The sequence below is a fragment of the Tasmannia lanceolata genome, unplaced genomic scaffold, assembly GCF_043159265.1.
Source record: "Tasmannia lanceolata isolate RefF3 unplaced genomic scaffold, GAP_Taslan_0.1 ptg000005l, whole genome shotgun sequence".
NCBI lineage: Eukaryota > Viridiplantae > Streptophyta > Magnoliopsida > Canellales > Winteraceae > Tasmannia > Tasmannia lanceolata.
In genome coordinates this window covers 16,874,656-16,946,744 of record NW_027518682.1, presented here as the reverse complement: position 1 = coordinate 16,946,744, position 72,089 = coordinate 16,874,656, and the positions used below count along the sequence as shown (strand labels likewise).

General features: G+C 40.0%; 2 protein-coding genes across 7 annotated transcripts; one reads left to right on the top strand and one right to left on the bottom strand.

Moving 5' to 3' along the window:
- Positions 1-29,788: 29,788 nt before the first annotated feature.
- Positions 29,789-46,755, bottom strand: LOC143876729 (F-box protein At5g03100-like). 5 transcript variants are annotated; one of them, XM_077378423.1, is made up of 7 exons: positions 46,591-46,755; positions 46,400-46,438; positions 46,188-46,238; positions 31,676-31,867; positions 30,589-31,518; positions 30,360-30,509; positions 29,789-29,928 (listed from the first exon to the last, which is right to left on the bottom strand). In XM_077378423.1, exons 1-6 carry the CDS (start codon positions 46,609-46,611, stop codon positions 30,441-30,443), a joined length of 1,302 nt encoding a protein of 433 aa, XP_077234538.1. In that variant the 5' UTR covers positions 46,612-46,755; the 3' UTR covers positions 29,789-29,928; positions 30,360-30,440. The 5 variants fall into 5 exon arrangements, with proteins under 5 accessions (XP_077234538.1, XP_077234539.1, XP_077234540.1 ...); XM_077378424.1 differs by having other exon boundaries at positions 31,676-31,843; XM_077378425.1 differs by lacking the exon at positions 46,591-46,755 and adding an exon at positions 34,815-34,983 and having other exon boundaries at positions 46,400-46,584.
- A 4,873-nt stretch (positions 46,756-51,628) lies between these two features.
- On the top strand, positions 51,629-53,507 carry LOC143877735 (non-specific lipid transfer protein GPI-anchored 9-like). 2 transcript variants are annotated; one of them, XM_077379944.1, is made up of 3 exons: positions 51,629-52,046; positions 53,099-53,143; positions 53,246-53,507. In XM_077379944.1, exons 1-3 carry the CDS (start codon positions 51,713-51,715, stop codon positions 53,368-53,370), a joined length of 504 nt encoding a protein of 167 aa, XP_077236059.1. In that variant the 5' UTR covers positions 51,629-51,712; the 3' UTR covers positions 53,371-53,507. The 2 variants fall into 2 exon arrangements, with proteins under 2 accessions (XP_077236059.1, XP_077236058.1); XM_077379943.1 differs by having other exon boundaries at positions 51,629-52,052.
- Positions 53,508-72,089: the final 18,582 nt, after the last annotated feature.

Genomic DNA, 72,089 nt, shown 5'->3' with positions numbered 1-72,089 from the left:
AAATGATCAATTTTTAGGTCCCACACTTCAGACACATATAGTACATCATGAGGGGACCCACTCGGCACTAACATCAGATTCCTAAGGACTTCAAAATCAACGATTTAGACCCCCTCTTTGTTTTGGCACTGTCAGTTTATGACAACCGATTGTGGGTTTGGGTCTTGTTTGTTTGAGATTGTGACAAGATTTTAGGCCCCAAACTGATTATAGGACTAAAAAATTAAAACTATTTTTTTTAGTCTTATAATTGGTTTGGGGCCCACAATTGGTTGTTAAAAACCCTACAAGATAAAGTACTGGAAACATCAATGGTTTAGCTTTTCTCGGTACAATCCTAGATGAGGCTATATATAAATGAATCTAAAGGCTAGGATCATCCGATTAAGGTGATCTCAATGCCATTAGACTAGCGTTATGGTTGCTATTTGGATCAGTGGATCTGATCACTTGATTAAGGCAAGGGGTGGAGCCCAATAACTGTTTTGAGAGAAATTTTAGGGTGAATTCATTAGCACTATTAATTTATCGTGAGAAAATGTCGAGAAATTCAAAATAGCGGCCTCGTTTCCCGGATGGGATAGGGGCTTTGTTTCTTTGCGTGGTCAACCGTGGGCGTCACGCAATATGTGTCTTTCTCTTCTCGTCAAAAGTTTCGCTCTTTTTAACTGTTCTTTTTTCATTTTTTTAAGACTGGAAAAATGGGGACGCGTTTTTGACATGCTTCGAGAGATACCATCTGAAAGCTGTGATTCTTTACACATTTGCCCGTATTTTCTTTCTAGGAATGATAGAATGAAGGGCGCCCTTGCAAAAATCACCTTCAAGGTGCCATCCTCTTTTTTTTCTTTCGGGGCCACACTTTGCAGATATTAACCAATAGGGGTGCCCTTGAATCTGATTTTTGAAAGGGCACCCTTCATTCTATTACAACTAATTTTCTTTTTGGTGCAAACTTAATCTGGGACTGGCTTGTATAAGTAATCCTGACCGTTCATCTAATTGGCTATATTGTAGATGGGCCGTGTCACCCAAAAGTCTTAATGTGCAATTTTGAATTAACTTCATCTGATTACCCCCGTTCCAGATTAGATACAGTTTAATAATTACAAAAGGCCACAAAAAAGTTTTTTTTCTATTACTTTTTTTTATCATTTTATTCTTGCTTGGTATGTCAACAAAAAACAAAAGGATACTCTTTGTAACAGCCAAGTCCTCTAGAAATTGACCACCCTCAATTGTCTTTCCTCTACTCCACTCTATCACAACCAAAACCTCCCTTCTCTCTTTCTTAAGAAACAAACGATCCTATGAAATTGTGGGATGCTTTTCACTAATTAAGATTCTTTAGAATTCAACAATATTCATTTGTTTTTTTATTATTTGGGAAATGATATACACCCTTGCTCTTAAAAAAGACCAATCTTGCATTCTCTTGGAAAAATTTTTAAGTTTAAAAAGACTGACTTTAAGGGTCTGTTTGGATACATCATATTTTGTATTTGGAATTGGAACTGAGTTTTGAATACAAAATGAATAGATCCGCCAGCTCATGTTGAGGGAAACAGAGAGGGAAGGGGGTACTTTCTACTGGAGGGGAGAGGTTGAGGAGCAAAGAGGGTGAAGGAAACTGCCAGATTTGTGGATTTCCAATTACTTATTTCCATAGCATATTTGGAAATCTGATTGTTTTCACTGTCAGTCGCTGATTTGGAAATCCAAGGATTTGATCCGGATCCAAATCACAATGCAAAATGGGCTGCAAATGTGAGAAATCCAAATCAAAATCTTCTCGGTATCCAAACTGGAGAATTCTGATTTCCATTTTCTTTTCCTCCTATAGGTTTTGAGAAGCCAAGTTCTCATCTACAGTTTAGTCCCAGATTTGAAAACTCTAAGCCAAGAGTTTTCTTGAGTTTATAAAGAAACATTTCCATATTCTTCATACATTGCGGAATCAAATGGGCTGCTTGGGTTATCTCAAGGCTAGTTGCTTTGAGACCCTTCCCCCTTGGGTGCATAAAACCTTATGCAATCTTTTAGTTTGAGTGGTCTTTCCTTCCGAGTTGTGCATCAGTCAGCTCACCTCAATGTCGGGTGAGGCATGCAAAGGCACATTAGACTAATCTGAGATCATAGAGTTGTAATAGCCTTAAGAGGAGAGTCCCACAAAAGAAATGTTAGATAGTAGCACACTCGTCCGAACTTGATCGTTACTACTATTCATATGCTCTCTATTGTAATCTAATTATGCTCTCTATTAATTTACCAAAATGCAATAGAGATTAAATACTATGGTAATCAAACATGTCGAAACACATACAATTTGTAAGAGAAGATTAGAGACTAGTTGTCATGAATTAAATAAAAAAACCAACCAAAGACAGACATATTATATCGACTGGAAATACATTGACTATGATTTCCCAACAAACGAGGGGAACTACTAGTAATTAATAGGAACGCACGATTGATATGGAATTGATCCAAACTAGTGTGAAATAACAATCAAGACATGATGAAGACACATGCTAATGTACATGGAGGTGAAAATACAAACACTACAAGAAAAACCTCTTTTAGGGACGGTTTTAATAAATAAGATTTTTAGCGACGGAAACTCGTACACTAATGGAAAATTCGTGATAGCATTTGAAATCCCACGTAGACATTATATTTTTAGCGACGGATTTCCAACTTTGTCACTAATACTATTTTAAAATTATTTAAAAAACAAAATTATATTTTTAGCGATGGATTTTTAAATTCACCACTAATAATATTTTTGCGCGCCTCTGTTACCTTTTGTGAAGCCTATGCCCCCTATGCCCCATAGAAACTGCCTACCTGAGACTGTCCCTTAACCCATAGGTCCTGACTAGACCCGGCAAACGGGTAACCCGGGCGGGTACGGGTACAACCCGGGCGGGTACGGGTAAGAAATACCGGCGCGGGTATGGGTAGCCTTTCATGAACCCGGAACCCACCCGGGCGGGTACGGGTATACCTGCGGGTAACCCGGCAAATTTAAAGAAGAAATTATATATATATTTCCGAAAAGAAATTATATGATGAATGGGTGTATGAACACATAAATGTGGTACGATGGATGTAGAAGCCTTGATATTTAATCCAACAACAGCTTCTTAACAAGTCAGCTGCTGTTGGATCAAATATTAAGGATGGGATGATGAGTACATGTTTATACACCCATTCATCATACAAATTTTCATCTACTTTAACAAATGTTTATTTTGGTACAACCAAAGATACCAGTTACATGGTCTGATTGCTTTGACTTGTTTTGTTGGCCCACCCACATAGTCTATTTTTTAGTGTTAAGTGTTTAGGCCTTAAGAATAAAAAGTTAAAAACCGAATGGCGGGTAACCCATGGGCACCAACGCCCAACCCAGACCCACCCGCGGGTCACGGGTACGGGTTGGTTGCGGGTATTTTTTTTTCGCGGGTATTGAAATTGGTACCCGTATCCCTGCGGGCCGGGTGTACCCGCGGGTACGGGTCCCATTTTGCCGGGTCTAGTCCTGACGCAAGATTAGAATTCTAACTCTTCTAGAGTGGTATCTCACTGGTGCCGCCCCCCTTCCCCTCCCTTAGTTTTCCTATTTTAATTTTCCCTTTTATAGAGACAATATTTTTTCTGTCGCAAAAAAATCTCTTATAAATAGCTTACAAACCACCACCCCCCCCTCCTCCTCTACGTGAGGCCGATAGACTAGACGCAGAAAAAGAAGAAGAACACGAAGAATAAAGAAGAAGGAACAAAAGATGAAGTAAGAAGAAAGCTAGAAAAATGATTTGCTCTCTCCTGAAAAAATTGTTTTGTTGTTTTTAATGCTACTAAATTTCTTTCTTATAGAGAAAGGTTTTCCAAAAATGAGTTAGGATCAATGTAGAACTAAACTTAGGTAACTAGCTTACAAATGCTTTGGAGTTTTTGTAAAGACATAGTTAGAATGGTTGATTTTGGGTTAATCTAAGATAGAGCCCACATATGAACGCTTCATATCAAAGAAAGTAAGCTAGCTCTTGTGCCTAAAAATACTATAAAAATATGGTTATACAATGCATCCTATAAGAAGCATTCTAAGAAGTGTATCGTATGTTATGCATGGGTGTAAAATAATGTGCCCCACCTGGTCCATGGGCTTGAGGGGAGATCGTGGGACCCACCTCATCAAAACAAGTGGTAAAATGGTGTGCCCCATATGAAGCATGCATGTGTTTGTGTAGAGTTGGTTAGAGCCAGACTATCTAAACATGGCGTAAAAATGTTTGGAAATCTTTGATTTTCATTAGTCTTTTGTTTGTCATTCTTTTTTCTCGCTTGTCTCTTGGATCTCTCCCTAGACAGCTAAGCCATGTGGTTTATTTTCTCCTATTAATATATCTCACCATTTCGAAAAAAAACATGGGGTAAAATGGTGGGCTCCACCATATGAATGGGTTTGGGTAGAGATGGTGGGCCCTACCATATCAAAACTTGAGGTGTAAATTGGTGGCTCCACCCGTGCATGGGTGTAAAATGATGTGCCTCACCTTATCCAGACACGTGTCATTAGTTTTACACCAATAAATGTCTCTAACATGACATGCATGTCCTTAGGGCTGCAACTCGGGTTAGGCGGGTCGGGTTTTGGAGAACCCAACCCTACCCGAGAAATATCTCGGGTCGGGTCGGGTCGGGTTTTTTTTCGAAAAACCCACGATTCCCAAAACCGGCCCTACCCATGATAAATCTCGGGTCGGGTTGGGTTTTTTCACGTTGACGCAATTTTTTAAGGAAAATTCTTGTTTGGCAAGGTAACTCAACTCATAGAAGCAGAAATTACACTTGAATCAAACAATGACATAATTACACTCACATTACACTTGAATCAAACAATGCTATAATCAAACAATGTTGTAATTGCAATCAAACAATGCTGAATCAAACACTTGAATAAACTCAACTCATAGAAGCAAAAATTACACTCACACGCAATAACAGTGGGTGCGAGGGTTTTCACTTTTTACTTTTAACTAACAATAGAAAATCTATAACTTATGTAACTCGGGTCGGGTCGGGTCGGGTCGGGCCCCTTCAAACCCGGCTCGACCCGAAACCCATGAAACCTAAACCCAACCCAAGCTATTTTCGGGTCGGGTCGATGCGGGTCGGGTAAAACCCGGCTCGAGTTGCAGCCCTACATGTCCTAGAACGCCTTGACTTGGCGAGCAAACATGGCTTCCAAGGCTAGGTTATACGGCGAAGCTGCAGTTGATTCAATTTTTCAACACAACTTGTGTGCACCAAAGTAAACCAGGTGGGAAATATGAGATATATTTTGGAATTGGGCAGTGCAAATGATTTGATGTGACCTTTAGGGCCGGTTTGGATGTAGAGAAGATTTTGATTTGGATTTCTCACATTTGCAGCCCTTTTTGCATTGTAATTTGGATCAGATCAGATTCATGGATTTCTAATTCAGCAGCTGACAGTGAAAAAATCAGATTTCTAAATTTGCTGTGGAAATAAGATATTAGAAATCCACAGATTTGGCAGTTTCCTTCACCCTTTTTGCTCCTCAGCCTCTCCTCTTCACTAGGAAGTACCCCATTCCCTCTCTGTTTCCCTCTACATGAGCTGCCGGATCTATTCAATTTCTATTCAAAACTCAATTCCAAATTCAAATACGAAATGGGAGGTGTTCAAACGGACCCTTATTTCATTAAGAAGGTTCCTAGTAAGACTATTCAAAGGGGTGGTAGTCTCATTAGCACAAAATTTCTTTACTTGAGGAAGGATATACGTGATGAAAGATTTGTATCTGACCTTTCTTTCCATTAAGAAGGTTCATAGTAAGACTATATATTCAAAGGGGCGGTAGTCTCGTTAGCAATAAATTCCATTACTTTATGCAGGAAATACGTGATGTGAGGCAGTTATCTACAAAAATGAAAGAGCTCTCTCTCTCTCTCTCTCTCTCTCTCTCTCTCTCTCGGCCTTGTTAGGGGTGTTCGTTCGGTTATAACCAAACTGAACCGATTAAAAATTCGGTTATAACCGAATAGTGGGAGAAAAAGAGGAAAAAAAGCAAAATCTTGATTTGGATCGGAGGGTTAGGATCATCCTATCGAAATGATTTTTTGAGCACTACCTAATTAAGTTGTGATAAATCAAATGGACGGTATTGATCATCCTACAGAGTGACCATATAGCATTTTTTTTGAAAAAAATAATGATTTTTATCCATAATTTCGGTTATTCGGTTAACAGAATTCTTTTTTGAGATAACCGAAACCGAACCCGAATAATCGAATTTCAAAAAAAATAAAAAAAATAAACACCGAAACCGAACTGAAAATAAAAAAAACCGAACCGAACCGACCAAACCAATTCGGTTTGGTTCGGTTATGCGGTTATAACCGAATAATGAACACCCCTAGGCCTTGTAGTTAGTTCAAAACTAAAGACCCATATCCCACTACAGTGTGAGCTAAAATATGGATCAGAACTGCTTTAAATCTTCTGAACTATGGCATAATTGTTAGAACAGAACCGTGAGAGAGAATTATTACAAGGAGCAAAAGCAGGAACGGTAGGATCCAAAAAAGAGAAAATGTGAGAAGCAAAATCATCTAAATACAACATGAAGCATAAAATGAGCCTCATTAGTAAAGAACATGAAGCATATATAAATTTGGGGTTATAGTATGTCAGGGAGAAATGTTTAATTTAGGCTAGAGTTACAAGTTGTAAATAGGATTTTGCAGCTGATTAGAATTATAAGTTTTATTGATTTATAGTCTAACACATAGTTACCAGGGTGGGAAACGAATTCGAGAAACGAAACGTGAAACGGAAACGTGAAACTCTTAAAAAATATATTAGGGAAACGGGAAACAAGAAACGAGCTAGGAAGCACGGGTACTGTCCCGGGGCTCTCGTACCCGTATCCGACACGTATGGGGTGCGAGTACGTTCGGGTACGCCCGGGTACGTACCCCTATTTAAAAAGTAAATGTCTTTACGATTTTATTGTTCATTTACTTAAGATTTACATGTAAATAACAGAATACCTTCCATTTGGATTTATTAAAATAGTTTCAAGACCCAAATCTAAAAGGAAAACAAGTCAACTCTCATGTTCTAGTAATAAATTCAAAGAAAAAGGATCGGGTCAAAATTTTAACTTTCTTAACTTCCAAACGGTGGGGTATTTTTCAAAATTTTAAAATTAATAAAATCTATCATGTCCAAACATTATTAAATCCCAAAAGTCCAGTATAAAAAATCTCATAATTTGGTCTCTAAAAATTATTCATCGTGTCAAGCACTGGTCAAAACACTGGCGACCGACTTTTTTTTCTAATGAATGTTGTATTGATGCCTCATGTTATGAAATATGGAACTTAATCACTTATGAAACGAAGAGTAATATTATAGTTTTTTATTTTGGTGATGTTATTGTTATTTGATTGCTCTCCAATTATTTTTTTAATTTTTATAAATATATAATAAAATATAAAAATATATTATTATATTCGACGGACCAGAATGTACCCGCACCCGATTTTTTCGAAAAATCATGTACCCACTTACCCGTGTCGTGTCGTACCCGCACTCCGCACCCGTACCCGTGCTTCATAGGAAATGAGAAAACAATAGGAAATCGTATGAAAAACATCTTAGAAAACACACTAGAAGCGTTTCAGAAACGATAGGAAAAACACAAATGAAACACAATGAAAACACGAAATATGTGGTTTTGTAGATTTAAATTTTGTTAATTTAAATTTCTATTTGAATTTTTCTTATTTTACTCTTCTTACAATATATGCTATTGTTTTTTTTTTAATACCTATTCCACAATTTTTGATGTTTTTTTCCAAAATGATTTTCGTTAGTTCTACATATACTTCTTACATGTTTCACATGCGTTTTCTATGAGTGTTGCATATGTTTATCTTGCATTTCACACATGATTTACATGAGTTTCTCATATGTTCCTATGCATTTCGTAAACATATCTCCAAATTTTTATGATATTTTGAAAACGTTTCCGAAAAGCATTTCCCACATTTTAAGGGAAACGAGTTTCCCACCCACGAGAAACGCGTTCTAGGGGAAACGGATTTCCCAACCCGCCGAAGGAGTTTCCGGCAACTATGGTCTAACATGTTTTTATTCATATAGGTTAGTGATAAAAATTTTTTTTTTTTTTTTGGAGAAGATCCACCTAAGTTTTATTTAAAACTTAAGATAGGTCTTTTAAATATTAAATATTCTATTTTTTGCATATTGGCATTAAAAACTCTTTTAGAAAAAAATAAGCAGCCTCTTAATTAGAAGGAAGCTTATAAAAAGTGTATTTTCCCAAAATTTAAAAAGCTAGACGAACTTAATTAGATTCCCAAGTGAGGTTTCCACCCAACTAGAAAGCTTCTAGTAATTATACTCTGTAACCAGTCTCCAAAAGTTTCCCCGTTTTCTTGAACATCAAATCTCTATGCTCAAAAAATGAGTTGGAATTCCTTTCTACTCCATGCTTCCGCTACAAATGTCATGCATTTTTAAAATTTCATTAACCACAACCTAGGAAGAAAAAAAGCAATAAGACTGCAAAATGGGAATGCTAATTCCATCCCTCTTGTTTTTCGTTTCCCAAAGAAAGAATGGTTGCACTTCAACCTCTTATTTTTATTTTCTAGAAAATAATGTCATTTTAAAGGAAAGAAGACAAAAGGGGGTGGAAAATGGTAAGAAAGAGGTGGAAGTATAATTTCACCCCACAAAATTAACATTGAGGGACGTTTACTCTAGGTCCACTCTCCCTGTTGATGTGAATCTGTAATCTCTTTTTGCTATGAATATAGAAACCCACAAAATTAAGCTACAGACTCTCCAATTATATGCCAATTAGTAGAATATGCAGTTGTAAGCTGACATGAGCATGACTCACCACCCATGTCATACACAATATGTGGGTCCACCTTAAACGACATAGAAGAATATTTTCCACATTGAATTAAGGGAGCCATGGCACATCTCAACCTTGTGAACCACCCCGATCAACGGGTGGCGTTTGTTGGCGTGTCCCCCATCAACTTGCTAACTGGCTTTCACTCATCGAGGGATTAGTTGACTTGCTCTTTCATTTGTAAGGCAACGTAAGCCAAGCCATAAATAGCATTGCTTTGCTCTTGAAATTTGTTTGCTTTTGATATCTCATCACCCTTTGTTTCCAAGTCATTTTCTCTATCTTGCTTTCACAATGCTTTTTTTTTTTTCTTCTTTGGTTTTTGTGGGAGGAAATGAATCGACAGTAGGATTTGATTGTGATGTCATTTTTCAACTCTTTATTTTCTAATAAGGAATCTTTCTCGAACCAAAACAACACACAAACTTTTGGCCTCTGGGCCCAAAAGCCTTGACTTTCCTAATCCAAGAAAGAAATGCAAAAGCGTAGGCCATTTTTTCATTTATTTAAGCAAAATCACAATCCGCTCACTAAATTTCTCATTGACAATTGTTATGAAGTATGTGACCCACCTAGATCAAGAATCAACGTCCAAGGTTTTGTTGATGTCATCATAGTGTCATGTAAATGTTGTGTGAAGGTCAACCTGTAGCACATCTACAACCAAATGTAGAATACTTTAATGGATTGTAGTTTAGATTTTTTGTGATCTTTAGTTGGATTTTGATATAGTTTAAGATAGTTTTCTTTATGAATATGTTTGTGAACAGTTAATCCCAATTTAGGAGTTTTGAGTGACTTTTAACTTTCTACAGGATGTTATCTAATATAAGGGTTTACTTCGAGAAGGAGGGGGACTTTTCCTAACTTGAATACATAGTACATTTTCTAAAAGCTTTTAATGCGGGTGCTCAAGAGGGAAGAAGAAGAAAAATAGAACTCAATAACACAACAAGAGAAGAAGAACCAAAATTGGAGCAATGCTCAACCCAATTGATATTCCATCAATTATATAAGTTTATCAACATCCAAAATCCCTTCTAAAGATTGTTTCTAACTCTTTAAAAAAAAGAAAACCAAAGCAAATTTGTTCAAGCTCCTCCATTAGCTTCAACAACAAGTAGAGCGTCGAATATCTCATTGTCCTTGTTCTCTTGATCAAATTCGTTATTGGAAAGAAAAAAGTTACTTGTATTCCCTTTCTTGAACCATATGATTCGATAGGGCTTTGGATGTGGTTCGGTTTGAGCTTAAACTTGTTCACAATTTCATGAGATACGATGTTCTCACAACTTCCACCATCGATCGCAATGGTGCAAACCTTGTCATAAGATTTGCATCGAGTCCTCAAAATATTGGAATGAATTCCATCATCATCGGATTCAACCTTTACTATAGCAAGTACTCTTTGGATCACCAAACTTTCTCCTTCTTCGGGTTTGATTTCTTCATGTTGTATATCATCTTTCTCATCATATATGGGCTTATTTGAATTATCGACAAAATCATCATCATTTTCTTCATCATCGAAGTCCACTACTTGCCTTTTTGGACAATCTTTGAAATGATGGCCAACTTGACCACACTTGAAACAAACATTTGAATTGTTAGACGATTGGACTGATTTCCAACTTGATGTGTATGAACTGATTTTGTAGAATGTTTGGTTAAATATTCAGACCTTGACTTTGTACCTCCACCAAGTAAATATTCACATTTAGAAGAAAGATAGAGACTAAGAACATCTACAAACTTTTTAGCACCACGACGAGAAAGCTTATTCTCTACCTTCAAGGTTAGTTGACAAGCATTATTGACGCTAAATGATAGGTGCATTTCTACTTCATCACGAATGGAAAATTTCAAACCATCAACATACCTTGCCCCAAGTTGATCTTCACCATCTTGAATATCATTACGAGCCATTAGTTTGTAGAATTCTTCGGTGTAGTCCAACATACTCTTGGATTCTTGGCGTAGGTTGTTAAATTGAGAAAAGATAATTTGGAAAAAATCCAATGGAAGAAATTTCTCCGTAGGCCTTCACTTCATTTTGTCCCAAGAAGAAATCTTACACTTTCCTTTGCGGATTCTCATTTCTTGAATTTTATCCCACCATTTTGAAGCGTAGCCATGAAGCCTTGTAGCAACAAGCTTCACACGTTGGTTTCCGGGTGTCTCCTTGTAATCAAAGAACTTCTCAAGGGCGCTAAGCCATTCAAGAAACTTTTCGGGTTCTAGACGACCATGAAACTCCGGCAAGTCAATCTTGACGGTGTCGAAATCATGATAGAACCTTCCCCAACCTACCCTCATTTCTCAATCTCTCCTTTTCTATTTCCCACTAGCGAGACAATCTGATATTTGGTTAGTGGCCATATGTGGATAAATGATCAATATTTAGGTCCCGCACGCAGACACATATAGTACAACAGAGAGTGTTGATCTTGTAGAACATCATGAGGGGATCCACATGGCACTAACATCCGATGCCTAAGGACTTCAAAATCAACATTTAGACGATGTTTGTACCCTGTTTGTTTTGGCCCTGTTAGTTTACGACAACCGATTGTCAGTGTCAAACCCATTATCGGACTCAAATTTAGGCCTTGTTCGTTTGAGATTGTGACAACTGATTGTGGGCCCCGAACCGATCCCACAATCAGTTGTCACAATCTCAAACGAGCAGTACCTTAAATGTAATTTTGAGTCAAATAATCGGTTTGACACTCACAATCAGTTGTCATAATCTTAAACGAACAATGCCTTCATAATTTTAGAATTGATTGTGAGTCCAAAACAGATTGTTAGTGCCTAAATCAATAATCTCTTCTTGTCTAAAACACTGTCCGAAGTTATGCTTCTGACACATTCAACTTAACCCCTAATGTTTAAAAAGTTACAAGTAGACCCCTGTGGTGTCATTGGGAGTGGGGAAAGACGAAAATGCCCATATTGTTGTTTTAACAAAACAGACTCCAAACCCATGCTGCTGATCTTTGAAACCCTTCATAAACCCAATTTGTTTGAGCCCATCACCATGAAAACACAGCCCATTGACCATTAACCTGCAACAAATCAGTCACCACAACCCCATTCGAGCAACCCCTTTGACCCATGCCGTGGCCGTAGCTTCAAATAACCTGCGACAACCCTCTTTTCTACATCCTAACACCATTCAAACCCTTATAATCCAAATCCCTTCAACAAATTTCAGCCAAACTCATATATATTGCCCAAATCTAACCCTCTTTGCCCTTGTCCATGCCTCATCACAGATCCAAGCCTCCATAAAAAATGTCCAAATCTCTCTAACAAAACCACCTTCGCCACAAACGACCAAACCCACAAAACAATAAAAGAAGAAGAGTCATTAAACCCAAACCCTTGACAAATTCCAATCAACCAATAAGCAGATCAAAACCCTCATTGAACTTACCCCAAATCAGATCCAAAACCTCATGCCCTTCGTTCCTTCATTCTAGAAAACCCACCTTTTACATACCCTAACACAAACCCCCAAAATCGCCATTCGCCTCTATCCATGACTCGAACCCATTCTCTATCTCCCATAGCCTCTTGACCCTTTCTGAAAAATGCCATTAATGGCTACCAAACAGCTTGAACCAAACCCATAAAACCCTCTTCTCTTTTTTCTCTCCCTCGCTTCTCTGCTCTAAAGTGAGAGATGAGGGTATTTTTGTCCCAAAAATATCTACCACGGTTAGGTTAGGACTTTCCGTCAGATTAAACCGACGGACTGTCAACAGAGGGGGTCTACTTATAACAAAATGAAACCACAGGAGGTCTACTTGTAACTTTTGGATGTGTCAGAAACCATAGGGGGTGTAAGTGTTTTTTTTCCCTAAAATTAATGTTATCCCAGGAAGATAAACTACTAGAAACATCAATTGTTTAGCTTTTCTTGATATAATCCTAGATGAGGCTTGTTTGAGGCTATATATAGATGAATCTAAAGGCTAGGATCATCCGAATCAGAAGATCTCAATGACCTTAGGCTAGCGTTACGGTCGCTATCTGGATCAACGGATCTGATCACTTGATTAAGGCAAGGGGTGGAGCCCAATAACTGTTTTGAAAGAAATTTTAGAGTGAATTCATGGGCACTATTAATTTGTCGTAGCTGTGTTTCTTTGGGTGGTCAACCGGGGGCGTCACACAATATGTTATGTTTCTTTCTCTTCTCGTCAAAATTTCCGCTCTTTTTTACTATTCTTTTTAGGGATTTTTTAAAGCAGGAAAAATGGGGACGCGTTTTTTGACATGCTTCGAGAGATACCATCTTTGTAGTGTCCATCTGAAAGCAGTGATTCGTAACACATTTGGCTGTATTTTCTTTCTAGGAATGATAGAATGAAGGGCGCCCTTGCAAAAATCAGCTTCAAGGGCGCAGTTATTGGTTGATTTATGCAAAGTCAACACGGTTTCCACTTTTTTGAGTTGCCGTCCTCTTTTTTTTCGGGTCGAATTTTGCCGATATTGACCGATAGGGGCACCCTTGAATCTGATTTTTGCAAGGGCACCCTTCATTCTATTACTTCTAATTTTCTTTTTGGTGCAAACTTAATCTGGGACTGGCTTGTATACGTAATCATGACCGTTCATCTAATTGGCTATATTGTAGATTGGCCGTGTCACCCAAAAGTCTTAATGTGTAATTTTGAATTAACTTCATCTGATTACCCCCGTTACAGATTAGATACAGTATAATAATTACAAAGGGACACAAAAAAGTTTTTTTTCTATTACTTTTTTTATCATTTTATTCTTGCTTGGTATGTCAACAAAAAACAAAAGGATACTCTTTGTAACAGCCAAGTCCTCTAGAAATTGACCACCCTCAATTGTCTTTCCTCTACTCCACTCTATCACAACCAAAAGCTCCCTTCTCTCTTTCTTAAGAAACAAACGATCCTATGAAATTGTGGGATGCTTTTCACTAATTAAGATTCCTTAGAATTCAACAATATTCATTTGTATTAGGAAGGAAAAATCTCTGCACACAATATTCCATCAAGGAATATTGGGAAAGTTTTGATACATATGTTTTCCTTTTCTATTTCAATTAGGAAGCCTAAAATGTATAGTTTACTTTTTGGTTTTGCTGTCTTTGTCTTTGTATACAGGGGCGGAGCCAGGAATTTACACTTACGGGGCCGGACTGACTAGGGGTGTAAATGGATATTCGGAAATTCGATTACCGTCCGCATCCGAATCCGTTTAAAGCGAATATTATCCGAATCCGTTTCAAGCGGATATTATCCGAATCCGTTTATGAGATATCCGGCTCTTAGCGGATGCGAATCTGGTAAATGGTATATCCGATCCTTGTAACATCCGAATCCGAGAAGTAAATCCTTTTTATTTATTATTAATAATATCATTAATATTTATTTTTAGTAATGACACACTATCTTTTGTTTCTATAAGAAAAGTGAATATTCTTTTTAGAAAAATAAAAATAAAAACAAAAATAGCCCAAACCCATTCCATCATATACAAAAAAAAGAAGGAAAAACTCAAAGACCACTACCAACACTATCATCCATCCCCATCGCCTCCCTCTCTCTCTCTCTCTCTCTGCCTTTGTTTTAAAAGGAAGAAGAGGATCTCATATATTTTAGGGTTTGAGAGTTAATTTTGTGAAAAGAATGTAGAGGTCTAGTTTTAGGGTTTGGAAAATTCATTTGAGTAAGTAGGAGAAAAAAGATAAAGTGCTGCAATAAAATGTTCAAATTTACCGGATAAACGGATACGGATAATATCCGAATTCGAACAATATCCGACGGATACGAATTCGGTAATAGATATTAAATATCCGTCGAATCCGAATCCGAATCCGGATAGTGTATACTGTAATCGAATTCGGATATAGCCATATCCGCTCCGAATTCGATCCGTTTACACCCCTAGGACTAACTTACACTTTGCCTACATAGGACTTGCGGGGGCCGCTTACTATTACCGGTGTTCAAGAACGCCGGTAAATGTAACTTTTCTACTAGGGGTGTTCATGAACGCCGGTAAAACAAATATGTACTGTAGGTTATAAAAGGGTTTTTGCAAGTTATTTGGGGGGGGGGGTGGCCCCCCTCATGACATATGTGGCTCCGCCCCTGTTTGTATATAAATATACATGTATAATTAAGGAGAGATATCATTCTTAGTTCATCTAATAAAACTTTATTGTTAAGTTTTATCATGGTAACAGAGCAAAAGCTCCTAGGATCGTCTCTCTGCACCTCACACATTAATCAACTTTTGGCTTTCATCATCTTCTTGCCGCCCTCTTTGAAGAACACAAAAATTGCAGTTTCAAGTGAGGTTGTGCTACGTTTATGTTCGTGGTAGAATCCCACCACACCGGCCTTACTACCTTAGTTTCTTTACCAAAACCCCAACTTCATCAAAGCAATCCATTGCCACACGCCCCTTCAGCATATGGTAACCAAGGTAGCAGCGGCTTTCCTGCGTGTTTACAAGAACTCGTGGTCATTCCGCCACTACCTATCATTTTTCTACTATCCCTTTGCCGTTAATTTTTTAGCAGGAGCTTCATCTCCATTTCAGACATGGATACTCTAGAAAAGACAACAAACTTAGCAAGTATTTCCTTGAGTTTGTCCTCGTCTCTTAATCAGAGTTCTTGGATCATTGATACAGGAGCTACCGACCATATGGTCAGCTCTGTCTCACTCTTTACATCGATCTCCTCATGGGGTTCATCCAATGTCAAATTACCCGATGGTCGTCATGCTCCTGTTACACATGTTGGTACAATTGTTTTATCACCTTCATTAGTTCTTGAAGATGTCTTATGCCTACCTTCATTAACTTTTAATCTTATACCTTTCAGATTCTTGTGTCATACAGGACCGGACTTCGAGGATGACGATTGGAGTGGGTAGAGAGCGAGATGGCTTGTACTATCTTTTGGGAGGCCTATGCCCCATGGAGACTGTCTATCTGAGACTGTCCCGTAGGTCCTGACACAAGGTTAGAATTCTAGCTCTTCGAGAGTGGTAGCTCACTGATCCCCCATCCCTTAGTTTTCCTATTTTAATTTTCCCTTCTATAGCAACAGAATATTTTTCTGTCGCTTATAAATAGCTTACGCCCCCGCCTACCTTTTGGGAGGCCTATGCCCCATAGAGACTGTCTACCTGAGACTGTTCCATGGCCCGTAGGTCCTGACGCAAGGTTAGAATTCTTGCTCTTCGAGAGTGGTATCTCACTGATCCCCCTCCCTTAGTTTTCCTATTTTAATTTTCCCTTTTATAGCAACAGAATATTTTTCTGTCGCTAAAAAATTCTCTTATAAATAGCTTACGCCTCTCTCTCTCTCTCTCTCTCTCTCTCCACGTGAGGCTGATAGACTGGACAGAGAAAAAGATGAAGGTCAAGAAGAATAAATAAGAAGGAACATAAGATGAAGAAAGAAGATGTCATCCATCGTTCCGCTTTGTTTCGACTTTTGACCTTTGGGAGGGTTGGAGGGATGTGTGCTCTAGTAGTGTGAGGAGGCCTCACGTCTTGCAAAGGTGGGTGCCTCCTCCCTATGGGATGGTAAAAATGAACTTTGATGGTGCATGCTTTGGCAACCCGGGCCCGGCTGGGCTGGGCGGCTTATGTCGTAATGAGAGTGGTGAAGTTCAGTGGGCGTTCTCCGGGTCCATTGGGGTTTGTGATGCCTCGGAGGCAGAAGTTAAGGCTTTTTTTTTTTTTTTGTATTAAAAGATTAAGTAGAGAGGTTTTGGATCATACGATTGTGGAGGGTGATTATCTAAATGTGATTCAATGGCTTAAGGGTGTGGTTCCTCCTCCATGGAGATTTTTAGGTATGTTTGACATCTATTGTGATTGAGCATGTAAGGAGATAGGCACATGGGGAGGCAGATTTGTTGGCTAAGCGGGGTGTGAGTGGCGGGGTGCTGGAATGGTTTGAGTTCCTCCCGTCTTGAGTTGTGTTTTGTATTTTTTTCTTTCGTTTTCTTTTATTTTTCCGCTTCTTGTATTCTTGGGGTGCCTTTTATTTCTTTTTTATAATACCTATTTACCATTTCAAAAAAAAAAAAAAAATGAAGAAAGAAGAAAGCTAGACAAATGATTTGCTTTCTCCTTAAAAAATTGCTCCACGGAACTTTTCTTATGTGGCTCTTGGTTTAAGAAATTTCAGTAACGCCAGCGGTAAAGTAAAAAAAAGGATGTCCGAGTAAAAGATTCCAACAAGGCAGAGGTTCATGTCCTTCATGGAATTGGGTTGTTGGTCCATTCATAATTGGATCAGATTATTATTGAGGGCAATTTTCTGAATGGTTTAGAGATGATATTAGTCACCCATCGGGCGCAGGACATAGTTCCTTTGCTGGATCAGTTGCCGGAACACTCCAGATCAGCTCTTCTGCCACTGCCTTACCCGACCCTTGCAGATTATAACATCAAGAAGGAATCAACTCTTCACCTGTTTTTGAGGGGTGGGACAATGATCAAGGTGAGAACACTAACTTTGTTGTTTTTCATGCTACTAAATTTCTTTCTTATGGAGAAAGGTTTTCCAAAAATGAGTTAGGATCATTGTAGAACTGCTAAGGCCCATAACTAGCTTACAAATGCTTTGGAGTTTTGGAGAGACATAGTTAGAATGGTTGATTTCAGGTCATGACTAATCTAAGATAGAGCCCACATATGAATGCTTCATATCAAAGTAAGCAAGCTAGCTATAAAAATATGGTTATATAATGCATCTTCTAAGAAGCTAGCATTCTAAGAAGTGTATCGTATGTTATGCATGGGTGTAAAATAATGTGCCCCACCTAATTCATGGGCTTGAGGGGAGATCGTGGGACCCACCTCATCAAAACACGTGGTATGGTTCCCATATGAAGCATGCAAGTGTTTGTGTAGAGTTGGTTAGAGCCAGACTATCTAAACATGGCGGAAAAATGTTTGGAAATCTTTGATTTTCATTAGTCTTTTGTTTTTCATTCTCTTCTCTCGCTTGTCTCTTGCATCTCTCCCTAGACAGCTCAGCCATGTGGTTTATTTTTTCCTATTCATATATCTCACCATTTCGGAAAAAAAAACATGGGGTCAAATGGTGGACTCCACCATATGCATGGGTTTGCGTAGAGATGATGGGCCCTACCATATCAAAACATGAGGTGTAAATCGGTGGGCTCCACCCGTGCATGGGTGTAAAATGATGTGCCTCACCTTATCCAGACACATGTCATTAGGGCTGCAACTCGAGCCGGGTAAAACCCGACCCGCATCGACCCGACCCGAAAATAGCCTGGGTCGGGTTCAGGTTTCATGGGTTTCGGGTCGAGCCGGGTTCAGCATTCAAAAGCCCGCATGAATCTCGGGTCGAGCCGGGTTTTAAGGGGCCCGACCCGACCCGACCCGAGTTACATAAGTTATAGTATGTACATTTTTTTTCTATTGTTAGTTAAAAGTTAAAGGGATAATTACATTTACACCTCCTCTAGTTTCTGACACATCCACTTCCACCCCTATAGTTTAAAACGTGCCAAATACACCCTTGTAGTTTCAATTTGTTTAAGGTAGGCCCCCTCAGCTGAACGTTCGTCCATAGATTGAAGGGTTAGGATGATCCGATGGAGCTGATTTTTTGGGCACACCCTAACTATGTCAGGACCCATCAAATGAACGCTTTGGATCATCCAAACAATGTGGGCCCACATTATTTGGATGATTTTTTGGTAGTGTTTGGATTCGGGTAGGGGCACACATTATTTGGATGATCCAAAGCGTTCATTTGATAGGTCCTGACATAGATATGGTGTGCCCAAAAAATCAGCTCCATCGGATCATCCTAACCCTTAAATCTATGGACGAACCTTCAGCTGAGGGGGCAAGCCTTAAACAAATTGAAACTACAGGGGTGTATTTGTCACGTTTTAAACTATAGGGGTGGAAGTGGATGTGTCAGAAACTAGAGGGGGTGTAAATGTAATTATCCCAAAGTTAAAAGTGAAAACCCACGCACCCACTGTTACTGTATGTGAGTGTAATTTCTGCTTCTATGAGTTGAGTTGATTCAAGTGTTTGATTAAGCATTGTTTGATTGTAATTAAAACATTGTTTGATTACAGGATTGTTTGATTCAAGTGTGATGGAGTGTAATTACATCATTGTTTGATTCAAGTGTAATGTGAGTGTAATTTTTGCTTCTATGAGTTGAGTTGCCTTGCCAAACAAGAATTTTCCTTAAAAATTTGCGTCAACGTGAAAAAACCAGACCCGACCCGAACCGACCCGAGATTTATCATGGGTAGGGCCGGGTTTGGGAATCGTGGGTTTTCCGGAAAAAAACCCGACCCGACCCGACCCGAGATATTTCTCGGGTAGGGTTGGGTTCTCCAAAACCCGACCCGCCCGACCCGAGTGGCAGCCCTACGTGTCATTAGTTTTGCACCGATAAATGTCTCTTAAGTACATGACATGAATGTCCTAGAACGTCACGACTTAGTGAGCAAACATGGCTTCCTAGGCTAGGTTATACAGATGCTGATTCAATTTTTCAACACAACCTGTGTGCACCAAAGTAAACCAGGTGGGAAATACGAGATATATTTTGGAATTGGGCAGTCCAAATGATTTGATGTGGCCTTTATTTCATTAAGAAGGTTCATAGTAAGACTATTCAAAGTGGTGGTAGTCTCATTAGCACAAAATTTCATTGCTTGAGGACGGAAATACGTGACGTACTGAGGCAGCTATCTACTGAAATGAGAGTTATATGATTTGATGTGACCTTTATTTCCATTAAGAAGGTTGCTAGTAAGACTATTCAAAGGTGTGGTAGTCTCATTAGCACAAAATTCCATTATTTTAGGCAGGAAGTACGTGATGTGAGGCAGTTATCTACTAAAATGAAAGAATTCTGGCTCTCTCTCTCTCTCTCTCCAAAAATGAAAGTGTTTTCTCTCTAAAGGGCTTGTGGTTAGTTAAAAACTAAAGACCCATCTCCCACTACAGTGAGAGTTAAATATGGATCGGAACTGATTTAATTCTTCCGAACTATAGCATAATTGTTAGAATGGGAACCGAGCGAGAGAATTATATAGTACAAGGAACAAAAGCAGGAACGGTAGGATCCAAGAAAGAGAAAAAGTGAGATGCAAAATCATCTAAATACAACATGAAAAATAAAATAAGCCTCATTAGAAAAGAACATGAAGCGTATATAAATATGGGGTTATAGTATGTCAGGGAGAAATGTTTAATGTAGGCTAGAGTTACAAGTTGTAAATATGATTTTGCAGCTGATTAGAAATTATAAGTTTTAGTGATGTATAGTCTAACATGTTTTATTCATATAGGTTAGTGATAATTTTTTTTTCCTTTGGAAAAGATCCACCTAAGTTTTATTTAAAACTTAAGTTAGGTCTTTTAAATATTAAATACTCTATTTTTCGCATATTGGCATAAAAATCTCTTTTAGAAAAAAATAATGTAATTTTAAAGGAAAGAAGACAAAAGAGGGTGGAAAATGGTAAGAAAGAGGTGGAAGTATAATTTCACCCCACAAAATTAACATTGAGGGACGTTTACTCTAGGTCCACTCTCCCTGTTGATGTGAATCTGTAATCTCGTTTTGCTATGAATATAGAAACCCACAAAATTAAGCTACAGACTCTCCAATTATATGCCAATTAGTAGAATATGCAGTTGTAAACTGACATGAGCATGACTCACCACCCATGTCATACACAATATGTGGGTCCACCTTAAACGACATAGAAGAATATTTCCCACATTAGCAACAGAAGAGTTTTGAATTAAGGGAGCAATGGCACATCTCAACCTTGTGAACCACCCCGATCAACGGGTGGCGTTTGTTGGCGTGTCCCCCATCAACTTGCTAACTGGCTTTCACTCATCGAGGGATTAGTTGACTTGCTCTTTCATTTGTAAGGCAACGTAAGTCAAGCCATAAATAGCAATTGCTTTGCTCTTGAAAAATTATTGCTTTCGATATCTCATCAGCCTCTGTTTCCAAGTCATCTTCTCGATCTTGCTTTCACAATGCTTTTTTTTCTTGTTCTTCGGTTTTTGTGGGAGGAATTGAATGGATATTAGGATTTGATTGTGATGTCATTTTTCCACTCTTTGTTTTGGGTCTTCCCCTTCAAACCTTATTTGTATAATGAATGGGATCTGTATTTTCTAATAAGGAATCTTTCTCGAAGCAAAACAAAACACAAATTATTGGCGGCTGGGTCCACAAGCCTTGCCTTTCCTAATCCAAGAAAGAAATGCAAAAGCGTAGACCAGTTTTTCATTTATTTAAGCAGAATCACACCCCTCCGCTCACTAAATTTCTCATTGACAATTGTTATGAAGTATGGGACCCATCTAGATCAAGAATCAACGTCCAAGGTTTTGTTGATGTCACCATAGTGTCATGTAAATGTTGTGTGAAGCTCAACCTGTAGCCCATCTACAACCAAACGTACAATACTTTAAGGCTCTGTTCGCTTGCGTTCCCGGGAAAGCAAATTCCTGGAAACAGACTCATTTTTTCTTGACAAGACATAATTCTAGAGTTCACTTGCTTTCCTGAGAAAATAACAAGCCTGGGTGGAATATGTCAAATAATGACATGGAATTGCCAAAAATGACGTGAAAATGTCTCTTTTCTCACTAGTGTGGGAAACCAAATCCCATTATTTTGGTCGGATTTGCTTTCCCGAGAAAACTAGTGATAAAAGGTGGGCAAGCAGTTTATCAGGAAACATTTTCCTGCATAAATCCTGCGCACGTGAACAGGCGCGAGAAACCTTTTCCTACACAGTTTCCCGGGATTTCTTTTCCTAATGCCACGTCAGAATCCCGGGAAACCTTTTCTTTTCCTTTCCCGGAAAAACAAGTGAACAGAGCCTAATGGATTGTAGTTTAGATTTTTTGTGATTTTTAGTTGGATTTTGTGAAAAGTTAATCCCAATTTAGGGGTTTTGAGTGACTTTTAAATTTCTACAGGATGTTATCTCATATAGAGGTTTACTTCGAGAAGGAGGGGGACTTTTCCCAACTTGAATACATAGTACATTTTCTAAAGGGCGCTGATACCCCCAAATACATTATGGCCCATCAAATGGATGGCTCGGATCATCCTATGGTCTGGACGGTACACTTCATTTTCAAAAATATGGGTGGGGCCTAAATTGGGCCTTAATGTTACTGTATGAACCACACCGTAGGATGATCCAAACCATGGACGGCTTGGATCATCCTATGTTATGGACCATACACTTGAATTTGAAAAATATCGTTGGGGCCTACAATTGGGCCTTAATGTTACTGTACGACCAACTCCATATGATTACCGAAACCATGGACGGCTTGGATCATCCTATGTTGTGGACGGGCCTTAATGTTCTTGTACGAACAACTCCATAGGATGATCCAAACCATTCATTTGATGGGCCACAATGTAAATAGGTTGTGCCCAAAAAATCATTTCCATAGGATGATCACAACCCTACAATCTATAGAGGTTGCATAAGATGTAGTTTCTATTTAGATCGGAGGGCTACGATCAGCCTATGGAAATGATATTTTGGGACGCAACCTATTTGCGTTTATGGCCCATCAAATGGACGGTTTGGATCATCCTATGGTGTGGTATGGGCGGGGCCTACGTTGTTCAAAGATGGGCCCACCATTCCACCAAGGGTTTCTGTTGGGCCCACCAACTGTTCTTGTTGTGTGTGTGTGTGTGGAGAGAGAGAGAGAGAGAGAGAGAGAGAGAGAGAGAGAGAGAGAGAGAGAGAGAGAGAGAGAGAGAGACGTCAAATGGTGGGAACGTGACATATATGTTAAAGCCTAACGTTTAACGTTAGCCAGCCGTCGGGGGGTTGAAATATCAACGCCCTTTCTAAAACCTTTTAATGTTGGTGCTTAAGAGGGAAGAAGAAGAAAAATAGAACTCAAGAATACAACAAGAGAAGAAGAATCAAAATGGGAGTAATGCTCAACCCAATTGATATTCCATCAATTACATAAGTTTATCAACATCCAAAATCCCCTCTAAAGATTGTTTATAACTCTTTAAATAAAAGAAAACCAAAGCAAATTCGTTCAAGCTCCTCCATTAGCTTCAACAACAAGTAAAGCATCGAATATCTCATTGTCCTTATTCTCTTGATCAAATTCGTTCTTGGAAAGAAAAAAGTTACTCACCTTCCCTTTCTTGAACCATATGATCCGATAGGGCTTTGGATGTCGTTTGGTTTTGAGCTTGAACTTGTTCACCATTTCATGAGATACGATGTTCTCACAACTTCCACCATCGATCGCAATTGTGCAAACCTTGTCATAAGATTTGCATCGAGTTTTGAAAATATTGGAATGAATCCAACCATCATCGGATTCAACCTTTGCTGTAGCAAGTACTCTTTGGATCACCAAACTTTCTCCTTCTTCGGGTTCGATTTCTTCTTGTTGTATATCATCTTCCTCATCATATATGGGTTGATTTGAATTATCGACAAAATCATCATGATTTTCTTCATCACCGAAGGCCACTACTTGCCTCTTTGGACAATCTTTGAAACGATGGCCAACTTGACCACACTTGAAACAAGCATTTGAATTGTTGGACGATTAGATTGATTTCCAACTTGATGTGTAGGGGCTGATTTTATAGAATATTTGGTTAAATATTCAGACCTTGACTTTGTACCTCTACCATGTGAAGATTCACCTTTAAAAGAAGGATAGAGACTATGAACATCTACATATTTTTTAGCACCACGACGAGAAAGCTTATCCTCTACCTTCAAGACTAGTTGATAAGCGTCATTGACGCTCAATGATCGGTGCATTTCTACCTCATCACGAATGGAAAACTTCAAACCATCAACATATCTTATCACAAGTTGATCTTCACCCTCTTGAAGATCATTACTAGCCATGAGTTTGTAGAATTCTTCAGTGTAGTCCAACACACTCTTGGATTCTTGGCGTAGGTTGTTGAATTGACAAAAGATAATTTGGAAAAAATCCAACGGAAGAAATTTCTCCTTAAGCTTTGACTTCATTTTGTCCCAAGAAGAAATCTTACGTTTTTCTTTGCGGAGTCTCATTTCTTGAACTTTATCCCACCATGTTGAAGTGTATCCACAAAGCCTTGTAGCCATAAGCTTCACACGTTGGTTTTCGGGTGTCTCCTTGTAATCAAAGAACTTCTCAAGGGCGCTAAGCCATTCAAGAAACTCTTCGGGTTCTAGACGACCATGAAACTCCGGCAAGTCAATCTTGACGGTGTCGAAATCACGATAGAACCTTCCCAACCTAGCCTCATTTCTCAATCTCTCCTTTTCTATTTCCCACTAGCGAGATAATCTGATATTTGGCTAGTGGCCATCCGTGGATAAATGATCAATTCTTAGGTCCCACACGTAGACACATATAGTACAACCGAGAGTGTTGATCTTGTAGAACATCATGAGGGGACCCACATGGCACTAACATCTGATGCCTAAGGATTTCAAAATCAACATTCAGACCCTGTTTGTTTTGGCCCTGTTAGTTTATGACAACCGATTGTCGGTGTCAAACCCATTATCGGACTCAAATTTAGGCCTTGTTCGTTTGGCATTGTGACAACTGATTGTGGGCACCAAACCGGTCCCACAATCAGTTGTCACAATCTCAAACGAGCATAGCCTTAAATATAATTTTGACTCAAATAATCATTCTGACACTCACAATCAGTTGTCATAATCTTAAACGAACAATGCCTTCATATTTTTAGAATTGATTGTGAGTCCAAAACAGATTGTTAGAGCCTAAATCAATAATCTCTTCTTGTCTAAAACACTAATAGGAAGATAGTAGGTTTGATAATATTAGATTGAAATAAAGGAATTAACCGACATGAAAGTAGCAAATAATAATATAAGGACGATCGCAGAAATCATTTCACGCCTGGGTAACAGCATGTGAGAGCAGCCACACAGGCTCAAATTTTATCTTACTCATTTAATCTGAGGTACGTGACTGCTCTCACAGGTAACAGCCCAGTCATGAAATGCCTTCTGCCAAGGCCCCTAGCAAATCCCAATAATATAGATATAAAACTTTCATTTATCTATACACTTAATATTTTTTTTGTCAATATTCTGCTCGAAGTTATGCTTCTCTAAAACAAATGACATAAAATTAATGTCGCACCGGAAACTTTATCTTCCCTGGAAGATAAAGTACTAGAGACATCAATGGTTTAGCTTTTTCTTGGTACAATCCTAAATGAGGCTTGTTTGAGGCTACATATAAATGAATCTAAAGACTAGGATCATCCGATTAAGGTGATCTCAATGCCATTAAGCTAGCGTTATGGTTGCTATTTGGATCAACGGAAGTGATAACTTAAATAAGGCAAGGGGTGGAGCCCAATAAATGTTTTGAGAGAAATTTTAGAGTGAATTCATGGGCACTATTAATTTATTGTGAGACAATGCCAAGAAGTTCAAAATAGCGGCCTCGTTTCCCGGATGGGATAGGGGCTGCGTTTCTTTGGGTGGTCAACCGGGGGCATCACGCAATATGTGTCTTTAGGGCTGCAACAGGGTCGGGTTTTTCAAAACCCTAGCCCAACCCTGGATCCCATTATCTCGGCCCTGACCCGCCCTGACCTAAGTTAGGGCCGAAAAACCTCAACCCATTGCCCACCATACAGGGCTCAGTGCTGGCCCTGATTCGCCCTGATTGGGCAGGGCCGGGCCAGCCCTAATTGACCCTAGTGCAAATACCTATTAAGAGTGCCAAAAATGATGCAACCACTTATAATATAGAACAAAATGATCAATAAACAGAGAAATGGAACAAAATAAGATAATACGAATTCAACAACATGACGGGCGACATAGACAATTAATAATAATAATCTAAAGAAACATCAATCCAAGACAATAGAAAACATTAGCAAAAGAAACATGCCCAGATGGTTCAATTCTATAATAGAAAACTTAGGGTCAGGCCGGGTCAGGGTACCCGAGGCATTAACCCATAACCCAACCCGACCTGAGTCAGGGTCTAAAAAAATGAACCCTGACCCGCCCTCAGGGTTGGAAAATCCAGCCCTGACCCTGTTCGGGCTCAGGGCGGGTCAGGGCTGACAGGGCCAAACTTCCACCCCTATGTGTCTTTCTCTTCTCGTCAAAATTTTTGCACTTTTAGGAATGATAGAATGAAGGACGCCCTTGCGAAAATCAGCTTCAAGGGCGCATTTATTGGTTGATCTATGCAAAGTCAACACGGTTTCCACTTTTTGAGGTGCCATCCTCCTTTTTTTCTTTCTTGGCCACACTTTGCAGATATTAACCAATAGGGGTGCCTTGAATCTGATTTTTGAAAGGGCACCCTTCATTCTATTACTTCTAATTTTCTTTTTGGTGCAAACTTAATCTGGGACTGGCTTGTATACGTAATCCTGACCGTTCATCTAATTGGCTATATTGTAGATGGGCCGTGTCACCCAAAAGTCTTAATGTGTAATTTTGAATTAACTTCATCTGATTACCCCCGTTCCAGATTAGATACAGTTTAATAATTACAAAAGGCCACAAAAAAGTTTTTTTTCTATTACTTTTTTTATCATTTTATTCTTGCTTGGTATGTCAACAAAAAACAAAAGGATACTCTTTGTAACAGCCAAGTCCTCTAGAAATTGACCACCCTCAGTTGTCTTTCCTCTACTCCACTCTATCACAACCAAAACCTCCCTTCTCTCTTTCTTAAGAAACAAACGACCCTATGAAATTGTGGGATGCTTTTCACTAATTAAGATTCTTTAGAATTCAACAATATTCATTTGTTTTTTTATTATTTGGGAAATGATATACACCCTTGCTCTTTAAAAAGACCAATCTTGCATTCTCTTGGAAAATTTTGTAAGTTTAAAAAGACTGACTTTAATAGAATTCTGATTTCCATTTTGTTTTCCTCCTATGGGTTTTGAGAAGCCAAGTGCTCACCTACAGTTTTGTTCCATATTTGAAAACTCTAAGCTTTGAGACCCTTTCCCCTTGGGTGCATAAAACCCTATGCAATCTTTTAGTTTAAGTGGTCTCTCCTTTCGAGTTGTGCATCAATCAACTCACCTCAATGTCGGGGTGAGGCATGTAAAGGCACATTACACTAATCTGAGATCATAGAGTTGTAATAGCCTTAAGAGGAGAGTCCTACAAAAGAAATGTTAGATAGTAGTTATGATCAGACTACGAATTTGATAGGTTAAAAGCTCTTAGGCACCAACCACACTCGTCCGAACTTGATCTTTGCTACTACTCATATGCCCTATATTGTAAGAGAAAAGTGTTCCTCCACAGCTGCTCAGATAGCTTATCTGAGCAGCTGCTTCAAAAACTCATGTGGCCCCATATATTTTGGGTGATTCAAAGCATTCATTTGGAGGGCCCTTTTATGGATAGGGTGTATACCAAAAATGAGCCTTTTAAGATCATCTTAACCCTACCATTTGTGGAGGGAAAAAATGGTCAGAAACAGTGTCTGTCCATTTTCCCCTCCACCTTTGATTGAGTTAGGATGATCCTATAAGGCTGATTTTTTGTACACACCCTATCCATGGAAAGGCCTTTCAAATGAATGCTTTGGATCACCCCAAAAATATGGGCCACATGAGTTTTTGAAGCGGCTGCTATCTGAGTAGCTGCCCATGAACACTATTCTCATATTGTAATCTAATTATGCTCTCTATTAATTTACCAAAATGCAATAGAGATTAAATACTAAAATAATCAAACATGTCGAGACACATACAATTTGTAAGAAAAGATGAGAAACTAGTTATCATGAATCTAAAGAAAAAAACCAACCAAAGAGAGACATATTATATCGACTGGACATTTACTATGATTTCTCAACAAATGGTCATAGAAACAAACTAGGGGAACTACTAGTAATTAATAGGAACGCACGCTTGATATGGAATTGATCTAAAGTAGTGTGAAATAACAATCTAGTATGAAACCCACCGTTTGCATACCCCGAAAGCATAGAATTCTACGAGACCGTGCTTCTTTCTTCCATCTTGCAGAATACCAGTTTTGCATCATCAACTCTACCACAACTGAGAAATACAGAAATCATCACATTATGGAGGATGACATCCTTTATTTGCATCTGATCATAGGCCTTGCATGCATAGTCCATCAGTCCACGCTTTTGAGTACATATCAACAAATGCGCTCCTCAGAACCTCCTCCTCTTCATACCCATTTCTTACTATGAATCCATGAATTTGCTTCCCCATTATAGGGCTGGAAAGACTTGTGCAAGCAGAGAGCAGGCTAGCAAGAGAAAAGCAATCTGGTTTTGTCCCATTGACCTGCATTTGATAGATGAGTTCTAATGCCGCCTCAGCTTTGTCATTTTGCTCATATCCTACAATTAATGAATTCCATGTGTAGGCATACCTCTTTGGCATCCTAATAAAAACTTCCCGAGCATCGTTCAATTTCCCGCATTTACCATACATGTTGTTAGAATATGTGGGATCCAACGGTTGGATTGGGTTAAGATCTCACCGTTGGATCATCTTGGAGTTAGATTGGGTAAGTTGGTTAAATGAATAGACTAGATAAATTAGGCGAGTGGATAAGAAGAGGCAAGCAAGAAAGATCTTAATTAGGTAGATTTGATTAGGATTCCTTCCCTTCCATAATAATCTTAATTTCCCTTCTATGCTTATCATGTAAGTGATTTATATGAGCACCCTTTGATTACTGTAATTGCATGTAAGAATTAGTGAAATTTCTTAAGTTTATCACATGTGAACCAATTCAGTTTCTAGGATTATATGTTTTCTATTAACAGTTCTGATAATATGGGCATGAATTTGCTTCCCCCAATCCTCGTTAATTTCATCAGCAGAGAGACTTAGTAGACTAACAAGTGTAAATTGATCAGGTCGAATGCCTGCTAGTTTCATTTTACAGAAAAGAACAAGGGCTTCCTCTGCTTACGCATCTTGGACGTACCCTGCAATCAGTGCTTTCCAAGACACTTCATTCCTTTGCAACAACTTGTTGAAGGCTCTGTGAGCTCTTCCAGAATGAGATAGAAAAAAGAGACCAAAGAAAGACAAAATCTAAGGGCTTAAAGCTTAAATATAAAGCTAATAAAATTCCAACGCGTGCCTCCTTTTAATGTCCAACGGACTATCATTGAGATCCAAGAAGAAGGTGAGAACCCACCACTAAGGCCCTCTTTGTTTTGGATTTTGAGAACCGATTGTTGAGTCTAATAACCAATTTTGGACTGACAATCAGTTACAAAATCCAAAACAAACAGGACCTTAGTATATGTAATAGTAGTTCTGGTGTGACATAAACACAGAGCAAATGCATCAGTGATAAATACAAGAGAATTCAACAAGCTTTTCAATTGACCATAGGAGAGTAGTCAAGACCAAAGTAACAGCATAACTATAATAAATTCAAATAATATATTCATCCTCTCATTTAATGTTAAAAGACAGAGAAAAAAATAACTCCCATAAATACAAAGGCACCTCTCGTGGAGCTTGTAGCTGAAAGTAAGCATGATCATAGGATTACTAGCTTCACACTCGGAGGGACTTCCTGATTAAGAAGTTCAGCAACTCTTGCCCGTATTTTTGTAAACCATATCTCGCTAGGAGGCCATTCCATAATCTCCCATCTGCCATCTCCAAGATAATCTTTTTCACGTGGATCAATAGTCATTGATTCAAGTGCCCTGGCATTTTTTATAATATACACAGCAAGCTCAACTTCAGCCCTTATACCGTAAAAATGAGTTAGCTCAACTTCTTTGAGGTGATTATGAGGGCACTTTGGAGGCCTCAGTATTTTGTCTGGTGCTTTATATACTCTGGTGGTCGAATTAATCATCTGCAATAAGAGAGAGAGAGAGAGAATGAGAGAGAGAGAGTCACTTTAATTCTTCTATGGACCATCATCTGTAAGACTATTAACCGAAAGCCTCACACAACTAAGCACAATACCCCACTATCGCATAGCTAATGATACTATAAAATATTTTTCATAGTAACAGATTCTATGTCCTTCACAAGTTATAAAGACAAAATTATCCCATCAAAGCCCCAACAATAGCATGCATACAAATTACAAAGCCTTCACTCGAGTACACCATACATGGACTAATGGTCACCAAGATTGATAACAATACTAGTATGCCGTGCTTTTAAAAATGTTAGTTAGCTAAGATGGCTCATATCAACTACAATTTTGAAAAAACAAGGCACATTTGCAATATTCAAACCCTACTATGATAAATTACACTTGTTTCAATTGGAACTTACATGCACATGGAATTTCTGCAAGAGAGGGCAACCTTTTAGGATGGAAGTCAACCGAAGCAAATCTTCATTTTTATGATACACTTACAACAGTAAATGCTTCAGATTAGTGAGTCTAGATATAGTTTGCGGTACAACCTCCGGATTAAACACCTGAAACAATAAAAGTAGAATTACAAGATATATAAATTCTTTAACTACAAATAACACCACATAGCAACATTACTTTTACCTTCATATATGAGGTCAAGGCCAAAAATTCTATTTGACGTAATAGATAGGGTGGAAGTCTGGAGAAGGGAGAGGTCATGCCATCTGATACTGTTGCCACTCCTCTAAAACTAACCAACACATTTACCAGCTGCGGGACCCTCCTAATAGAGAAGGCAATCTCTTGTCCCCAGTATTCAAAAGTACGAAGATTCTCCGCATCAATCTCGATCTTCAACAACTTGCAGTAATTAAGTAATTCTACCTTCAGATATTTCAGTTGAAGAGACGGACCGACAATCTTTAAATTCACCAGATGCTCGCAACATTCTATACTCAGCCGTTCAAGGCGTGGACATTTAGATAAGAGGTTGACTATATCTCCATCACCTACCTTGACATATTTCAGAGTAAGGGTTGTAAGAGAACTAAACCCTTCAAAATCATGGCATCTTAATATGCAAAATACCAACTCCAAATGTTTTAAGGATGATTCTTTCCTGCAACGAAGAAACCCAAAAGGAAAGGTATAGCATTTATCATCCGGGTCTAGGCCACTAGTATAGGTCAAGTCAAGTTGAAGCTTTTCAGCCCCAGCCGTAATTGCATATTTGATCCATTGGTCGAGATCATTGGAATTAGTCTTGTCCAAATAAAAGGAAACTCCGAATGTTTTTATGGTATGACCAGCATGAAATTGCAAGAACTGATTAACTGATCTTACAAATCTACACATCCTTTTTTCCATCTCCGCTCTTTCATTCCCATAGTTGTGCACGTGCATGCTATTAGCGTCGAAGTGAAGATTGGGAATGAAGGATGGCCTGAGGTGCCTCCATCTCCTCGACAAGATTCTAGACCTTGCTGCTTCTCTCACCGGCATTGCCGATATAATGGAAGAAAGAATTTCATCTGGCAGTTCACTAAGCCGATCCTCCACAAACTTGTCAATCTATTAAATTGCACACAAATATCACAAATGGCATTAGAAAAGATACAAACCTTTGTTTCTTTTTATACCACAAAATGCAAAAGAACCAACATATCTGTAGAAACCCAACATTGAAAATTAATTATTTCTACAGACACTACATCTAATACTTGTTTACCTCAACATTTCGAATTTTGGGGACAGCTCTCCATCTATGGTGCTTTACTCCAAGTGCAATTTGGGAGGGAGATTCCCTTGTTTCGCCGTTAACCTCAATAATTGCATTTTTGGAGATTGATCCCTTTCGTTTGCCCATCTTATATTGATTGGAATTCAATACCAAAAGCTGCAACAAGCAAGCAATACAGCACTGAAAGAAAGTCAGAATCACAGTCTTCTAGTATGCGGTATTAATAAAAAAAACTCAGTGTGACAGCAAGCCTAAGCATAAGTGCATGTATTATAACATCAAGCAAAATAGAAGATGGGGGCGCAGTTTCTGAGCTATAGCTCAGATAGCTTATCTGAGCAAGCCACTATAAATACAGCATCTCCCATGTTTTTTGAGGCAAACAGGAAAACATATATTAGAAAGGAAAGACCAAGGAGGTCACCCAGGAGAAAACAAGAAAGAAAAGAAAGGTACAAGAGCCTCAAGGAGGCATGAAATAAAAAAATACAGCATCTCCCATGTTGTTTGACTCATCCAACCCATTCATTCGATAGAACCTGACATAGATAAGGTGTTCCTCACAAACCATCTCCATACAATCATCCTAACCATTCAATCTGTAGAAGCACAAAATGGACCCACTCTCTGGACGTCCATTTTAAACCTCCACAAATCAACGCTTACCACGATCCTAAGGAGATGATTTCTTAGGCACACCCTATCTATATTAGGTCCTATAGAATCAACATGTAACATAACCCAAACAACATAGCTACCTACCCTATTTATATGAGCTTGCTCAGATAAGCTATCTGAGAGAGAGAGAACGGTTTCTACACACTAGTGTAGATAAATTATCTACACACTAGCTTAAAATACAGAGGGGGCCCACATTGTTTGGGTGATCCAAAGGTCATTTGATAGGCCCTCATATAGATAGGGTGTGCCCATAAAGTCAGCTTCATAGGATCATCCTAACCCTTCGAACCTTGGGTGCAAAAAATTGACAGATTTGTGAAGGTTTATACACGTCCATTTTACCTCCACAAATCGTAGGATTGGGATGATCCTATGGAGCTGATTTTTTGTGGACACCTTATCTATTTGAGGGCCAATCAAATGAATGGTTTGGATCACCCAAACAATATGCCCTCCACTGTATTTTAAGCTAGTGTGTAGATAACTTATCTACACTTGTGTGTAGAAACCGTTTTGGGTTTCTTCGTTGCAGGGTGTGTGTGTGTGTGTGTGTGTTTGTAGTGGGCAAGGTTTAAAATTTCAGTACCGGTTTTGGACCCTGAAATTTCGAAATTTCGGTCTAAATCTGGTACAAAACCCGAAACCAATATTTTATTCAATATTAAATTTCGGCCGAAGTTTCGGTAATTTCGGTCGAAATTTCGGTGAAATAATAAATAAATATTAAAAAAAAACAGATTTTTTGGGTCAAATTTCGGGAAAACCGAAATTTCGACCGAAATTCCGAAATTTTAGCCAAAAAAAATACCGTGTTGTTTTTTATCGATTTCGGTGTTGGTCTCTACCGAAATCCAAAATTTCGGATTTCGGTCAAAATTTAAAACCATTGGGGGGGGCACATTATTTGGATGATCCAAAGCATTCATTTGATAGGGCCCTCATATAGGTAGGGTGTGCCCAAAAAATCAGCTCCATGGGATCATCCCAACCCTATGATTTGCGGAGTTAAAAATGGACGTGTATAAACCTTCACAAATTTGTCCATATTTCGCCTCCACAGTTTGAAGGTTTAGGATGATCCCATGGAGCTGATTTTTTGGGCACACCCTATCTATATGAGGGCCTATCAAATGAATGCTTTGGATCATCCAAATAATGTGGCCGCCCAATGTTTGTGAGCTCTGCTCAGAAAAGCTTATCTGAGCAGCTGCTCACAAACCATTTCCTCCATATTATATATACATATAAGGGATTTGCTAGGGTCCATCACAAAAGGCATTTTGCGGCTGCTCTGACATCAGGCCAGCCACGAAATGCCTTTTGCGATGGACGCTAGCAATTCCCTACAAACATATACAAGAGAGAGAGAGAGAGCAGAACCAGCAACATTTAAAGTGCTACTTTAACTCAATAAAAATGAAGTTTCAAAGCATGACCCTCCCATTATGCAAAGCAATAGCTAGACTTAAATGGCCTCACAAATAAAATCATCCTCATTAAGAGCATGATAAACAACATATTGTCAGGGTGGTGGCCATACAGCCTAACCAAATATTAAGGGGGATTGCAACAAACATCTCATATAGGAGTTGCTTGCGGAAGCGGCACAACAAAAGGGTCGATTTTGGAGGTGCTTGAGTTGGGTATGGATTCCAACTCAACAACAAGCATAAAAGCAAAGAGAGATGACATCTCAGGCATCTAAAATATAGCATCAACTCGTAACGGTTGAGGGCGGCCTAGCTTCCGTATTTATCATCCAGACAGATCATTGGTATCAGAGCATAGCATCCGGTCCGCTTTGAGGCGGCGAATATGTTTTCAGACGATTGCCAGGAAACGATTGTCTCGGCATCTGCGCTAACCACGATTTGAATCCTCCTTAGTACATTCTAGACGGAGGCTAAGGTTTTGCCCCTTCCTCACTGGCTGAGAAGGTTTTTGCTTAACCCCTTATTTGCTCGGAATCTCTCTTTCTTCCTTCAGAGCACCAAGCAACTCCTCTTCTCCATTAAAAAACCTTTCTTAGGGCGGTGGGCAAGCAAAGGAAGGAATTTTGGTCTGCAAATAAAGAATGGTTTTTTTTTTTAATAAAAGCAAATAATGGGATTTTGGTCTTTGCAGATTTTCATTAGTTGAATATAAATGCCACCATCGCCGGCTACTTCCTCTCTCAACAACGACCAGAGGCCTACCCAGATGCCGGCTACTTTCTTTCTTGGAACGGCGAATCTCTCATCCTGTCCATGGCATCTCAGTCTTTTGTTGAAAAATCTCCACCATCTCTCTGCCCTCAACATTTTTAGAGGAAAATCCCATTTCCAATCCCACAATACCAAGGCATAGAGATCCGAGAAGAGCAGGAGAATTGGGAGAGGAGCATGCCCATAGTTTTTTTGTGTGTGTGTGTGTTTTTTTGCGGTGAGCATTAGTGGAGATTATTCACCTTCTTCACGACTAGCTTTTTGGGGGAAGAGCAGTCCCTGAGATCTCTTGCTTCCTTGTCAAACAATCAGATTATATTCTTTACTGATGCTTCACCGCACCAAAGAAATCAGACTGAAGGTTGAAGAAACAACATTTCCCCTACAACCCCACTCCACAGACACCACTTGCTACGCAACAACAAAGAACAAATCGTCAAACCTAACCTACCCCGAAAAATCAGAATTATATTTTCTTGGAAAACAAAATAACTGGCATGAGGTGGCTCTCTTCTTTCCCTATTTTTTTGGGAAAAATTTGATGCGAGAATTCTAAAATCCATGTTAAACTCGTTAACCGAACTATGGATTTATCATATTTTAATGAAAGATTTTTTAAGAAACAAACTAGACTCGAAAAAAAAGAAAAAATCCCAACATCCAAACATGGCCTAAATGTTTTGGAATGCAGAATTGTAATCCCGGTCCTATTCCTTGTTCATTAACATATTGATTAGGGCTGCAACTCGGGTCGGGCGGGTCGGGTTTTGGAGAACCCAACCCTACCCGAGAAATATCTCGGGTCGGGTTTTTTTCGGAAAACCCACGATTCCCAAACCCGGCCCTACCCATGATAAATCTCGGGTCGGGTCGGGTCGGGTTTTTCACGTTGACGCAATTTTTTAAGGAAAACTCTTGTTTGGCAAGGCAACTCAACTCATAGAAGCATAAATTACACTCACAGTACACTTGAATCAAACAATGATGTAATTACACTCACATTACACTTGAATCAAACAATGCTGTAATCAAACAATGTTGTAATTACAATCAAACAATGCTGAATCAAACACTTGAATCAACTCAACTCATAGAAGCAGAAATTACACTCACATACTATAACAGTGGGTGCGTGGGTTTTCACTTTTAACTTTTAACTAACAATAGAAAAAAAAAGTACACACTATAACTTATGTAACTCGGGTCGGGTCGGGTCCCTTCAAACTCGGCTCGACCCGAGATTCATGCGGGCTTTTGGATGCTCAACTCGGCTCGACTCGAAACCCATGAAACTGAACCCAACCCAGGCTATTTTCAGGTCTGGTCGATGCGGGTCGGGTAAAACCCGGCTCGAGTTGCAGCCCTAATATTGATGTATGGGAGCTTGTATGCTAGGTCTAATTTGGCATATTCAGCTGGGCTTAGTGAGTAGAAAAAAAAAAGTGATTCCAATCATATTCATCGAAAAAAAATGAAATGAACGATGAAATATATTACAGAAATTAAGCACCTGAAATGGAAATCCCGATCCTATTTCAATTGCTATTTTATTAAAATAACATATTTTGTTAAAACTTTTACAACAAAATGTTTAAAAGGCATTTTAAACCTATAAACATGATTTTTGGCCAACTTCCAACTTTACCCCTGCAATATTTTGTAAATGACAAAACTTCAAATGTATTAAATACATTTTTTCATATTTTTGTGTATTTGACAATTTTCTACTACATTTTTTAACCAATACTGCATTAAACTCATTTTTTTCCCATCCCGTTTTTTGTCAAATCACATTTTGCTAACTATAGTCCGGATAAGACAATTTTTAGACAACTTGGATCTTGGAATGCTTGATGGGCAGTCAAAATGTATTGTGAAAATCATGAAGCAATATGGGTGATATACAGTTTTGCGAATAGCTCAAAAAAAAATAGACATACGTATTGAATATATTATTATATCAGGGATATGGTGGAAATGGAAGAAGAAATATAGGTAAGTTATATAGGTTAAGTTATCATTTCAAATATATATATATATATATATATATATATATATATATATATATATATATATATATATATATATATATAGAGAGAGAGAGAGAGAGAAGGGTTCCCTGAGGTTAACCACATATAGCTTATATGAGGTGGCGCTCACAAAACATAAGGGGCCGACATTGTTAGGATGATCCAAAGCATTCATTTGAAAGGCCCTATCACAGATAGGGTGTGTACAAAAAATCAGCTCCATTGGATCATCCTAACCCATCCAAAAGTGGAGGGCAAAATGGATAGACACTTTTTGTCCACAAATCTGCCCATTTTTTCCTCCACTTTTGGAGGGGTAAGGATGATCCAATAGAGCTGATTTTTGGTACACACCCTATCTATGATGGGGCCTTGCAAATGAATGGTTTGGATCATCCAAACAAAGTGGGCATCTTATGTTTTGTGAGCGCCACCTCATATAAGCTACCTCAGGAACTCTATTCTTATATATATATATATATACCAGTGACATGATTGTTGATCCTCTGACAGAAATGTGCAGAAACTTTCATTAAGCATGTGAGGTTGATGAGACTTAAAATTATCCGAGTCAAGGAAAATAATATTTGGGATAAATACTAAATACAGAAACTTTTGTGTGATATTGAATTATATTGTAGAGAAATAAATGAAACACAAAACGCCTACACTCAGCCAATGGGCCAAGTGGAAGAGGATATGGTGGTGTCCACCTGGCCTCATTGAGAATTAAGGGGGAGTGCAACTAACATCGCGTGTTGGGGGAGTGCAAACACCGATACGTAGCAGGACCCATCGTACATTGGTTAATGATGAAGCTTCTGGCCAACATGACATCTCCAGCAATGACGCGCAGTCTCGCCCGCCAACCAGATGCCACCATGGAACTCCTAGGATGGAGCAGCGCAGGTACTAACCATGACACCACCATGCAACGTCTTGTCGACGGTCAGAACCACCACTGCAAAGACTAGGCGGCACAAAGGCACCGATATAGGCACCAATGCCAACAATCATTGGGGCCTCATGGCACCTTCACCCTCTAAGTCACAAAACCTCTACCTGTAAGAAGGGAAACCCACACTCTGAACGGGAGAGACCCCAGGTACACAAAACCTATTACCCGGAGCATACCATTTATGTGCTTAGCTTCATCTGTTGCCTCGAACTGACTTGAGTGTCGAAAGGTTTCCCCAAAGTTCCAACTCTAGGCATTCCTAACCCTTGTTCATGACTTCAAGCCACCAGCCAGAGCTAGATAAGGAGGGACCCATTCCTACACTCAGTCGGATTTGAGCCGCAACAGATTGGCGCCCGATTGAGTTCTCACCCGAATAGGAGCTAAGCAAAAGAACAAAGACCTAAGCACCTTGGCTACGAGGAGAAGCACCTGAAGTACAACCGTCGTTCGAAACATGAGCGTGGTTCTAGATGATCGCCCAGGGTCCCAGCGACGAGACATATGCCTAGGCTTAGTTCACCAACCACTCGCAACTGATGGAGATACACTCCCTTCCCCAGCAGCCAACTGCTAGCTTTCAGTAGACAAACATAGCAACTTCACCAGCCATATGACAAACCTGGCCAACTTACTTCAAAGATTTGAGGAACGGGGGCTTGGATCACTCCCCAAACAGAACCCTGGGCCTCGCCAACAATAGCACCACCAACTCAACAAGAATCCAAACAGCTTATTCGGTCGATGGCGGATGCTGCCCCCCCCCCCCCCCCCCCCCACGCCAGGCGGAAGGAACCCAAGGGAATATTTGCCAACCCAAGAGTCCCTCAGCATCTGAATCTAGCCTTGTGTCCCCCATTGGGCGATTCCGCCCCGGGGAGCTGGTCTCGACAGACCTAACTCTCAACAACCTGCTAAACAGGCCCACCTGGGAAGACGAGATCCGGCCTAGCCCAACCTTCGCCTAGAAACACAGGAAATGATTGTCAAGGCGACAAGGGGAAGGAGCCATGCAGACGAGCAGAGAAAGACGAAGAGAACCCTTTCACCCAGAAGATCCTAGAAGAACAGATCCCTGAGGGCTTCCAGCTGCCACCGCTAGTCCCCTACGGCGGCACCACCGACGCAATCGAGCATCTTCAATCTTTCGAAGCCAACATGACCTTTCATAATGTGCCAGACGCAACGTTGTCATGGGCCTTCCCATCCACCTTGAGGAAGGTCTCATGAACATGGCATTCCAAACTTCAACCCAACTATGTCGGGCATGTTCAGACAGCTCGAGCGTTAGTTCACGTCTCACTCTGCCAACAGCCCTCCCCGCCCCAAGATGGCTGATGTCCCGATGACTGTGAAGCAGCAAAGGGGCGAGATGCTGAGAAAGTAGGCAGTCCGCTTCAGTGCTGAGGCAGCGGAAGTGCAGGACCTCGACACGTCGATCGCCCTGACAGCCATGAGGAACAAGGCATCACAGACATCATATGATGCTCTCCCTCGCCAAGAAGCCCGCCAAGACCTTCCGCAACCTAATGATTCACGCAAAAAATGCATAAGCGCCAAAGAAATCATGGCGGCCAAGAAAGGCCCAGAGACAGGCCTATTCGATGACAAGCAAAGGGAGAGAGATCTCAGAATCAGGGCCAGGCCGAACAAGCAGCACTGATGCGAAGATCAGATCAGAGGTCTCCACCGAACCCCCCTCGAAGGTTCGAAAGGTACAGCCCCTGAATGCTCCCATGGCACATGTCCTCATGGAGATCACTGACGATCCATTCTTCCAATGGCCGAGAAGGATGAGAACTAACAGGACTCGGCGAGACCCCAGCAAGTAATGTCGATTCCACTCAGATCACAACCACGATTCCATGAGTCCCGGGGATGCCTCGGGTAACTCTCGCACTTCCCTATGCACAAAAGACCATGGTAGTCCCTAGGCAAAAAAGACCGAATGATGCAGCACCATGAAGGGAAATAGAAGAAAGGGGAGAGAAATAGACAAAAAGGGGATAGAAGAAGAAGAGAATTGAAGGAGAACAATAGAAGAAGAATAGGGGAAGAAGAAGAAGAATAAGAAGAGACGAAATTAGGGAAGAAGAGAAGAATATGAGAAGAGAAGAAGAAGAAGAAAACAGTAGAGGGGAGAATCAATCTTTATTCCATTAATCATTCCAAGTTAACAATAAAGCTGTAAAAAGGCCAATAAATAGGCAAATAACAACCTAAAAGAGAGAAACCTACTAAAATAAGAATTCCAAAAGGGACTAACTTCCTAATTCTAAATAACTTAGAAAATAAAATCCTGGAACATGGCATCTCTAGAAATCACGTGCCAACTTGCCTGCCAACCAGATATGACCATGGAACTCCTGGGATGGAGCAGCGTTATTACTAATCATGATACCACCATGCAGCGTTTCATCGACGGTCAGAACCACCGCTGCAATGCCTGGGCAGACCGGCAACACTGATATAAGCACCAAGGCAAGCAATCATCGTGGCCTCATGCCACCCTTCACCCCTGTGTCATGGAACCTCCGAATATAATAAGGGAAACCCACACTCAAAATGGGAGAGACCCCATGTATGCAAAACCCATTACCCCGACCATACCTTTTATAGTGCTTAGCTCCATCTGTTGTTCGATGCGCATAGTGGGGCAAACGTTGTCCTCATAAAAACAAATTAAGGAACTAAGCATTGTGGCAACCAGAAGGGGCACTTGACACGCCATTACGAACCCCCTCCATGCTTCAGGATCAACTAACCAGTAGCCGGCACCATGATGATGGTCCATTAACTCGGAGAATGGACCATCTCGAATGACAAATGAAGGTTGCCACCCGACTCCCGGAAAGGATAACCAAACGGGAGGCACAGCGACCAGTTGGGGAAGATCCGCAGGCATGAGGTAAGGACCACCATGCGGTCGTGGCTCACCAAAGCCCCTCCAGTGCAACCTCCAGCTCCAACAACGACCAGCCCATCCAGCAGATGCCTGCTTCTATTCCCATTCGACCCACCAAACCAGCCCCCGCTCCTAATTGCGGCCCGTCCGCATGGCCATTCAGCGTGGGCAGCCGCACCCAAGAAGATGATGATCTCCGCACTCAAGTCCGGAAGCTTAATCAAATGATTACCAGAATGATATTATATCAGGAAAGCTTTATAAAAAAAACATACATGTTGAATAATAATCAAGATAGGATAAATACTAAATACAGAAACTTTTGTGTGATTGAATTATATTGTAGAGAATTAAATGAAACACAAAAGGTCTATACTCGACGAATGTGGTCAAGTGGGAGATGATAGTGTGGTGTCCACCTGGCCACATCGAGGATTAAGGGGAGTGCAACTAACGTTGCATATAGGTGTTAGCTACAGGAGGAGGTTAATAAAAAGGCCCATTTCAGAGATTTTTGAGTTGAGTATGGATTACAAGTCAAACAACCAACTCGGGCTGTGAAAGATAAACTTGGGGATAGAGAATTCTTCACAAAGACACCAGAACATAGAAAATGGTGTTTCGTAACGGAATTTTGCTCAATAGTCAAGACTTGCTCTTGATTTTCCGGTTTAAGTTAATTATTCATGAAAGAAAAAAGAGAAAAAAACATGAAGTTGGTTTTTTCAGGGAAAAAATAGTGTCAGGAAATGAAAGTAAAATAATAAAGGGTGCATGGGAAATGTGGCCAAGTGGGAGATGATAGCGTGGTGTCCACCTGGCCACATCGAGAAAGAAATGGAGTGCAACTAACATTGCGTAAGGGAAAGAGTTGAAAAACACAAACTGCGCCAAGGAACATTTTCTCTGGCACTCTTCCCGGAGATTCTTCCCCCATTGTGGATAGCCTCGGCCCTACTCACTCGCCTCTGTCAAATCGAAGAGGGACCATCATGGAGCCCCTACCACCGGACCCAGGAGAAAAATCAAGAAGATCACAAAGATAAAGATGGCAGATATTGGCCAATGCAGTCTGATCCCGAAAGAAGTTTCTCTGACCACATAGAAACTATCCAAAGCGAGATTCAAGGAGAAAGGATCCACCCTGCCATCTCAGATCCTAGAAAAGTAAATCCCTTACTCACCTCCCCCACAAACCAGAACAAAGCGCTTCGAGAGGTGATAGAAATGGAAGAGGCATATTGGCCTCCGGAGAATCAGCACAAGCGTCTTCCATCTCTGGTAAATTCGTCCAACTCACATACTCCCCTAGAACACCACCAGAGAAATATCTCAACCAAATCCCAAAGTGCTACCTCGATCTTCCTCACAGAACAATTGGCACAAAAGGAAAAAGAAGAGAGGAAAATGGAGTCAAAAGCAAATAGGAGAAACACTCAAAAATCTGATGAAAAACCATCATCTAAAAAGCAGGCGAACAAGAAACTATCCTCATCTCTGGCATATGACCCTGAAACAATCCGAGAATTCGCGCCTCCTCCAGCTCCTTTGGTCTCTGATTATGTTATCTCGCCGGATTCCGGCAATCTCTTGGCCACTCAGGCAATCTCCATATCCGGTAACCTACTTGCCAGTCCTAACCTACCATCAACGATAGAACCCAGACATGCTAGCCTAACCCCTATCACAGGTACCTCAACGGCTGCAGTCATAGACCCCACATGGCCTGCACTGACATACCCTGACCTTACAGCTAAACCTACTTCTGCTAACCCATCAAAAGCCACAAGAAATTCCAGTTCTACCCCTCTAACTGAAGCAAAGTCAACCACAAAAGCCGCGCTAGTCCAAAACACCTCGTAAACATACCCATCCCAAATCCCGCGCCGCCCAAAATTTTGAATTTTCAATCTGAGCAAGATCTCAATCAAAGCCAAAAAACCACCCCTGGCCCCATTCAAACCTGGAACACCCTCTTCTCCAACTGCTCCGCCAAAGCTCCTCCTCCTTTAAAATTTTTCAAACCAGAGAAAGAACCTGATGGCGAAACAACTATCGAGGTCCCAGACAACGCAACCGAGGCAGTTGAATCAAAGTGGACGAACTGTTTAATCGGATATTTCCTAGGACGGAGGCCATACTTCTTGGCTCTTAAGGAACACCTTGCAAGAAAATGGAGACTTAAAGGGGAACTTCAGCTATACGCCCTAAGAAATGGTTTTTTCCTTTTCAAATTCTCCAACAATGAAGACTACTTCCAAGTCCTTGAATCAACTGAGCATCACTATGGAGGTAGACCCCTAATTCTTAGAAAATGGACCTCAAACATGCCATTTGAAAAACTGGATCTCTCCACAATCCCCGTGTGGTTAAGACTCTCAGGGTTACACCTCAAATTCTGGATGACGAAAGCCCTCAGTAGAATTGCAAGTGGAGTCGGGAAGCCCCTATACCTAGATAGCCAAACTGTAGATGCTTCGCGACTGAGCTACGCAAGGATATGTGTCGAGGTCGAAGCTGGGACAATCCTCCTTGACTCAATCACCATCAAAATGTCAAAAGGCAACACCATCCAAGAGGTAGAATATGACTGGAAACCACATTCTTGCCATACCTGCAATACATCCACTCAGACAAAGCTTGTCCAAAAAAGACAGAAGGAAAACACAAGGAGGAAGCCCCAAGAAGGGAATGGAGGGTCGTCTCAAAACCGCCAACCACTACCAACACCATCCCTCTGATTCTCCCCACCATCACCACACCTTCGACTCTCACCACCCCTCTGATCCTCCCTACTCCACCGATCCACACCATCTCACTCATCGATTCTCCATCCCCCCCCGATGTCAACCCCAAATTCCATGGTGAAATCTCCCTCAAGATCCCCAAAAGCCAAGATGAAAAATACAAATGAGACAAACACATCAAATGCCTTTGCAATCCTAGATACAGATGTTGAGGACCTCATAGAAAATCAGATTTCTGACGAAACAGAGAATGAAGAAGAGAAGAAACAGGAAGATGGTGAAGAAGATCACCCTCGACAGAAGAAAAAAGAAATCCTCCATCAAAGGACTTCTAAACCCCCAAAGGTTGAGAAGTTGAGGAAGAGCATGAGAGCAAGGGAATTTAGCTGGAAGATGAAAGAAGTCTTTGATTACTAGGGGCTAAAATGGGGGCTGGCTCTAGAGTTCACGCGTATTCTCTCTTGTTTAGCTTGTTTTAAGTTTTGATATCAAGGGTATCATGTCCTTGGTTGTTCTGCCCCCTTCCTTAGCCATTGTTCAAAGGAAGGGGTCATCGTCTTCTTCCTTTTATTGTAACATCTTCCCATCATAAATTTTTCTTGCAAATGTTTGATGACACTTTGCACACGTGGAATCAAACCCAAAATGCTTTTCAAGAACTTCAAGCCTTTGAGAAAAAACACAACACTGTTTCTGCAGAAAAACAATCTTTTGTGCACTATTTAAAGAACAAAATAACAGAGAGTAGGAGATTGCTAGAGAGAAAGAAAAGTCCAATAATAACTGAATTTCAGTGTTTGAAAAAGACAGCTTTTTATTGAGCATTAGATGTCTATTCATTAAGGGAAACATCCCTTTAAGAAATCTCTTGGATTGGTTTGAATGATCACCATTTGATCACATCCCTTTGTGATTTAAGTGGTTTGGATCATTCACAAGGTGTCTCTTGAGTTTGAAAACATCCATGACTGTTGGGAAAGAAAAGACATGAAAGAAGGTTGAAAAATGGAAGTGAAAAGCCATGTCCAAATTCTCCCAACGGATAGTTTTCCGAACAGTCGCGGTCGACCGGGCTACCGCGGTCGCCCACCGACATGCTGCTGTTTATTTATTTTTATTTTTTTCATGATCCAAAAACCGCGGTCGACCTCCAACACCTCCCTAGAAATTAATTAAAATTCCAGTAATCTATCCACGGTCACCTGCCCTCACGCGGTCGTCCGCCTACACCGTACTAGAATTTGTTTCAATTTCTAGTAACCAATCTGCGGTCGCCCGGGATACCCCGGTCGACCGGCCCTATCTTAAAATTGTTTTTATAATTTAAATAAAACTTAAGAAAATTCTTTTATTGTCTCAACATCATTTTGCAAAATCTCTAACAGACTCTGCTATATAATTTGATGCTTCATTTGGGTCTTAATTTTGTGGAGGAAAAATACACATGAAATCCAAATTTATAACTGATTCATTAGTTTCCCATATCAATTTGACCATTTGCACCATAGAAGACTAACAACACCCATACAATCATGTCATATAATAGGATTCTGAACTTTTATGGGAAGGGTCCCAATTCCTACAGGCTATGACTTTATTCCCAAACTGATTCGTCAATGATGGCTTTCAACTAACACAGGACTTTCAACAAGCAAGTAGTAGGCAAAATTGTAGTTGTCAGATCTACTAATATTTGTTAGGTCTAAGCCCAATTGAACAAGGTTTCATTCATAGGATGCAAATCCAACAGATTACAATTATGAATTGACTGAAAATAATGTACCTCGGCATTTGTATTTCCATAAGCTCCATTACACTCATGAAACATTCAAATGGAAAATATCTCAAGCAGGGAAAACCCTAAAAGCAATCTTCACTTATTAAAACATACCTAAGATTGAGGGCGATCGATGGACAATAAACAACCGGAGCAATAGGGAGCGAGAAGGAGCGTGGCAGTGTGAGGAGAGAGTGATAGAGAAAATGAGATTAGAAACCCTAGCCCGATAAATAAGGATAAGTTTTCAAGAAAGTAAATGTTCTACTATTTGTTAGGTTTTTCCCACAATAAGTTTTACTTGAAATAATTTTGTCTTGCAAAAAATGTTTGGCAAAACTGGGAAAAGTTACTTTTCAGGGAAAAACTTAGCTGGCAGATCGTTGGCATCCAAATGGACAGGTAAAATAAGAAACAATCTGCAAAAGGAGCCCACATGAGCCATACCTTGATTGATCTAGACCGTCCATCTACCATGTCCTATATTAGATTGCTAAAGGTGGAAAAGATTTCCAAATCAGAGAATCTTAGCTGACAGATCGTTGGCATCCAAATGGACAGGTAAAATAAGAAACAATCTGCAAAACCCTTGTATGTTATTCTCTACGTTTCTTTTTGCTTTGTATTTTCTACCAGCAGGGAAAAAGATAGAAATCCAGCCTGGCATTGGGCTTGCTGGATTGAAACCACTTCTTATAGTAACTTAAAAATAAAGAGAAAATCAAAAAAGGGAGAGAGATTATTTACCTTAACGCTAACGACCACATTAAAAAAGATCAAAATTATATTTTCAATTAGAAAAATTAACTTAAGACTCCAAGCTTCATAAGAACTATTGATAGTCATTGCCTATTTGAAATCGTTTTGTTGATTTATACGTACAAAATTCACCATCATAAACAACAGAATACATATCTTAAAAATGCAAAAACAGAGAAGAAAGTTAGCATGCAATAGCTGATTTGTAAGTAGCATCAGGTCTGCATAGCAAGCCAACATAAGACCAAGAAATTGACATTTCCAAGCGATATCTAATAAGCTTTCTTCCCAGCAAAGCATTCCAAACAAAAATACCAAAGGAAAAAAATTTGCATCAACAGAAGACGAGACCACCACACAATATTAATCAAGAAAAAATTAATTTGCCTCATTTGCAGAAATTTTAATCCAAGAAACCCTCACGGGGTAAAGGACTCACCGGAGAAAACTTCGATATCGGCCTCTTTTGAAGAGAAACCACTCCTTTTATCTATTTAGATAATCGAGAATGTCAAAATTAAAACACACCGACAGTGTCAGATAAAAAAATGGCAAGAAAATCAAGGGGTTATTTATTAAAAATTACATGCTTCGGCAGAATGGCAAGAATCGTATGTTTTCTTTAAAAAGAGAGACAAGTTTAGCACTCACCGACGTGTTTTCACCCTCTACCTTTCGGTGTTGCAGTACCTACACGACCGGAAAGAGGAGAAATTCATAAACCCTAGGTTTTCTTTAAAAAGGGAAAGAGAAGGGGAAATAAGAGGAGATTGCAAAAACACGTATTGAGCTGCTTTTAGGGGGATTTATTGGGAGAGATAAATAGAAAGTTGACGAATTACTTGAGAGAGAGATAGCAGCATTCCCAAATCTAGTTCTTTCCATTATAGCAGTTCACGCAAATCTGTGTGGAAACTTCCCAAATCTAGGGGGGTTTGGCTTGTTCTCTTTGGAAACGTGGATTTGTATAATTCTTTCTAATATAGAAGGAGTGCGCTCCGTTTTGTTTAGTTTCCTTATACTGGGGTTGGGTAATCGGGATGGGTATTTGTAGAACCGTCAATCGGGATGGGCACTTTCGAAACCCGTCCATAATTAAAATGAGAACAAGCCAAACCAAGCTTGGTCAAAAGTTGAAGCCCGAACTCTAATTTGGGCTGAGCTTGATTAAGGGTCATCCAGCCCATTATAGGCTCGGGCCCGATAATATATTTACTATATAATTTTTCAAGATTTTTTATGCCCTTAAAAATCAGTAGATATTAATTAAATAGGTTACTTAAACATTATTATCTTATAAGCTATAGTTTGACATTAAATAGGTTTTTTTTCTTTCTTAATTTTGCCCCTCTTCAGCCCACTCCATATGAACAGTTTGGATCATCATATCCTATAGGCTATAGTTCGACCTCAGATTTATTAAATGAATGAGACAAAATCTGGCAAAAAATCAATCAGTGTGGCTTTTCTCACATGCCAAAGCCAACAAGTTTAATGGCTTTCTGTGAAATTGGCTTTTCTATGCTTGGCTTAGTCTTTTCTAGGACAGAAAATTAGAGGTGATGGGCAAGCCCGAACTCAGCCCGAAGCCCGTTGTGGAGTTTGGGCTGAGTTTGGGCAAGCAAATTTCTAATTTAGTCAGGCCCGAAGCCCGTTGTATAGACATGGGCTGCCCGCCCAAGCTCGGCCCGATTGACAGTCCTAGGTATTTGGGTAAAACAGTACTTGTGTAAAAGGATTTCTTCATGCCACGCTGGACAGAAAGCCGGATGGGAGGACTGTCCATGTGGGCGCGAACAGTGAAACCCCCATCTAGCTATATTATAATAGATATAGGATGACACATGCAATATGAGTACTCAAGAGGGGGCTGACCCAAGTAAAAAGAGAGGGGGGGAAGGGAATATCACTCCCAAATGATAAATAATCGCTAGTTCCTCTGCCCAATGTATCTTCATCTGGTGACCCCAACACCGGCTATCGGCTACTTACCACCATGGTTTTAAATTTCGACCGAAATCTGAAAATTTCGGTGGTGACCGACACCGAAATCAAATAAAACCGAAGCGGTCATTTATTTCAGCTGAAATTTCGGTTTTTCCGAAATTTGACCCAAAAGATCTGTTTTTTAAATATTAATTTAATATTTCACCGAAATTTCGGCCAAAATTTAATATGGAATAAAATATTGTTTTTGGGTTGTGTACCAGATTTCGACCGAAATTTTGAAATTTCAAGGACCGAAACCGAAATTTTAAACCTTGCTTACCACATCCTCTCATCGCAGCCATGCATTGAAGAACTACCACAGAGAAACAAGTCTGATTTCCCTGGTAAGTGACAAAATAGGGAAGTGATATATCCATCCCTTTTGATCACTAGGAACACCCTCTGTAAGTGTTTGTTGCAATCAGGGGCATTGAATTCTTCTGACATAAGTACAACCGCCCCTCTTTAGTCATTGATACACTGACAGGGGATGTTCATGGTGATCAAAAGGGGCGGATATATCACTTCCCACAAAATATTGTATTTTGCTTTGAACCGTGAGTCACAAGTTATTGTGAATCAGTATTCCTGTGAACCACGGGATTAGCCGAGTTAAGTCAGTCAACTCAGAGAGTTAAGTCAGACGGCTGGCCAAGTCAACTCCCTGAGTCAACTTGGCAACGTGACCAATTCAACTCAGTCTCGCTTAACTTCCATGGTGAGCCCTCTATGCATTAACGTAATCTCAATTTCGTGGGAGAGAGATTTCAATTTACTTTTCATGTTACACTATATATTCTTCTCGTCATTCCAACTCCTTTGGACTCTCTTCCAACCCTACTTAAGAGACCTTGAAGACTCACAACACAGTCAAATAACAACCAAGATAAAACTCAACAAGTGGTACTGTGTATACTTTAGCACAAATCATGCATCGTGAAATAAGCCACTATAACTCATTTGGCTACAATATTTGCTTCTTGAACAGAGTCTCCTTTCCTCGACTCAGTCAACAATTTGGTGAGAAAATATATTGGAGCTACATATCTTCCAATCAATCCATTGTTTCATGCTCACACTAAAAATATGGAGATTGATTTTTAATTTTATACATTGTGAAAGAACTGATTACTCCAAAATCTTAAGCAGTTAGAGTTAATATTGTTCAGAGGGGTGGTTTTGTTCTCTAATGGAAATACTGAATTATTAGCAACATAAATGGCTGCCTGATTATCACACATCATACTCATTGGCATAGGAATATGAATACCAATCCAGTTATTTATATTTTAACACTGTCCCTCATGTGCGGCCCCTCCTTTTTGGGTTGGCAGTACACATGGCACATGTCACCTCTCTTTTGGGTTTGCGGCACATATGAATTTTTAATATCAAGGAGTTGTTGGGTTTTGAGCCCATGACTTGCCATGAGGCAATAGTTGTAAAAGCAACCAGTTACTCCAAATTCTGTTAAAGTTAGTCTTATTTAATCAACCAATTATTCCAAAAGCTTAAGGCCTTGTTTGTTTTGGATTATGGCAACCGATTGTGGAGCCCTCAACCGATTACTGGACTGAAAATTGCACTAAATTTGTGTCTAATAATCAGTTGGGGACTCCATAATCGGTTGTCATAATCTTAAACAAACAGGCCCAAGATGTTAGACTTGCGCCAGAGGAGGCGTTTAGTCGGTTGTTTGCTCTGACTCTATGGTCGACCCGTCGAATCTCTTTCTTAGTGATTTGAAAGGGGAACGTCGTGATTCAGTCCTATTTCATCAAGTATCGCCGTAAAGCACTCGTACACCTTTGTTTCAGGGTGGGGCTGCCCTCCCTCCTGGTAATCCGGCCATTTCCGAACCTCTCTGTGTTATTTAATCATTTATACTTCAACATAAGTAAAATCAACTACAAATCCATTTCGTTTCGTTTGAGGATCAAATTACTAATATCATTAATTCTCTGGACTCCGTGACAAGCTCAATCTTCTTAATGGCACTTTTTGCATGACGGTGCAATTTGGCAATAACTTTGGTTCTCATACCAACACGTCTCTACACGATAGATCTATCCATGGCATCCTTGTTGCTTTTCATAACCAACACATGTCTACATGAAAGATGCCATCCCTTGCGTTCTCAATCTCCCCTTATATTTCATTTAACCTGAACTTAAACACCTTTCGCCATAATACTTAATTATCAACTATTTTTGCCTCCTTTGTTATTCTTCGATCCACTAATGAAAGCTGCCCATTGGAATACGTATATATTTGGCAATCTCAATGCTATCAATCCAGTACAAACGAACATCGTATAAGTGGAGAAAGGATGTCTAGGCCTCAAGAAGAAGTTTAAAGGTTTAGGAATGCCATTTCTGCCTTTCTTCTCAATCCAATGATTATTTAGCAAAATAAGAAAAAGAAAAGACGTATACACCTCAAAGCCCTTCAAAATGGCCTATAGCATCATATCTTTTGTCCACATATTATTTTTACTATACAAGCTTACATAGAAATGGGTTGTCTTAAGGTGGAAGCTAAAAGTTCGATCATCCAAGTCATGTGATCAGATTTTGCGGAGGTAGAGGTAGGGATTTGTTGGAAGAACAGAAAAGACAGATGATTCCGCTAACTGATAAAGATGTTAAACCGAAAGGAAATGAGTTGCAGCTGTTAAAGTCAATTCCAAATCCAGCCAGTGTTTTCATACCATGCTAGGAACTTTGGTAATATGGCTAAATTGACTTAGTATTGTCTAGTAATTGATAAGTGAGTTTATTAAACCTCTTTTTTTTTATTAGGGATTTGCTAGGTAATTCCACATTATATCATGGAAAGTCATTTTGGCAGCTGGCTTTTGCAGGAGAGAACAATCAGGCAAGCTCACGTTTTAGCAGATTTTGTCTTATTCATTTATTCATGTGGCCGTTCTCTCCTGCAAAAGCGGCTGCAAATTAGCTTTCTGCGAAATTGCATATGTGCCACGTGGCACTATACGTGTTACTCAGTCACATACACTTGGGAAGTAGAAAAAGAGTACACGCAAGTAGGCACTTGTTAGAAGTTTACAGGTTGTGAATTGGTAAAATTTCATATTCCCAAGGATCCAAGCTTAAAGTTTCTTTGACCCAGTTTGGATCTCGCCTTTGGAAATTGAAATGAAAGCAAGAGTAATAATTTAACCAAGGGAGATATCTACTGCCAATGAAACTTACGATGAAAAGTGGGTCTATTCTGATCGAGAATTGGATATCAATACAAAGTGGGCCCTGTTTGATCCTGTGTCTCCCGAAATCTCAAAGCTGGAGGATACTTTCGTCATATTCCGATTGAACGATGGATGATGATGGAAAGAAAATCTCAAAGCTGGAGGGTATTTTCGTCATACTCCCTAATAAATTTTAGAAAGTGGGGCTACCTTCTATTGTTGAGACGACAATAACACTCACCTACAAAGAACTATGCTATAGAAGTCCTATTATTAAACAGCAAATTGATGATGCTGTTTTTGTCAAAAAATTTTGGGCAGTGATAAATCGACCCCCAAAAATGATAAATCAACTCCCCATGTGTCTATCTCTCTCCTCTTTCTCTCTCTAAATCGACCCAGAGGAGAGAGAAAGACACATGGGGAGTCGATTTATCATATTTGGGAGTCGATTTATCACTCCCCAAAATTTTTTATAAAAGAAAAAGATTTTAAAAGATTTTAAAAGAAAAAGATAAGTATTCTAGTTTTGGGAAATGCCTTGCCAAAATCAAATCAGTTTGCAAAAGATTTGCTGTAAAAAGAAAAGGAATTACAGATGGCAAATAATTTAAGAAGAAAAGTTGTGTAATTTGCTAAAATACTTCGTAACAGAATCCATTATAAATGCCACATCTTACGCCTAGAAAACAACTTAAAGATAGTGAAGGGAGGGAAAAAAAAGAAGAACGAGAAAACCATATTTCTCCTCCTCTGTTTTTTGAACCATGGAATCCAAGCTTTTGCTTTTGGGAATTCTCTTATGTTCATGGGCTTTTGTGGGGTTTTGTCAAGGAGATGGAGGGTCAGGTGGGACTGTGTCAATGCCTTGTGTAAAGAAGCTCCTTCCTTGTCAACCTTACCTTCATTCCTCGGCTATGCCACCGCCTGCGTGTTGTGTTCCTTTGAAGGAGATGATACAAGATGATAAGAAGTGTCTATGTGATGTATTAAGCAATGAAGCGGTTTTGAACAGCCTCAATATAACAAAGGATCAAGCTATGGGGCTTCCAAAAAAATGTGGTGACAATGCATCGGCCAGCGACTGTGGAAAGAACAATGGTGGTGGTAAAATGATTATTCCCTTGTTTTATAGACATTTTATATATTTGAGATTTTACATGGTGTGAGCTCTTATAGTCCCGTATTTTTCAAAAAAGTATTGTACAGCTGACACCATTGGATGATCCAAACTGTCCATTTGGTGGGCCAGTTGTAAATAGGTTGTGGCCCAAAAATCATATCCATAGGATGATCACAACCCTTTGATCTATAGAGGTTTCCATAATACGCAGTTCCTGTATAGATCAGAGGGTTGCGATCATCCTACGGAAATGCTTTTTGGGCCACAACCTATTTACATCATGGCCCATCAAATGGATGGTTTGGACCATCCAATGGTGTCAACCATACAGTACCTTTTGAAAAATACGGGACTATAAGGGCTTACACCTACACCATATAAAATATTAAAATCTATGTTTTATAATATCTAAGGTTTTGTACTTAAATATCCCGTGAATAAATTGGTTTGTATTTAGAGCTTTTATATGGTGTGAGCCTGTATAGTCCAGAATTTTTCAAAAAGTAATGTACGGCATACACCATAAGATGATCCGAACCGTCCATTTGATGGGCCACAGTGTAAATAGGTTGTTCCCTAAAACTTGTTTCCATAGGGTGATCCCAACCCTCCGATCTACAGAGGTTACATACTATACAGTTCCTCTATAGATCAGAGGGAAAGGATCATCCTATGTAAATGTTTTTTGGGCACAATCTATTTTTGTTGTGGCCTATCAAATGGACGGTTTGGATCATCCTATGCGGTAGCGTACAATGGTTATTAACAATATGTACTGGATTATGGGCTTACACCATATAAAATCTATGGATTTTGATAATTTTTAGACTGGTTACAATATCTAGATTGGCTTGGGTAGAAGTTTTAAAGGAAGTGGACCAAGTGGTCAAGTGGTTGCTAAGTGCGTTTTCCATCCAGTAAATAACATGTAACTAGCATTTTTCAAAGTAAGGAAGAAATTTACCTTGAAAATTGTGTTTTTGCACACAAACAAGGATTGACCCTTTGAGAGGCTGATCTTCTGTTACAGGCACGGCCACGCCTCCAAGCATCCCCACGCCTCCTGCTCCTTCCAGTGCGTTTGCTTCAACCATCTCTTTATTTCAAAATGTTTCATTTAGATGAATTTGATACTATTCTTACTTTTTCTAAGGTCACTTTATTTCTCCTTTTCCAGGTTCTTCTACTAATTCTTCCTCGGGCAATGACAAAAGCTTAGCGAATGGATTCTCCATGCGCAAATCTGCTATTGTTGCTCTCACGCTGATTGGCTGCATGTCTATTTTTATCTCCCCATTTTAGCTTCTTTTTCTGTTTAATCCTTCATGTTTTAAAGTGAATTATCATTGTCAAAAGACATGCTTAAGAATAGCTGATTAGCAGTTTTTTGTTATTAGTTGGATCAGAAGGTTTTTTATTAGAAAGACTATTTGATATCATATTAACATTCCAATTTAGTAATTGAAGCAGAGAATTTGGTTGAAAAACAACACACAAGATATGCGTGGTTAGACAACAATCCTACTCTCTCTCTCCTATTCCTAATATTATCACTGAATCTTTCTTTCCCACTCAACCTTTTTTTTTTTTCTTTAGACGTAAATCTTTTCCAACGGATGTGCTTACTATCTGATGCAGAGCATAATGATAGTCCAATTGGGCAGCCAAGTCACAATCATGTGATGGTTACATTTGTCATCCGTGTAGCACAACTATGTGGTTTGACTTGATCTTGGGTTATTGCATTAGAATTTGCTACCTAGTTAGTAGTGTTAATTGAGTCTTTCTTTGATGTCTCTTGGGACTACATTAAGACATTAGTTTTGTACTTTGAATACCTATAAAATTGTAGTATCTTCGAAGTTTTCTTAGAACTTATTATATGGTCTTGACAATAGCCTTGAAAGTTATTGTTGAGTCATTATCAATGTGTCATCTCTCTCTCTCTCAATATATATCAATAAGAATGAGCAACAAAGCACTAAACTTATGATTGAAATTCCTTATAGTTAATTCATGTAATCTTGAGTTGAGTGATTCCTATTGTCATATTGTGGGCCCCGATCCTGAGAGAGAGGTGAGGGACGAGCCCCCAACACCCTCTGGATCATCCACGTATGAAGGATAGCTCTACTAAGGAACTCTCGAAACGGATGTCACCCTCATAACATAGCACGCGTGACGATACAAACTAGATACCTCTTGATCCAAGGATAAATCCTCAAACCAAGATGTACCTAAAATAACTCAGAGTCGCCATCCATGGATAGGCCATAGAACCAAAACAAATGCTCTGCTTGCAATGGATAACCAGAAATACAAAAGGTCCGTGCCTGGTGAAGAATGGAGAAGGTCCGAAGAGCACCCCCAATTCGCCCGAGTGCGAACACTTGGTCTCTTTTGTCATTTATTTATTAACTTTGAAGAGTTTTGGGTGAAAATCATGTGAAATGGGAACGAATATCTCGGAGGAAAACGTCTACTTAAACATGCATGACATGGGGATATTAAGCACATACAAAATAAATAAAAGAAGTGTGTCATCTAAGCACGGCTAGGTTATGAGTGGTATACCTAATAGGTGTCTAAGTTCTGGTAGACGAACACATGCATGCTACAGCTAAAGTTATAAGGTCTGCACAGGATGAGAAATCTAAAACTAGCAGTTAATCATGAAAAGGATTATGATAGAATAAACGAAATAAAGAATAGAAAGAAATACAGGCAGATAAACGAATAAGCATGTGAGGAAGCCAAGAAATGAACGCACACTATCATGATCCTATGCAAAAGTCATCATCGATATACAAACACAAGCCCTAAGTGCTAACAACAGACCCTAAGACTCTAATGCTTAAGCCCGAGTCTTTAGATGATCTGATGTTCATCCAAAGAAGCCTACGTATCCCCGCCTCCACGAGAATCAAGGCAACGTAGTTCTTCGCGCCTATTCTAAACTATGATGCCTAAGACCTCTAGACCTTTAGACCTCTATCCTAGCCTCGACCTAAAAGACCGGACTAGTTATTAAAGCTTCTTATGTGATTATTTAAATTCCAGTGGATTGTGGATTTTAAGACACCATATATGTCCTAACTAAATGCAGGTTAGCCCTAAGCTGATGCATGTGGTTCCTACAACCTATGTGTAACTAGGCTGTGTTCCTAAGGAAAACAATGTGATCACTAACGTATCTAAGACCTAATCGTCAGTCGGCGATGCGAATCGCCAACTGACCGGACGGAGGCGCTCCTAGCTAGGACAAACTCCTAACACTAATACCAACACACAACAAGCACACAGCAAATCAAGGATAAACTCACAACTCTAAAAACTCTCTACCTAGGACAAAGTCCTAACTATAGAGGAAGATCTTTTGAAAACAAGGTTTTAAAGTTGCTCATTCCAAAAAAGATTAAAAATGTTATTTTCAAAAGTTTGGCTGGACTTGGGATAAAGATCCCAAGCTGCATTACGTACCTCGTGAAAGATGATCAAGCCAACGTAGTTTGAAACAAACTTTCCAAACTACTCCTAAAAACACAACACTTTAGATTTTTAAGGTTTTCTATGTTTTCAAATATATTTTTTTACTTTTGAATTTTCAAATATTCCAATGTTTTTTATGTTTTTAAAGTTTTAACATGTTTTTTTGAATTTTAAATTTTAATTGTTTTTGTGTTTTAATGTTTCAAGTGTCTTTGAATTTTAAAATGTTTTCACTCTTAAAGGGAGCATGCAAGTAACACTACAAACTAGGGCAAAGCCCTGAATCTAAAAGGGGAAACCCCGAACAAGCAACTAGCATCTCAAAGAGAAGATCCATAACAAGAAAGCTAATGTCCCAAGAACAGAGAAAATAATCTAAGATCTCAAGCAGGGAAGGCTCTATATGACTGAGTTAGTCTTTAATGGAAAAACTCCTAACTAATAACACTAGGGAGTGAGTACAAATGAGTCAGAGACTCTCTAATAACACTACCAAGTCAAATACTCGCTCTAAAAGAGGAGGTTACTCTAACGTGAGGCTAGGTAAGCCTCCTAAAGGGAAAACTCTCTACATGAGACAAGGCTTGTCTCCTAGACACAAATGACGTAAACAAGGGTTCTGATGAGACTGAGCAAGTCTCCTATATATAAAGGAGGGCTCCAAGGATCCATATCATAGCCCTTGCAATGATAAAGTAAGGGACTAGGCAACTAACGGACCAAGTTGGTCTCCAACTAGTAGGGGGTACAAGTTGGTGTACAACTTAGAGAAGGACTTTATAAATGAGGCAAGACATGCCTCCTATGGGTACACTATCTATCAAAATCAAGGTAACCTCCCTGAGGGTGGGCTTTAAACAACAAGGCTTGTCCCCAAGAGAGAAACGCCTTAATGAGACTAGGCGTGTCTCCTAAAAGAGGACTCATGGAACTTGGAAGGTCTAGACATGATTTGGAAGTGATCATAGAAGTTTATAGGTCTAGGTTGATATGTAGCACAGGTTCCACTCATTTAGGATTAAAAAAAAAAACATTAAAAGCCGCACAACATGCAATTTTTGCAAATAAGGCTTTAAAATATAAAATAAATCATGAAAATTGATCAATATATGATTTGTGACTTGCTAGGATGCTCATCATATCCCAATACAAGCATTAGAATCAATATAGGCTCAAAACAATCTAAAAAAAAAAGGGTGAAATTTCCACCCAACATGTAATTTTCACAAAAAATGGTCAAAAATGCCAAACAAATCATGGGAATGATTCAATATATGATTTAAAACTTGCTAGCAGCTCTCGTTCACTCCCTCTCTGCTTTTGCCAATGAAACCCCTCTTTGGAGAGAAAATGAGAAAGATCCTTCCTTAAAACCCTAGTTCGGATCGCCCTAAAGGGAAATGATATAACGGACCCCCCTTTCCTCCTTGGACAGCCCTATAGTGTATTCACTACTACTCTTTTATATTACAAAGGGGGGTCTCGGGTAAGAAATAAGCCCTTCATAAGCAAAGCAATGATAAATTCAACTCCTTCTTTCACTTGGACAGCCACTTTACATGAATTTTGACATCCTTTTTCCTGGCTAGGGGTGACATTGGGTAAGGGAGAATGATTAACATTTAAACACTCTTTTGTTACACAAAGGATTGGTATTGCACTCTCCTGATGGATATCCCACCCCCCTTCTATGCTATTTCAACTTAAGCTCGTCCTACACCCCAAACATGGGTTCGGGTACCACTCATGTCAATTTTCTGGGATTCAAGCTATGCTTTTAACATAAAATCGAATCGGGTTCGGGCCGATTAAGCTCATTTTCTCATAAAAATTTTAATTTGAGATGACCTGAATTGCACACTTAAGCGCGAGGTATCAAAGACAACAATTCAAGGCTCGAATAATGGGGTACCAACATCAAAGCCATTTGAGCTTCATAACAATGGTCAAGGATATTGGGGCGACTAAACAAGGGTCTCAATTGGCGCTTAGGGACCATTCAAGCTTCAAGAGATTTCGAAAATTATCCACCAATGAGAACTCTACGGGTTTATTTCACACTCAGGATTCAATTTTTTCTGAAATTTTAAAATTCAGTTTTGGGAATTTATTCAATTTTGGGGGCTTTTATGGTTGGTCAAAATGGGGTGTCTACACATATCTCTTCTATTATTCTTGTTTAGTGATTTTCTTTTTTGTACTTGTTTTTATTTGTGTTTTTAACTTGCAGGTTACTGCATGCATCACTATCTTTCTTTCTCTTCCCCAGTCATATATACTACGAAAGCCCCACAACTTTCCCATGTGAAACCAGATCGATATAACAATCTCCAACTTGACTTGTTTCACATCCACCTTGAAGATTTCTTATTGGAACATTCACTTATCTACTATCATTGCAAACAACCATAGACTTAAGAAGAACCAATTACAAACGCCATAGAAATAAGATATTCATGACTCCATCGACGTAATCAATACTAGCAATGCACATGTGGTGTTGTCCCAAGTTAGTCTGTCTAATGAATTCCAGAGTGACCTCGATATTGTTGGGGTTCCACGCAAAAGCAATAGTTCCACATCGGACATGTGAAATGGATGTGGATGGGTTATAAGGGAATGGGCACCCTCCATCTAACAGCTAGCTTTTAGGGGTGAGGTCTACCCAGTTAGATTCCCTCTACAAATGGTATCAGAGCTAGGGCGTGGTAACTCCCGGAAAAATCTCGGTAACCCCGGTGTGCCTCCGAGGATGGTGGAATTCCCTCGGAGAAGATCTCGTGGTTCTCACGTTGCCGCCTCATGGAGGGGAGAGATGGTTCACGTTGCTTCCGCGTGGAGGGGGAGATTGTTGGGGTTCCACGCAAAAGCAATAGTTCCACATCGGACATGTGAAATGGATGTGGATGGGTTATAAGGGAATGGGCACCCTCCCTCTAACAGCTAGCTTTTAGGGGTGAGTTCTACCCGGTTAGATTCCCTACAAAATCCTCTTCTAATTCAAGAACCTTCGCAACTTAAAATTCCATCACACCTGTCTTTCCTATCTTTGATCCAATCAAAAAAGATACCATACACAAGCCATTGTCACACTATATGCTCCATTTCTAGCTATCCATCAAGATCATAGAAAGATTATTAGATATCATATCCCCCCATATTTCTCTCCCTTCATCAAAATTCAAAATCATCTAGCTGCATGTAATTTTAATTGGTCATGCTATAATTGAGTAGTCTAATCTGGTAGGTGATATCAGACTTCTCTACTGGATATGATCGTCAGACATGAGCGCTTACTTAAATTGTTGATGATTTTAGCCCTTTATTGTTGTAAGAGCACCTCGAGATCAAATTGGCTGGATCCAAAGGACAGTAGGGCTAATCAGCGGTAAAACAAGATATTCAACATGATGAATGTGCGCAAGTTGATATATTTTGTTGCCAATTGTACTCTCGGCCCTTTTTGGAAACATGTAGATGGGCTCAATAGGTTATAATTGCTTCGATTGCTCAATGTTGTCCAGTTTGTGGGACTCGCACGCTACCTGATTAGTTTTTGTAAGGTTTTAAATAACTACAGGGGCCAATGGGCAGCCAAGTTATGAGTTATCCCAATATAGAACGGATTAAAACCAAACCCCAACATGTCTATGCTAAGGTTTAATCAAGCCTTAGCATTTTTTCCACATTTCCACATCAAAACAAAAGGATAAAGAGCAATGATATCTGCACTCCCTTGTTTTGATAATGACACTATAAGATATCCTTCCGATTGGATGTGAGGTTTTTTTATTTATTTTAACAACCGACATTTCCAGCCAGCTGATTGGAAAGAGTAAAGTAGAGGGCTGCCATTACTAAAATAGGGAGTGCAGGTAAAGATTTTGTAAGAAAAACAAAACATTTATGTAGTTCTCCGCCCCTATTCGTTGAGAATTATGTAGAAATGTAGGAGTCTTCCAATGCTTGAATTTAAGGCCTTTCCTACAGCATTGTCATATCTAAATCTCCACGCCCTATAAAAGTTTTTGCTCGCTATATAAAGTGTGAGAACCTTTCCATCTTATTATTACAGGCTCAAAGTGCTCTTCTATGGTGAGAGATGGCCCGGATCTTGTGGTTTCACCCCTCTGTTGAGGAGATTGCTTTCTTTTGTGGTTCCATCCCCTTCATCTTAGCCTTCCATTATATGGGACACTACTCAATGCGATGTTGGCACGGTTCAATCCCACTACATGGCAGATGTGGACTCAGCACTGTAGCCCGATTGAGCCGTGCCAATATCACGTGGTGATTGTGTCCTTTGCAAAAACCCAACTCCAAGGGTGCCCCCAATTGATCCACATCGTCCACTGCATTTATTATAACTGCTTTTATTTTATTTTTTTCAATGCAGAGATAAATGCAGCTGGGAGAGGAGGATCCAATGGGGTGGATTTTTGCAAGGGCTCCCTTCAATTTAGCATTCTTTTATTGATATAAACACACATTTATATCCATCTATCTTATAACTTTATAAGGGATTTGCTAGGGACAATCGCAGAATGCATTTCTCGGACCGGCTGTTGCATGAGAGCAGTCACATAGGCTCACTTTTTGTCTTCATTCATTTATTCATCCTCTGTGGCTACTCTTTCATGCAACAGCCGTTCTGCAAAATGCCTCAAGAGATTTTTGGGCTGGCTCTTGCATGAGAGAGCAGCCACCACAGATGAATTAAATGAATAAGACAAAATCTCATGCAACAGCCAGCCACAAAATGACTTTATGAGAAAGTCCCTAGCAAATCCCTTATAATATATACTAACGATATTTCTTTCCATTGTCATTCATTTTCTTTTCAAGAAAAGTTGCTGTAGAGAACTTTTTCTTCTATAGATTCAGCCACCTCCATCTCCGCTTCAAATCTCTTCATTTTCGTTTTATATTTTATATCTTGTGGGGCCACCAATATTCACCCCAATTTTTATGTGATGGGCCCACTATCTCCACCCAGATTCATGCATACGTGAGCCCACCAATAACTAGGGCAAATTCATTAGACCCTGGCAAACGGGTGGGTAGGGTCGGGTCGACCCACGGGTCATGCGGGTGCAGGTCACACGGGTTGTGGGTCAAAATGACCCGCATTCATACGGGTTAGCAACCAGGTGATCCGTACCCAGTGCGGGTGGGTCGGGTCGACCCGCGGGTTACCTGCATGTTTTTCTAAAACAGAGTTTTTATTGGGCGGTGATAAATTCACCCCCTAATTTTCAAAATGGAAGGTACAGCCTACATTATAGGATGATCCAAACCGTCCATTTGATGGGCCACAACGTAAATAGATCGTGCCTAAAAAATCATTGCCATCGGACGATCTCAACCGTTCGATCTATAGAAGTTTCCTTATTGTCAGTCCCTCTTTAGATCGGAGGGTTAGAATCATTCTATGCTAATGATTTTTTGGGCACAACCTATTTACATTATGGCCCATCAAATGCACGGTTTGGATCATCCTATGGTGTGTGCTGTAGCTTCCAATCATCCATTTTGAAAAATAGGGACTGTGTTCATGCATAGAAAATTAGTAATGCTCATGAGCTGCTGGAAGTTGGGAGTCCTCAAAAAGTGAGATGCTGTTAGCATGGCTGATTTCCAAACACAAATGCACTATTCCACCTCAAAAAGTGAGATGCTCTTAGCCCTTGATCTCATTTTCTCTCATTTTCTATTTTAAAATAAAAAATGTAAAAAAAAATCCCAAAAATCTTTGGTGCCCGCGGGTTGACCCGACCCGACCCGTGTTTTTGCAGGTTGGGTCACCTGCGGATCGGCTTTGGCGGGTCACTATAACCCCGACCCGTGCCCTCAAATTTGCGGGTGGGTTGGGTCGACCCGCGGGCAACGGTCGCGTTTGACAGGTCTAAAATTCATGGATATGATAATTGGCTTCCGCTGTATGATAATAGGTACCCCATTTAACGGGAATTGCGGGCAAACTTTAACGTAACAGGGGTGCGAATAAATCATCGCCCAAAATGTCTGAATCTATTTTACCAAAGTAACAGGGGTACTCTGATTCTGCCTTGATCAGACTTAAATTTTTATTAATTTTTTTTTTTAAATTTTTTCGATTTCATTTATAGGGGAAGCGGAATAAGAATCACAATAGGATGTCAGATTATGATCCCTGATTCACGGCAATTCTAACACACCCATCAAAAAAAAATTCTAACGCACCCAAAATGACGATGTTGTGAAAGTAGACTAATTTAGCTTGTGCGGGAATGCAGAAATGGAATCAGAAACTTGGGCTGGGGAAAAAGCCTAATGAGAGGTCTCTAAAATCTTCCGTGAATCAATGAAGTGGGAGGCAAGAGTCAGCTGTAGAGAGAGAACGGTTTCACATGCGGTCCGTGGCTAGAGAGAGAGAGAGTGAGAGGAGGAGGAGAGGTTATGGTTCTTCTTGGGTCTTTTCTCAGGATTTTCTTCGTTACTCATCGCATACGGTATAGGGTAAGAACGCAAGGAAAGGGTTTGCGGGTTTGTGAATTTTGGGTTTAATCCATTGTAACCCTAGTATATTGTTTTTCTGAAGATCATGTTTCTCACCCGTGGATGTAGGCATATTGCCAAACTGTTGGGTATATAATATAACCCATGTATGTTCTAATATAAGCCCAATAAGATAATGGACCGGTATAGTAGGCCTATTTGGGCTAGAGCCCATTAACCTATTAAATAATGCTTCAAGCAACCTCTTGCTTGACCTAATTCCTCTAAAAATCTTGAAGCATTGAAAAACCCTTGATTTTGTTCGTTCTCCCCTCTCAACAAAAGCGTCGGTCTCTCTAACAAAAAGCTTCATTTGAGGATGCGTATTCAAACTTCGGTAGAGAAGGAGTTGAGTCGCTTGCCTCACTCCCAGGTGGAGTCATACCATCGTTGGATTCAACAAATAATTTATTTATTTTTGGGTCTGAATCAAGGGACGATCTTTACCTCTATCATACCCACTCACAATTTCGACACCTCCTCTTTTTAGAAAACAAGCAATCTGTTGGAGGACTCTTTGTGATTGTTCTAGAACATCACAACTTGGGTTGAAATTTTCTTGGTATAGAAAAGCACTCTCACGTGGGTTTCTTTCATTGATTTTGACGTGGGTTTCCTCTCCCTCTCGCTCTTGTGGGTTTTATACTTTTCTCACTTGCTTGTTTTTTGGGGGATTACAAAAGCCAATTGCAAAAGACTATTGCACAAGCCTTTCTCGAATCAGAAAAAGTGAACGATTTTTTTTTAATGTTGGATGGAGAGCTATTGAGGGAACCACTATTAAACCTGCAACTTGGGTTGTCTTCTCATCCATAGCCAATCAGTTTTGGTTTGGGTGTGGGTTTTTTGTGTAAATCTTGATCAACGCTTTGTGTTTCAATCTTGATTTTCTACATAGCCCAACTCTGTCTCTTTATTGTGGCCGAAACTACTGTTTTTGTGGGCAAAAACCTTGGAGGCCGACCGAACAGCAGCAGTTGGGTTTGGTGTGGATTCTTGTGGCCGGTACTTCTTCCTGTCGGGTCCCTTTCTCGTCGGTTTTGCCGATTTTTTTTCGTAGGGCTATTTCTGGCGAGAAATCTGGACAGGATTGTAGACACCCCATTTTGACCGGCCCCTTTTCCGCGAAATCGAATAAATTTCTGAAATTGAGCGTAGTCCCAAAGTTGAGTCGAAGTCCCGAAATCAATTTTTGAACCCTGAAACTGTGCTCTGACTGTGAAAATCCAAGAATCGAAGCCCAAGTTTCCGAAGGATCCGAACCCCGTGAATTAACTCAAGTCGTACCCCAACCCATGTCTTGGGTTTAGTTCGAGCTTAATTAAAGAAATGCAGGGTGGGGTGAATCAAGATGCATAGGAGTGTCCTATAAGTGACTTAAAGAGGAAAAGATGCATTGGAGAAGGTTGTCCAAGGAATAAAGGGGGTCAAATATATCAGTTCTCTCAGGGGTCTGTTCTACCCAGGCACCCCCCTCTGAGGTTAAAGGAATGATCAAGTACACTAGAAGCGGCTGTCCTAGAGTAAAAAGGGGGGGGCGAATATATCACTTCTTTGATTTTTTTTTCCTTAAAAACCAGCGAACAAGGGTTTGGGAAGGGGAGGATTTTCGGTTTTGTTTTCAGAGAAAACCCTAGCCGCAAAGAGGGAGGAGAGGGAGAAGGAGAAGGAGCTCGCCCCATCGCCATCTTCCCCAACCGTCCGGCCATCCTTGCGGGAATCGGGCCAAACCCATTCTCTCCGGCCCCATGCCATCTTCTCCGGGCCTCCGGTCATCTTCCCCGGCCTCTCCCTCGCCGCCGATCGTCCCCATCCCCTCCATAGTCACCCATCTCCTCACTTCCACATCCACCGCCACTGGAAACCCATTTCCCTAACCCAAACCCTTTCAAACCCTTGAAACCCTCTGCAACCCACCTCCACTCCTCAAAACGCCCATCTCCTCCGATCTCCCTAGCCGGAATCCGGCACCCTTATCCATCCCCATCTCCGACAGCCACTCCCAAACCCACCTCCATTTTTCAGAAACCCCCAATCCCCACCACCATGCTCCGGCCATTAATCCATCTCCTTCTTTTCTCTGCTCGAGCCTCCACCCTCATCCATTTTATTATTTTTCACGTCCACATCAGCACCACCTCCGCCGATCCGATGACCACCGACCGCCACCATCTTCTATCTCTGTAACCCACAACCATCTTCTCCAATCGTACCCTCCACTTCACAGCCACCACCTCCACCGCCTCTGCAAACCAAAACCCAAACCCATCTCATTCTCCTCCACCTTCAGTACCACACAGCCGAGAGAGAATAACAGAGAGGGGGAGAATAACAGAGAAAAAAAGAGAGAGAGGGATTTCGGCTGTCTTCTCCGACGAGCTCCGCACCTCTCCACCACAGCCACCACCGGAGCTCCGGCCACATATCCCCTGTTGTTTTTTATCCAAAACCCAACTCCACCCAAACCCACTGCAAACCCATATTTTCGGTCAAACCCTCTTCCATACAAAACCCATTACTATCTTCCCCTGTTTTCTCCATCCCACCATTTTCCAGACCAAAACCCATTTGGTTCCCTGTTCATTCAATTTCACCCTTTGATTCCACTTTCAATTACCCAATCCAATCCTCATTCCTCTAGTCAGCCATCTTCATTTTTTCCTTTTCCTTGCTCTAATAGACCCCAATGCCATTTCCATCACTATAAATCTTTACCTCCATCTTAAATCCACCTCCATCATAGGCCCTTGTTACCCTTACCAGTAGCTCGCACGGAAGAAAAGAGAGAACTAAGTCCTCTCATCTTTTGGTCTTCATCTCCGGCCATCCCATTAGAATCCGAGCGCTATCACGCGAATCCGGTTGTCTCGCCATCGGCTACCAAGCCCATAAGCCTCATCAGCCCTTGATTTCTTCAGTCAGGTAATTTATCCCCCTTCTGTCCATGCTCTGTGATTGTCAGTTGTCCTCCTTGGTTGTGTTTCTTCTTATGTCAGTCACTGGATTTGTCAAGTTCTGAAATTTTGCCCAATTATTTCTATTTTGTTTTCTTCCTTGACTTTGTGATTATGGCCATGCGAAATAGTTGTATACACACCCATTCATTCGTATTTGGAGCTGTATACACTGCTTTCTGTATTTCTGTGCTTGCAAGTTGGTATCGAGTTACTAAGGTTTGAAGTTGTGATAAGTCCCCACATAGCAGCTCATTGATTACTCTTTAACTGTTTTCAAATCACTTTGGTTCATTAGTGGTCGAATTATAATGTCTAAGTGTAATTTTGGGTGGATATAGCTCCCCTTTATGGAAGCTTTACATCCTTTTTGTACATCAAACGGTTTTGAATCTTTGGGTACATGTGTTAAAAGCATTTCTAATGTCTGTTAGGTGCCTGTTCTTCATGATGATAGTGTCATAATCAGATATAAAATGAGCCCGTCTTTATGTTTTATGGCTCACCGCTTCATACTTGGATCTGCACAAGTTGATGTCCCCTGTATGCACTGATATTTTTAATAAATTGGAATTATCATAATCTTTTGATATTTTTTATATTCTTCTCTTGTACTAATCTTTGAGTTAGGTTTTGAAGATGATAATAAATGGACTGCTCAGGTGAGACTCTCTTGAGGTTCATAAACTTATTTTTTATTTAAATAAATTGTTTAATTGAAGAAGGAAATCAGATGACTACTCTATTCGATGTTATCGACATGAGTACTGTTTGATTTCAAGGCGGTTTGTAGGAATATTATCATGTGTATTATGATATCAGATGATTACTTTAGCATCATCTGATTTCATCCCCATATTGGGGTGGTGTTTGTGGTTGGGCATAGAAGTGTTTGATATTGTTTTCTTTTACTTTATTAGGCTATCCAGCGGCTGGTCTGGACTAATTAATGTTGTTTATCATTTTATGATTGCTATAGATTGTGTATTTCTTCTATTGAAAATTCTTCTTTGCTTAGCACTTGATTTATTTTTATAGGAATAAAATGGAATTTGCGATTATCTGGTAGCCTTTTCTTCTCTTTTTGATAGACTAACACAGTCTTATAGATTTCTGTTAAATTTCTTTAGATACTAGAATCCCCTCTCATTGCGAGGGCGATGAAGGCGCTATCCCAAGCCCATCCTTAGGGGACTTGCTCAGTCCAAGTTGCATACCCCTCCTTTGTATATAGGAGACTTGCCCAGTCTCATTCTCTTGCTAACCTTCCTCTTTGTGCGCCGTTTGGTTTTGGGAGAACATCCTACTCGGCTTGGCTTCATACCCCTACCCTTATGGGTATTGGGTCTCACATTTGTTGCACCCTAGGGCTAGGTAGCTGTCCGGCCCGGTTGGGTGTTTTACCTTTGCCAAATATGCACAGGGTCTCTTATTCCTTTTTTTACGTCATTTGTGTCTCGGAGACAAGCCTTGTCTCGTGTAGAGAGTTTCCCCTTTAGGAGGCTTACCTAGCCTCATGTTAGAGTGGCCTCCTCTTTTAGAGTGAGTCTTTGACTCGGTAGTGTTATTAGAGAGTCTCTGACTCATTTGTTCCCCTCTTTAGTGTTGTTAGTTCGGAGTTTCTCCTTTAGAGTTGTTGATTACTTCGCTTTGATTAGAGGCTAACTCAGTCTTATTAGAGCTTTGCTTGCTTGGGATCTTGGATCGTTTTCTCTCTTCTTGGGTCACTTCTTTACGTGTCGTGGTTTGTCTCTTTGAGACGCTAGTTGCTTATCCGGGGTTTCCCCTTTTGCTTTAGGGCTTTGCCCTAGTTTGTGGTATTACTTGCGTGTTCCCTTTAAGATTGAAAACATTTAAAGGTCCTGAGCATTGGAAAAGCTTTAAAATCCAAAAACATTAGAAATTTAAAACTCAAAAACATTTGAAAACTTTAAAAATATCAAAAACATTTAAAAATATAAAAAACCTTAAAAAAAATATAAAGTGTTGAGTGTTTCTTTTAGAAGCGTAGTTCGAGAGTTCGTTTCGAACTACGTTGGCTTGATCCTCTTTCACGAGGTACGTAGTGCAGCTTGGGATTTATATCCCAAGTCCAGCCAAACTTTGTAAATAAAAATGTTTTAACCCTTCAACTTTAAAACCTTGTTTTAACAAAAATCTTTCTCTAGAGTTAGGAGTTTTGTCCTAGATAGAGGGTTTTAGAGTTAGGAGTTTTGTCCTAGAGAGAGGGTTTTAGAGTTAGGAGTTTGTCTTTTGTTGTGTGCTTGTTGTGTGTTTGTGTGTTTGTGTTAGAGTTAGGAGTTTGTCCTAGCTAGGAGCGCCTCCGTCCGGTTAGTTGGCGATTCACATCGCCGACTGATGACTAGGTCTAAGATGCGTTAGTGATCCCATTGTTTTCCTTAGGACGCACAGCCTAGTTACACATAGGTTGTAGGAACCACCTGCATTAGCTTAGGGCTAACCTGCATTTAGTTAGGGCATATAGGGTGTCCTAAAATCTACAATTCACTGGAATTTAAATAATCGTTCAAGAAGCTTTAATAACTAGTCCGGTCTTTTAGATCGAGTCTGAGATAGAGGTCTAGGTGTCTTATGCATCCTAGCTTAGAATAGGCGCGAAGAACTACGTTGCCTTGATTCTCGTGGAGGCGGGGATACGTAGGCTTCTTTGGATGAACATCAGACCATCCGAAGACTCGGGCTAAATTGTTTTAGAGTCTTAGGATTTGTTGTGTAGTTATTGTATATTTTGTTGTGTTTTCTTACTTTCTTGTGCAGACCTATACCTTTAGCTGTAGCATGCATGTGTTCGTCCACCAGAACTTAGACACCTGTTAGGCATGTCACTCATAACCCAGTTGTCATTAGGTGGCACATCTTTTATCTTACTTTATGTGTGTTTATTATTGCATCCCCGAGTCATGCATGATTAGGTAGACGTCCACTCGGGGATATTTGTTCCCATTTCACATGATTTTTACCCAAACTTCTTCGAAGTTAATGAAAAATGGCATAAGAGACCAAGTGTTCGCACTCGGGCGAATTGGGGGCGCTCTTCGGACCTTCTCCATTCGTCATCAGGCACGGACCTTTTGTATCTCTGGTTATCCATTGCAAACAGAGCATTTGTTTTGGTTCCATGGCGATCCATGGATGGCGACTCTGAGTTATTTTTAGGCTCATCTTGGTCTCGAGCCCTGGCTCCTGATCAGGATGTATCTCATTCGTTTTGTATCGCCACTCATGCTATGCTGTGAGGGTGGCACCGGTTTCGAGAGTTCCTTGGCAGAGCTCTCCTTCACATTGTGGAGATCCAGAGGATTGCAGGAGGGATCTCGCGTCCCTCGGCGCCCGTCCTCGGATCGGGTTCCACAGGCTGGCGACTCTGCTGGGGAGTTCTTGAAACATTGCCTAACTCTATAAAAATGCTATTTTTACTAACTTCGGAGAAATTTGAGCTAAAATCATTTTAAATGGGAATTCTATCGTTAGAATCCAGGGGCACCAGATAGGTGCGTAATTAAAACAAGGGATTCACACACTGCACATCATATGTTATCATATTGTTTATTCTTTACTTATTTCATTGTTTTTCATTATTATTGGCTCCACGGGATAAATTGAATGCGTGCCCGACTGGGATGTCATTACACCCTGATGGTACTGTTGAATCTATTTCCAAGCTATGCGCCGGTGCTGCAGCCGTAAACACTGGGCGTACTTGTGTTTACAGCAGCCGATGAGCAATGAAGCATACTATGTATAACATTGGGCGTACTTTTGTTATACATATTAAGTATGTTTCATACGCATAGTACCCATTAGATTGAGTCCGGAGCCCTACTTTGTTTTATATATTATGTATATACGTATTGACTTAGTGAAATCCAACTAGGAAGTACCCGTGTTTATATAAGTATATTGCATTCATATGGGGTTGAACATGTGTTGCTCACACATGTGAAGCTTAGAGTTAGGAGCCTTGTCCCATTTGTAGACTAGGGTAGCTCACTTTATGTGGCTACAGCGTGGTTCTAGTACACTCACTGGTCTGTCGCGAGTCGAGACTTTCTCGACTCCGTTAGATAGATTAGGGCTGGTGCCCCTGGTTAGGGTGTGTATATATATATATATATGTATATATATGTATATAGTGTATTATTCTTAGATTAGGGCTTATCCTTTCGAATAAGGTTTCTTTATCTACTTCAGTCATACCATTCTTTCAGACCCGGTCGATGACTCTTGCTCTTGCTTGGTCATCATCCAGATCGCGGTCTACCCTGTCATCTTTATCATATGATTATTCCTGTATCTCGGATTTATATCCGTTTTGTCGGCTGTCTGATCAGGGCCGACTTTCTACTGAGGTTTTCTGGTCTATTATCACCGATCAGAGTTTGTTCACTATTTCTTTCTTGGATCAGGCTGATGATTATTGTTCACCACCTTTTATAGCCTGGGTTCATTTCTTGATTCTTCGTTATCCATTCTTCTTGCTAGCTGTTAGACCAGGGCCTGTCTATCAATGAAGTTTTCTGGTCTATCCATTAGCCACATTGTTTCATTCCCCAGCCTTCGGACCTGGTCAATAATTTTCCTCTATCATTATTCTAACTATGGTCTGCCTTTTGTCTCTCGAGTGTTTAGTTGTGTCGTTCCTTTGTACATAACTTATTTGCTGAGTTGATTTCTAGTTACCTTCTTGTACCTACACCATTTGTTGAGTTGATTGTCTAGATTAGGACCCATTTCCGGTGGGTATTCCTGGTCTAATTCTTCCTATCTACATTCTCTTGATTTGGTTGGTGGCATTTCCCTTGCCATTGTTGAAATCATAATCTGTCATCTCGTCGTCATTCATTGCCAGTCTTTCATGTGATTACATCTCCGTGGTGACCATTTTCTGCTTGCTGATTGTGTGCTTATCTTGCCATCATTATTTGAGTGCAAGTATCCTTGCCGAGAGTCCTACATTACTGAGTTTCTATTCATTTACCCTTATGTTGAGTTGTGAGGATCACCCTGTATAGCCGTCATGCTGCCGAATTTTATATAAACACCTTGAGCGTGATCGCTATCTTTTCAGAGTTATCGATAAGCCATGAGTTTACTCTACCACGATCCTTTTAGGGCCGTCATGCTGCCGGATTTTACTCAACTCATTTCCAGTATGATTGTTATCCTTTGGGATTATTGATAAGTCATGTGCTTACCCTACCATGATCCTGCTTACAGTTCTGCTGTTAGTTTTATCCTAGGGAGAGATGTGTTTGTATTATCTCTTGTTTCAACTTGTGTAGATCATTTTCATGAGATTGCCTCATACTAAAGTCAGTGTCTGTCAATTCCATGACATGAGTCTGACCTAATTCACCTTACCCGTTGACAGCATCAGTTTTCCCTCCCTGCTCAGACAAAATGGCCATATCTGAAGATTTCCTAAAGAAAATGCAAGAATCGGTAATGAACCTATCTAGGGAGTTCTCTAATGTGAAGGAGGATTGGAACCAGCTGAAAAACCTAGGTAATGAGAAGTCTTTGACCGTTGAGGACTCTGTAGTCCAAAATCCTCCTCCTCTGATCTCTGTTCCTGTCCAGGCCATTGTAGAACCAATCAGTGGTTCTAAAGACAAGGAGCATGTTGACGAGAAGAATTTGCCACCTCCCACTGCCGTAAGAAAAGAGGAAGAACTTGCAAAAGAAGTTGAGAAATTACCTCCTATGGTCTCTGTTCCTATACCAGCCGCAGTAGCGTGTCTTGATGATTTTAAAGGTAAGCAACATGTTGAAAAGGAGTGTCTTCTAACTCCTACTTCAGAAGAAAAGGCGAAAGAACTTGTTAAAGAGCTTAAGAAGTTAACCTTTGATCAACAGAATGTGAAGAGCCCAAAGAGCGATAACAAACCTGTTGTTTATGCCAAGAAGATCGGCGGTATTGAGTCATCTCATCAGGCATCTCAAATTGTCATGCATAAGTCTGATGAAGTAGAAGAGAAATCAGTAAAGAAACCTAAAAAGATATTCACTCAATTGCCGAGACCTCCAGCAGTCATTCTCCGAAAACTTGTTAAGGATGGGCAGTTGAAACTTATGGCTCCAAAGCCACCACCTAAGGTTCTCCCAAGGTTCTACAACAAGGATGAATATTGTGAATATCACCAAGGCCCTGGTCACATCACTAATCGTTGTCGCTCTCTCATATTTGCAATCCAAGACCTCGTAGATAGAGATCGTCCCATTTGGCCCGGGTTTAATGCTACACAACATCCTTTGCCAAGACATGTTGCAATTTCTTCAGCTGGTACTAAAGCTAGCTCGATGGTTGAGCCTTTTGAGGATCCCATTATCACCGCTCATCCCACCTTTGAGTTAGGGAATTCTTCAGTTACAAATTTGGGAATGTCAGAGTTTGAGATGTCAGGAGGTGGTTATATGCCAGAAAGAATATCATCTCTGCCAGTTATTGAAGATCAGCTTAACTCGGATCGACAAGATTTGCGCCAGGGTTGAACCCCAAGTCATTGACATCATGGAAGAAGGTGTACTACTCATATTTTCAGTGCCAGTTCATCTGTATCAAAAAAATAATAAAAAATGTCATGTGTTGTTAAGGTTTGTCTTTCATTAAGTTTGTACCAACTTTCTTCTCTCAGAGTTGGTAAGTCTTACTATGTTAATGTCAAAAAAAAAAAAAAAAGTGTCATGTTTGTCAGTCGTGTTCATTCATAGTCTGTTGTTTCCATCCTTTGTCAAGTTCAATGTAAAGCCCATTGAGGCGTGTCGAAAAAAAAAAAAAGAGTTACTGAAAATAGTCTTCAATTCAATAAAGTTGTTGGTTTAAAATCTTTGATGTTCTATGATTCACTCTTAGATCTAATGTTTAAATAACTAAAGACACCCTCTTGGATGAGATTGCAGACGAAATTCCCCTCGAGATCTGAAAATGTCAAACTAGAGGAAGAGCGTCTAGCATAGCCACTTGAAGATGAAGTCGAAGCCATTGATAGTGGTATCGAAATCCAAAACTCAAGAAAGATG

Excerpts from the sequence above, each read along its gene's own strand:
- LOC143877735 (XM_077379943.1), top strand. The coding sequence starts at position 51,713 with ATGGAATCCAAGCTTTTGCTTTTGGGAATTCTCTTATGTTCATGGGCT. Across the intron at positions 52,053-53,098 it reads TGGAAAGAACAATGGTGGTG|GCACGGCCACGCCTCCAAGC; the intron begins GTAAAATGATTA and ends CTTCTGTTACAG. Across the intron at positions 53,144-53,245 it reads CACGCCTCCTGCTCCTTCCA|GTTCTTCTACTAATTCTTCC; the intron begins GTGCGTTTGCTT and ends CTCCTTTTCCAG.
- LOC143876729 (XM_077378423.1), bottom strand. The coding sequence starts at position 46,611 with ATGCTGCTATCTCTCTCTCAA. Across the intron at positions 46,439-46,590 it reads TGCTGCTATCTCTCTCTCAA|GTACTGCAACACCGAAAGGT; the intron begins GTAATTCGTCAA and ends CCGGTCGTGTAG. Across the intron at positions 31,519-31,675 it reads CCAAAATTCGAAATGTTGAG|ATTGACAAGTTTGTGGAGGA; the intron begins GTAAACAAGTAT and ends GCAATTTAATAG.